At 34.6% G+C, this 61,609-nt stretch overlaps 3 protein-coding genes and 1 long non-coding RNA gene across 5 annotated transcripts; 3 read left to right on the top strand and 1 right to left on the bottom strand.

The window, feature by feature from the left end:
* Nucleotides 1–2,443: 2,443 nt before the first annotated feature.
* LOC138329239 (transmembrane protein 45B-like) lies at nt 2,444–11,609 on the bottom strand. 2 transcript variants are annotated; one of them, XM_069276072.1, is made up of 2 exons: nt 11,493–11,609; nt 2,444–4,635 (listed from the first exon to the last, which is right to left on the bottom strand). In XM_069276072.1, exon 2 carries the CDS (start codon nt 4,463–4,465, stop codon nt 3,614–3,616), a length of 852 nt encoding a protein of 283 aa, XP_069132173.1. In that variant the 5' UTR covers nt 4,466–4,635; nt 11,493–11,609; the 3' UTR covers nt 2,444–3,613. The 2 variants fall into 2 exon arrangements, with proteins under 2 accessions (XP_069132173.1, XP_069132174.1); XM_069276073.1 differs by lacking the exon at nt 11,493–11,609 and adding an exon at nt 11,286–11,486.
* Nucleotides 11,610–17,140: 5,531 nt separating this feature from the next.
* Nucleotides 17,141–20,009, top strand: LOC138328762 (uncharacterized). The gene is made up of 3 exons (XR_011209351.1): nt 17,141–17,394; nt 19,359–19,455; nt 19,927–20,009. It is a non-coding gene; the product is annotated as an uncharacterized lncRNA (long non-coding RNA).
* A 752-nt stretch (nt 20,010–20,761) lies between these two features.
* LOC138329240 (cytochrome P450 3A8-like) lies at nt 20,762–49,457 on the top strand. Its single transcript, XM_069276075.1, is given in 16 exon segments — nt 20,762–20,984; nt 22,130–22,226; nt 27,552–27,604; nt 28,964–29,045; nt 29,047–29,064; nt 29,607–29,723; nt 29,990–30,081; nt 30,326–30,474; nt 30,985–31,109; nt 31,534–31,660; nt 34,134–34,291; nt 34,469–34,557; nt 34,836–34,893; nt 34,895–34,974; nt 47,580–47,736; nt 48,803–49,457. Coding segments are annotated over 16 exon segments (1,551 nt in total). The 5' UTR covers nt 20,762–20,913; the 3' UTR covers nt 48,881–49,457.
* Nucleotides 49,458–50,355: 898 nt separating this feature from the next.
* LOC138329246 (cytochrome P450 3A8-like) lies at nt 50,356–59,904 on the top strand. Its single transcript, XM_069276079.1, has 14 exons — nt 50,356–50,565; nt 51,039–51,135; nt 51,292–51,344; nt 51,806–51,905; nt 52,323–52,439; nt 52,964–53,055; nt 53,997–54,145; nt 54,537–54,661; nt 55,445–55,565; nt 56,166–56,323; nt 56,627–56,715; nt 57,383–57,520; nt 58,218–58,374; nt 59,028–59,904. Exons 1-14 carry the CDS (start codon nt 50,366–50,368, stop codon nt 59,106–59,108), a joined length of 1,677 nt encoding a protein of 558 aa, XP_069132180.1. The 5' UTR covers nt 50,356–50,365; the 3' UTR covers nt 59,109–59,904.
* Nucleotides 59,905–61,609: the final 1,705 nt, after the last annotated feature.

Below are 61,609 nucleotides of genomic sequence, written 5' to 3' on the forward strand. Positions count from 1 at the left end.
TCTTCAAATTCTACACCTACCACTGGTTCCACGACACCAACTCGAGGCTCGGTCAAAATGTCTTCAGATTCTACACCTACCACTGGTTTCACGACACCAACTCAAGGCTCGGTCAAAATGTCTTCAAATTCTACACCTACCACTGGTTTCACGACACCAACTCAAGGCTCGGTCAAAATGTCTTCAAATTCTACACCTACCACTGGTTCCACGACACCAACTCAAGGCTCGGTCAAAATGTCTTCAACTTCTTCACCTTCCACTGGTTTCATGACAACAACTCAAGGCTCGGTCAAAATGTCTTCAAATTCTACACCTACCACTGGTTTCACTACACGAACTCAAGGCCCGTTTAAACAAACTCGGAATTCTAATAATACTGCCAAGGTGACGAGACATAAGAAATCTCAATCGCACTTGATAGCACGGAGAGAGGTGTTCCGAATTACATCGATGTTTTTCGTTGTTTTCCTTCTGTCTATGACCCCCCAATCCATGACTGGGCTTGCCATGATATTTATTTCGCTACCGGAATCTGTTGTGTTTGGATGTAAAGCATTAGCCGTATCTACGGTTTTAACAAATCCCTTGCTATACACGTTTCTGTTGAAAGATTTCAGAAAGGTCGTCCTCAGATGTAAAGCATGCCAGTGACGTCACAATCAAATGGACAATGATAATTAAACACCTAATACACTACGTCCATTCTCTGGTACGACAACGAAAAATCCCAATCAACTCGTGCTTCAATGGAGTAGGGAGGTTTGTATCGGTGGTAATGGCCACTGATATTACTACATTAGACTTTATCCAACGTACAAAACGCTGGCTGGTTTCTGCTTTTATATTAAATCATTGCTTAAAACAAGGAAAACCAACAAATAACCACATGACATTGACAAGACACTTCTGTTACCGCTGTCACCAATACACACATACTTGGTAATTATCAGAGTAAACATTTCATCAACAACCCTCGGGATAAGATACTATAACAACACATACGATTTTAACATGTTTTGTCTTCAAAAAAGATTTTGTAGTGATCTTTTGATAATCGCTGGTCATCAAGAATGACAGCTAAATAATTCTATTAATTCCAATCTGTAATTTCTTTTATTTTAATTGCTAGACAATAACATAACATAATGTACCAGAATTCACTGGCTGAACGTATCAAGGGGGATAACCTGACAAAAAATATTTTGTCATGTCTTGTCTTTCGTGTACTGGCTTTATTATTTTTCTGAAGTAAACCTAGATTTACGTACTCTTTAGGAACATCAGCTTCTATTACCTTCCGTATCTCGCTGGTAAACGCTCAGAAGGTACTAATTACGTCGTTCTCAAACGTCATTTAAACGCTTCTCGTGGTCCCGTGGTCGCCAGCTGAAGTATGTACTTAAAAATTTCAAATCAATCAGGCGGCAGTATTGGATTTTATAAACTAGACATTACTATTACTATAAACTAGAATAACATGTTGACGGTGTTGGCTTGTGGTGAACTGTAGTTTTCCCAAGATATATAAATTATTGTTTTAGTGGAAGAAGAGATAAACAAATAGCAGTCGTACCGTTCATCTGACTGATCAAGACCTTTCATACATGGCGTCGATGTCCCTGACCCTTAGGCTGTATGTTTCATTTCAACTAGAACCTCTACCAAGGTTTTCATCGTTGTTTTTGTCCATCTAGCCGTGATTTTTATTTGTTTAAGCCATCAATTACTTAAAGATGCTCCATCGCCGACAGCATAAACGATACTCACTATTTTAACAATTATTGGGGTTTAATCGTGTATTTATAATTATATGTCTAATTAACACAAAAATAAAGTGAAATGATTAATTTTGCTTTTTGGGGATGCGTAATCAGTACTTTATTCCATATAGGACATAGTGCTGCGGATTTTTTTCGGGATACAATTAATTTTTTTTTTATTTTCATCTTGAAGTAAAAATAGAAGTTCAAATTTTTCGGTAATGTTGAAAAAGTAAGAAACTTTTGTATCTCAAGACAAATACTAATTCTTTAAATTTTTTCGTCATTTTTTCAGCCCTTTAATAACTTTGATAACTATGATCGTTATATATTAAGATGATGTTTGATGTCTGGTAGAAGTGAATGAATAGAATATATTTCGAATGATTCTTCATAATTTGGTTTTTCTTATTTAAAATAGCAAAACGCTTTCCATTTATTTTGAAAAAAATTGCCCTCTTTCGTGGTATATAGCCTTGTCATTCCTTCATGCGTATCTAATTACTTAAGTATATTTCATGATTTTTTTTCATCAACGCTCATTACCATGTGAACGTAGTTGTTGTTGTTATTGTTGCTTTCGTTGTCGTTTTCGTTGTTGTTAAGTATGAAGTATGCGAGTATCTCACTTTAACCGACTTAATGAAATTGTGTTTTTGATATAAAAAGATAAGAGAAACTGATTTTATGACATTTTGTTTTACTCCTTTTATCCAATCACATACTTACATTTGTTTGATCAAACTGGATGAGGTAAAGAATGGTGATGATTATGATGAATGTTTGATGGCTATAACCAGCATGCTGCTGCCGATCGTTAACGTCTGATTTTGACAGTGATTATTTCAAGTGCATGTCATCACGAGACATCAATACAGCACATACATTTCACACGATCATGATCATGTTATCCATATTATTCTGCATTGTGATGAAAATAGCGAAAGTCGTGACGAGTACTGATGTTTTTTGGTAAACAATTTTGGATAAGAATTCATGTCATCACTTCATATTTTATCAGATTTTATTTGTGCAACACCATATTGGGTAAAGAGTTTGCCTTTGATTTTTTAAAAAGTGATTTAGAGGAGTTTAGATTAGGAAATGTATTTTTATATAGACTCTTAAAAGCATGTGATCTTTATTGCTACGATTAAATCCCAACTAATTACTAATTATTAGACTTCAATTTGTTCATATATTTTAAATATCTATTTGCTATTTTTTTGACTGTTTTCATGTTAAATGTCATTCGTTATGTAATCTTCAATTTGGGAGGAAATAAAGATAATAATAAATAATATTTTTGGTGTTACATGGTGTGTAGTGTCAAGGTGAGCTTATTGTAAAATTATTACATTGTATATGTATAAAGCATTTGTACACTCTTGAATGAACTTTCAGACGTCACCTATTGTTTTTCAGTAACTTCTTGGTATAGTAACCATTCTCAGGAGAACATTCCCGATGCAATATAATTATATAATGTTTTATTTACAGAAATACTTTTGATGCATATCTTAAAAATGTGTATTATTTTAAAGTACATTATATTACAGAAATAAAGTAAAGGGATTAATTAAATCAAATAAATGTTTGGACACCATTACGTCAAATGCAATAAATAAAGTAGAAGATGCTTTAAAACTATTGTTTAAGTTATAACATCATATCATTGTATATGATACCAGCAGATTCACTTTTCAGATTATTCTGATTACGAAGTACTAACAGAAAATAATCTGGTTACATATATCTTTCGATTAATCATGTTTAAAACAAAATGATAAAAAGTACAAATTAATATAAAAATATTAAAACTTCCAGAATACTGAACACTTCTAAGTTCTTTAATTCGAATCCGACTCGTCTGTCAAAGTCTCCTCTTTACCTAAGAACATAGTCCTGGAATACTGGGAATCGGATCTATCTACCATTCTATAGCCGCTAGTTTCGTAAAAAAGTCTTTTCTGTACCATGGTTACTATGACACCAGTCCCAGCCAGAACAGCAATATCAACAGCAATGTGCCACACAAATATCAAAACGGCTAGAAATATGTGTTCCTGCTCCTCAGCGTGCCATTGGGATGGCAGACGTGACGGACTGTACAGAATAAATCCTATTTGCCAAAACCACGTGCCTTGCACGAGCAATGACATTGCTTTGACCAGACTAACTAAAGAGTTGTTGATCATCCTCAACTCGACCGTAGTAAGAATTGCGTTGGATAGGATAGTATACACTAAAAGGGTATGTACTGTAACGTCCAGAGAGGACCGCTCACGTAGATGGAAATTAAACAAAAGCGCCTCTATCAGGAACGCCAAAATTATAGCAACATAGTCGGTATTGGATGGCACAAAACTCTTTTTGTAGTGAGCAACCAGATCACATAGACCAGAGATGCCAAAAAAGGCGAACATTGTCATATGCTGAGCATTCCCAACAGGTAATCCGAAATCATACTTCAGTGCCCAAACGAATTCTCCCAGAATTCCAACGAATGCAAATGCGATTTTAAAAATTGCTTCAATAGGAATAGATGAAGTTTGTCTATGCAGCGCGTAGTTGGATTTTGCAGTGTATGTTTGTCCAGTCCATCGCGCTTTGTTGATATAATACACAATATTTACCATCCACCATAACGCTATGATGGTGAAGAAAGTTCCCGGAAGTGCATGCCCCAGGAAACTACCCATGATGCTCCACCTTGTTCACACTGAGGATTGTGAGCAGGTGCTTGGCATGACAGTCAAGCTAATATGACGCCAGCATGTACAACGTCACCAAAAAAAGGATGGAGATTGGTTTCGATCTTGTTATGTATGGCAAGTCAAATGTTCTGTGTTTGCCGTCAATTTTCTCTCATCTGAAATCATACAAAAGTAATGGTATTTTATTAAAACATACAATACCATATTCATCTTATTGTCCATTGACAAAATTTATTTCTTTTTGTCGTGTTTCAGATCTAACATCAAGTACAATTAACGACTCTGGGTATATTCCATGGATGACATTTAATTTATAATAATTCCCATTTACCTCTAATTAAAAATCGATATTTATTTTTCAAACAGCGTTAGAAATGTCGCCTATTTTGTACTAAATACTCAGGTGCAAGATAGTATAAGTGTTTTCTGCTAAGCATATCATTTTGATGAGATACTTTCAGTGATCATGCATTCGTGTTGAAACATTAGTAAAGAAGTAAAAATAAATTTGTACGAAAGCTTAAATATGTATGGTCTGTGACTTGTTGTGTTTTTTGGCACAGAAAAAGTATTTAGAGTGTTCTACATATTTTTCTCCGCCTCTCTAAGTTTTAAACTTTCGATATTTACCGACTTTTGAAAAGTTCGTAATCGCAAAGTTGTTAAACAATTAAATTAAAGTATTGATTTTTTACGAGTACACCTTTAGAATAGCTCGGAAATATCCGAACTGTTCCTATCTATTCAGATCTTTACTGGTATCGCCGATGTCGGTCAAGTGATTCAACTCGGTTTTCCGATATTACCCGAAAGTTTGGAACATGGCGTTGACTCTGGCGGTTCTTTCAAAACGTGGAATATTTCATGTGACATTTTCCGCTATGTCAATAGTATTTTGGTGCTTTCATTGATCTGAAGCATGATATACAAGGATCCATATTCACAAATTGTATGTTTTATGAGAGTTTGTGATGGTCACACATTGTATGTTTTATGAGAGTTTGTGATGGTCACACATTGTATGTTTTATGAGAGTTTGTGATGGTGGAAATTACAAGAAATACCACTTTAACGTCACAATAAAAAATAACCTTCCTCTGGATGTGATGTTTATTGGGGACAGTCATATTTGTGATATATCTACTTGCAATAAAGCAACGTACATTGTATAGCACACTTCATCCGGTCACACCAGTCGTCCCACTCGCTTTACGCTGAGCACTAAGCTGGAGCAACGATAGCATTTTATAGACTACGGTGTGTCTCGCCGGGGGATAGAACTTCTTAGTATTAAATACTAAATATTACGGTATATTTATGTCCCCCAAACGAAGTGGGGGACATATTGTTTTTGCTCCGTTTCTTATTATTATTATTATCATTTTTATTCTTATTTCTTCTGGTTTCTTCCGCCGCACGGGTTTCCGCAGCTTTTCTAAGAAACTACTGGGCCGATTATCACGAAACTTCACATACATATTCATTAGGGTGTGGGATTGTGCATAAAGGTTTTTTTTCCCCAACCGGAAATCCAAGATGGCCGCCAGGGCCCATTTCCTGTTTTCAGGTTTCGGTCTTTGATCTCGATGAAAATTGGTCTCTGGGGGTTTTAAGGGATGGCGAACATCATGAAAACATTTTCGTGAAGGTTTTTGGTATTCCAAGATGGCTGCTGGCCCACTACCTGTTTTCAGGTTTCGGTCTCCGATCTCAAAGAAAATTGGTATGTAGGGGTTTTAAGGGATGGCGAACAATATGCAAACATTTTCGTAAAGATTTTAGTATTCCAAGATGGCCGCTGGCCCACTTCCTTTTTTTCAGGTTTCGGTCTTCTATCTCAATGAAATTTGGTATAAAGGGGTTTTAAGGGATGGCGAACAACATGCAAAGGTTTTCGTAAAGATTTTGGTATTCCAAGATGGCCGCTGGCCAACTTCCTGTTTTCAGGTTTCGATCTCCGATCTCAATGAAAATTGGTCAATGGGGGTTTTAAGGGATGGCGAACATCATGAAAACATTTTCGTGAAGATTTTTTGTATTCCAAGATGGCTGCTGGCCCACTTCCTGTCTTCAGGTTTCGGTCTCCGATCTCAAAGAAAATTGGTATGTAGGGGTTTTAAGGGATGGCGAACAACATGCAAACATTTTCGTAAAGATTTTAGTATTCCAGGATGGCTGCTGGCCCACTTCCTGTTTTCAGGTTTCGGTCTTCTATCTCAATGAAAATTGGTATGTATGGGTTTTAAGGGATGGCAAACAACATGCAAAGGTTTTCGTAAAGATTTTGCTATTCCAAGATGGCCGCTGGCTCATTTTCTGATCTTCAGGTTTCGATCTCCGATCTCAATGAAAATTGGTCTACAGGGGGTTTTAAGGGATGGCGAACAACATTAAAACATTTTTGTAAAGATTTTTGGTATTCCAAGATGGCCGCTGGGCTAATTCTTTCAATAAAAAATTATATCTCTGTTTTTCAATAAAAATTAGTATATAGGGGTATTAAGGGATGCTGATCAATATGATAAAAAATTTAAAAGATTGTCGCTGGGCAAACTTCCTGTTTTCATTTTTTCGTCAGCAATTCATTGAAAATTGGTAAATGGGGGTTTTAACTTAAAATTTTAAGGGATGCCATACAGTCATGATAACTGCCAAATCAATTTCTCTGAAAATAGCCTTGTATTACCGTATTTTTGCGCATATAGTGCACACTTTATTCAGATTTGTTGCAATTGGGGGTGCGTTTGGGGGACTATGTAATGGTGTAAATTACAATGAGTACTTGTTTTAAAAATGAGTAACGTTAAAGGTATTAGTAAAATCGCATTGAAGGTAGGTGTAAGAATTCACATTGCATCGCAAGATGCGACTATTTGGGGTCGTCTTATTTCTCATCTTCCGAACTTCATTTATTTTGTGATGTTCTTCCTTTATTTTTCCTAACGTCTCCATTAACATCTCCTCACGTTTGGCCTTTAGTTGAGCGCTCGTTTCTATGATGTAGGCTCTGGGTTTTGTCCCCTGACCAAGGCACACAATAGTCTAAAACTGTTGTGGTTTCTGCTCCTGCTTACCGCTCAGCATTAAGGGAGTGGGACGACTGGTTCGCTCGTTTTCAGTATAATGTGACCGGTTAGTGTGTGTTTGTCTTATTTGGTGAAATACATTGACCACACAGACAGTATAAATTTTAATTAGATGATTTTCAAGATGTTTGTCAAAATGGGGCTTATATCGTCTTAATGACGGCACTTTGTATAGATGTGTTTTGAAAGGAAAATTGTCGCTTTTCCAGCGGTAGTAACCGTTTTTATGACGATGTACTAGAAATGTGTTTTTATAACCGCTAAAGGTAGGCGGGTTAGACATTTTGAGTCTGTGAGTTTCCACCCTTCTCGTATATATATAGTACCTAGTAGAGTATGATTTTTATCGTTTTTTTTTATCTAGACCTCTAAAACGTCTAAAATGGTCTTAGGGCACCCTGGTGGGTCCATGATTATGTAATCTGTAACTAATTCTCTGATCCCTGTGCATTAGGAAGGATTTGACGTCACTGTGTTGTGATATTAGAGGCGAGTAACGATACATGTACATAGCTTGAAAATGAATGCATACATTTTTAACATAGAATACTAAACAAATACCTAATATACAAATAAATACGATGCACTAAAATTAGGTAGATTATGACTTGATTAATTAAGACCTTGGTGTGATAACTCTGGGGACATTATTATAGATATATCCCTCCACAGAGATCTATCATTGTACACTATCAGTGAGATAACTCTTCAGTGGGGACATTATTATAGATATATCCACAGGGACGTGGCACGAAAAATTTTAACCAACAGTATACACCGCCATGTTCATTTTTCTCTCGGAACGCTTCTCGACTTTACATATCGTGACTACATTATGCAAATTATGTAATGTTGTGCTTTTGGGTAAACTCGAGAAGCGTTCCGAAGAACAAATGAACATGGCGGTGACGGTTAAAGTATGTGAGCTACACGATGTTTAAATGAAGTTTCTACAAAGTACGGGTCATGACACCTCCAAAGGAGATTGTGGATGACCAGTTATGGGTACTGTTTACCACCACAAGCGTAGATTTTGTGATTATGGCTTGGTTTTTGAGGTGCCCATTAGAGCCGAGACGACATTTCGACCGGACAGGGAAATGTCTACCTGGCATATTTTTCGTAAATTTCCCGATTCATCAAGCCATAACTTCGTCAATACTTGGCCAATTTTGTTCATCAAGCACTCAATGGAAAGATAAATTATTTATCTTTAAGGTAAGATATCCGTCAATGTTGTATAGAACCAATTTATTAAAATAATCACGGTTTTAAACAAATAGGTCCGTTTTCCTCGACCGCCGAGTTCATACCCTTGATACTATAATATGTATACTGTTAGTTTAAAAAAATCGTGCCAGGTCCCTGTGGATATATCCCTCCACAGAGATCTATCATTGTATACTATCAAGCTAAAGTTAAGGAATCGATCATTATCATGTCATGACGTACAGTATAATGTAGACACTCTATTTATACTTGTAATATATGGCCCATATACATCTATGTTAGTTAGTTTTTAACTAAGACGCTATAATGTTTTAACGAGATAAAAAATATTTATTTGTGAGTAAATTTTGCCATCACCTTCAGTAAACAAGAGGCCCAAAGGGCCTTAACGGTCATCTGACTACCTTGACAATAGTAAAATTAATTATATATGGTGTCACTTTGTCAGGATCATGTCAGGATCATTTTCAATTTCTTTCAACAAATTTTATTTCAAACAAGAGGCCCAAGGGTCTTTAAATATAGGAACTTAATTATACATAGTGTCATGGTTGTCATCTTCGATTTGGGATCAACCAGAGATGTAACAATACTTTGTCTGGACCATGTCAGGATCATTTCATGCAAGTTTCAGCCAAATCCCTTCGGTAGAACTTGAGAATAAGTTCAAAATGTGTTTTCAAGATGGCGGCTGTGACGGCCATCTTGGATTTCGGATTTGACCGAAAAATAACAACACTTTGTCTGGACCATGTCAGGATCATTTCATGCAAGTTTCAGCGAAATTGCACCGGTAGAACTTGAGAAGAAGTTCAAAATGTGTTTTCAAGATGGAGACTGTGGCGGCCATCTTGGATTTCAGATCGACCCGAAAAATAACAACACTTTGTCGGGACCATGTCAGGATCATTTCATGCAAGTTTCAGCCAAATCGCACTGGTAGAACTTGAGAAGAAGTTCAAAATGTGTTTTCAAGATGGCGGCTGTGGCGGCCATCTTGGATTTCGGATCGACCCGAAAAATAACAAGACTTTGTCGGGACCATGTCAGGATCATTTCATGCAAGTTTCAGCGAAATCGCACTGGTAGAACTTGAGAAAGTTCAAAATGTGTTTTCAAGATGGCGCCTGTGGCGGCCATCTTGGATTTCGGATCGACCCGAAAAATAACAACACTTTGTCGGGACCATGTCAGGATCATTTCATGCAAGTTTCAGCCAAATCGCACCGGTAGAACTTGAGAAGAAGTTTAAAATGTGTTTTCAAGATGGCGGCTGTGGCGGCCATCTTGGATTTCGGATCGACCCGAAAAATAACAACACTTTGTCGGGACCATGTCAGGATCATTTCATGCAAGTTTCAGCCAATCGCACTGGTAGAACTTGAGAAGAAGTTCAAAATGTGTTTTCAAGATGGCGCCTGTGGCGGCCATCTTGGATTTCGGATCGACCCGAAAAATAACAACACTTTGTCGGGACCATGTCAGGATCATTTCATGCAAGTTTCAGCCAAATCGCACCGGTAGAACTTGAGAAGAAGTTTAAAATGTGTTTTCAAGATGGCGGCTGTGGCGGCCATCTTGGATTTCGGATCGACCCGAAAAATAACAACACTTTGTCGGGACCATGTCAGGATCATTTCATGCAAGTTTCAGCCAAATCGCACCGGTAGAACTTGAGAAGAAGTTCAAAATGTGTTTTCAAGATGGCGCCTGTGGCGGCCATCTTGGATTTCGGATCGACCCGAAAAATAACAACACTTTGTCGGGACCATGTCAGGATCATTTCATGCAAGTTTCAGCCAAATCGCACCGGTAGAACTTGAGAAGAAGTTTAAAATGTGTTTTCAAGATGGCGGCTGTGGCGGCCATCTTGGATTTCGGATCGACCGAAAAATAACAACACTTTGTCGGGACCATGTCAGGATCATTTCAATGCAAACGACTTGAGAAGAATCAAAAAAATATTTATTTGTGAGTAAGATGGCGGCTGTGGCGGCCCATCTTGGATTTCGGATCGACCCGAAAAATAACAACACTTTGTCGGGACCATCTCAGGCATTTCAGGTAAGTTTTTGCCATCACCATGATGACTATAGGTCATCCTGACCCTTCGGGTCAGATGACCAAGAAAAATATGAGTCTACTTTTACCTAATTGATATCTGTACACCACCGACATGCGGACACAGATTAAACAAGTGTGTGTCAGAGATTACATATGGCGTACACATGGGGTCAAATTCCACTGTCTCGACAATGTGTATGTACCTCATGTAGTCTACAACAATAAGTTTCTAGAACAAAAATTGTAGCCAACACAGACTAGAAAAAGCACTCGTCTTGCTTTGGTGGGAGCATGAAGAGTCCAATACAAAACCAAATCCATGCTGTTTACGTCTGATGTTTGAGGAAACTTATATTTAATTATTTGTAAGTCTACGTCTGGTGTACGGGGTTAGAAGAAACTCAGGCTAAACATTTTATACTTACCATTTCAGTAGAATATCCACATTTGTCTGACACACGTGTATGTATCGTACCATAACTTTGTATCTCGACTCACGCTGTAATACGACCCCCATATGCCAGTGAACCGTTCACATTTCAGTAGCTTATGTATGAGGTTATATTTAAACACTGAGCATAACTATAGTCTTTTCCATACGTTCTATCTACGTTTTACCCTATCAAACTTACCTTCACAACTATGTTAGTCGCTCTATCCCCGGTACAGTAGGTTGTTTTTGCAGATAAATATACACATATGTATACACAAGGTCTCGTTACATATGTTACATGTGTGTATGTATATATATATATGTGTGTACATCCGTTTAGCGCATTACGTGCACGGCTAAGTCTATTAATCATAACATTGGCCCAAGGGCATCCGAGGACATCAGCTACTTATAAATACAGGAAATAAAGCAAACGTTAGAAATACTTATTATTAGAGCATTATGATCGTATGGCAAGGTCAAGCTGTCATTTAATCCTGGGGCAATTCATATGGGATAATTAATCGGATTTCACTGATAAGATAATTATTGATTTTAAATTAAATACGTTTTATAAGTGTCATCAGTATTTGTACGTCCTTGGTGATAATAGATCCATTTATACACCGTAATTGATAAACACGACTAATTAAAGATGCTCCAACGCCGACAGAGCATAAATGATATTCATCATTTGAACAATAATTGGTGTTTAATCGTGTATATATATGCCTAATTAACACAAAATATAATATGAAATAGTTATTTCGCCTTTGGTGCATACGCAATCAGTTCTTCATTCCATATAGGATATAGTGTCACGGAATTTTTTCGGGATGCAATTAATTATTTTTCATATTTTAAACTTTAAGTAAAATTAGAAGCTCTAACTTTTCAATGGTGGTAATGGTGTAAAGTAAGTAACTTTTGTAACTGAAGAAAAATACTAAATCGTCTGCTCTTGTTTTTGAAAGTGAAAAAATACCGTTCGTCAGCGGTGGAGCATCTTTAAGGAACCAGACCCAACATAAGGATCACGATAATGCATATCATGTAGCCATGCTATTTTTATCAGTATTTTGAAGACTGTCGATGTAAAAACCCACTCCAAATTTGTCATATGTTATCTACATGTACTTAGATTCACTTTCCCAAACCTTAGGCCATAAAGCATACACTGAAAAAAAATCAATACTGAAATCAGAAGTTAAAAAAAGAAACATTTTTTTATACAATGACTATACCGGTTTGAAGATAAATGATGATATATAATTAGTATTTCTTAGTATAATAATTATGGTAGAATTACGAACAGGCCGATAATGAAGTTCACTTTGTACTTAAATTCATATTTTCTCATGATTGCAATCTCTAGTATTCTCTACACGAAATCTAAATGTAATTTTAAATGCAATTTCGGCCACTGTGCATCTCAAGTAACTTTATTTAAAAAATAAACAAGTCATTATTATTATGTTGTGTTGAAAACTTGATCATAAGGTTGTACATTTGTTTACTGATAATGGAAGTTTAAATTAACTTAAGGTATATATTACTCCATATACACTTCTGGAGTGACAGTAGACTGGTTTATTGGATGCAGATGTGCAGTGTCCTAAACTGGCCGTGTTTGTAAATGATTTCTGTGTTAATGCATACCTGTTGAGAGTGATTAACTTCTCCATAGATTGCTGAGGTGTAGAATAAAGTGAATTCGCCGTAGGATATCTATCTAAACAAACATCCATTTATTTCTTTACATGATCGTGATCCGACATTGATGAACCATGCCCTTAATTAGAAAACGTTTTTTGACCTTTGCTAAGATAATGTTACGTAAATAATTTCCCAATTTTTTTTTTACTTTGTGGAATTATCATTGTGTATTATTACGATGTTTATGGATATACCACCCAGAAGTATCCAGTTGAATCAGACCCTGAATGTCAACAGCTGGAATTATGATACATAAACACGCCAAGCTCTACACGTCCTCGATACTCCAGGGGTTACTATCGTTATATCCTTCCCTGGTATATGTCGTAGGAAAACTGAAGGTTCTGTGTGCGACAACATGTGAGACATCAAAACAATCGAACATGGTTGTGAAGTTGAGCGTTGCTCTCTGTAAACCTTCATAGAAAGTTTCTGCAGACCTGTAATTGCCCTTTTTTTCTCCTGGACTGTTTTCATGTTTACTATGACATTTATGTAGTCCAGGGATTGGTAAAACGACAGTTAAAGTAAACCATGCGGTATCAAAGATGTATTGTATCTAGTATGTACAAACATCCGAGAATACAATACACAAACAACACATCCGCATCATTGTAGTGTAAATATATCTCACATACAATCTCGATGTAGGCTTGTGTTTCTTAGATTTACTTTAAGCAAGATTCAACCCTTATATTTCAATTAATTCGTATTTAATTAATTATTTGTTTTACATTAAGTACTTAAAAAGTTTTGCGAGTCTCTAGACTAGCGCGAGTCTATAACGAGAGACAAAAAAATGTAGCCGTCATTACAGTGGCGTAGGAAGATGAAACGTAAATGGAGGGGGGGGGGGGGGGCAAAGGTCCTCAATATTACGATTTGGAATGGCTGAGATGAGTTTTACAATGTATTTTGATGATTTTAAAGCGTTCATAACATGGTATTGTTTTCCGATTTAAAGTTACCCGCATTGAGAAATGATAATTGTGAGTGTCGCCATACCATTATGCAACCCAGTTCGATCTGAACACTGTTGTGTAACTCAAAATAATAATAAATTAATTGCCTTGCTAAGACATTTAAACAAATTAATCTTTTAAGAAGCATTTTTTGAAATAGTATAATCCCTTGATGGACATTTTGCATTAATAAAGGTTTGAACATAACGTGCTTGAACGGTCACGCTCGGGTCACTTTTTAACGTTGAAAAATGACCTGAGGTCAGTTTTCAACGCAACGGGGGTCCATTTTCAACGTTACACTGGCATTGTTCTAGTTGTTTATGAACAACGGATTAAAGGTCAATCAATATTCATTGACTTTAATACAGCTTTACTTATCGTCGTTTCGCCTTCATCACTGGCTTGTTACAGAGTTTTTGTTTTGACACACGTCACACAGGGATATGGCACATTTTATCCTTCTTCGGTACCGCAATGTTGCTCGACTCGAATGATAAACATGGGTCAGTAAAACGATAAAAGGGCAGAAATTGATCCGATAGACCCATAAATTCACAAATAAACCTTAAAATATGTATACATGTATATAATATGCCTAATGATTAGGATATATTGGATCTAGATCCAACGAAATAGATCATGCTCGACCTCGGCTCGAATGATGATTATTAAAATATCACTTATATGAAGAATGGTATTGATAGTCCATTCTGTGCCTGGGACATCTAATAGAAGAAAATACTCGTTATTTGTTGTACTACACAAACTATACTGCCGCACGCCAAAGGATATCATATCCCATTAAATCAGTGCCATGCCGCACCCCAAAGGATATCATGTCCCATTAAATGTGTACTACACAAATCATATCACATTAAATAAAGTACTACACAAATCATAATGCCACACGCGAAAGGATATCATATCATATTAAATAGTACTACACAAATCATACAGCCGCACGCGAAAGGATATCATATCATATTAATTTAGTACTACACAAATCATATAGCCGCACCCCAAAGAATATCATATCACGTTAGTGTAGAACTGTTATTGTTTGACGATGAATCTTTCTCTTAGACGAAAATGTTGAGATACTTCAAGCAAAAGTTTCCAAAATAATAACTAACCAAAATGGCGTCTCTCGGTAACCATCCAGATTCATCTCATCCATATCTAATATATATGTATTATTAACTTGTTCTGTTCCTTTCTTTCCATTGTTACGTTGACCAGACAGTATTTTGGTTTTGTGTTATACTGACTTTTCTACAGTTATAACACATGTATTGTCAGCTAATTTTATCACGTGATCATGTCTTATTTTTCCACATCGTCATATTCTTGTTAGTGTTATGTCTTGACTTGAGTTACTTATGGCGAAAACCATTTGTTTCATATCTATTGTAGCCATTTATTTCTACCCATTCCCTTCATAAAGTTCCACAATTACAAAACGAAATTGAATTTGATAAGTTAAATGAGATGCACAGATGTGAAATATACACCATTGTTGATGTATATGCCACTCAACTGTCTTTCAGTCTAAATCACTATGTCTGAAAACGACATCTGAAATCGTGTTGGCCAATGACAGGACAAATGTTGATTTAGCAAGGTAATATGAAACTAAACATTGTACATTTTTGATTAAAAAAGGTAATAAAATAACCCACTACATGATGCCATTTAAGTTTTAAAGAAAATAAATTCCTTCGCTAAGCTGGTACGTTGGGCGATGTCCCAATGACGTAGACTTCCAACGCTACATTTGGGGCTAGGATTAACACCATTGGTTGTGATTGTTCATATAAAACACGACATACTCGGTTGTATTAAAGCCAGTCCGAGGAGGACCTGACCAGAACAAACCCACGTAATGGCTTCCCTATCCTGCTATCCGTGAGTAGATATTATCAGTGTCTTTTTACATTCAAGTTTGTATAAATTCATCGCATATCACTTAATTAGTTTTTGCCACTTTTGTCCAATTTCGAGCACCACGATTTTTTCCTTTGTTTGTCCGTTCAATATCCATTAAAGGTTTGTTCATGCGTATTTTTGCGCTCAAGTTTTATTCTCGGTATACATACTTATTAAAACTTTCTAAAATGATTTCCAATATAGATAATTTATTATCCATTTTGCAACTAAGATGTGTTTTAAAGGAAATTGTTTCGCTCGTACTATATGTACTTCATACATATACAGCAAAACCTGTCTAAAACAACCGCTGAATGGTAGACAGTCAAAACGGCAATATAGACCTTTAGATATATTTATTATTTAAAAATAATTGGATGTGGCTTTCAAATGCGAAGGAAAATTCTTACATGTAAGTTCATAACAAAATTGATGAGTAGCAGAATGTGCTTTTATCACAGTAAAAATACAAAAGTTGAAATATGTCTACGGAGAATGAAAATTGAACGCAATTACACGGAGATCCCTTTTTAGACAATTTGACTTTTTCACTTTGAACTCAAAACTATGTCTTCCTGTTCGATGGATTTCTGTCCTTCTCAATGGAAATAACAGCATCTCACAGGATTACAACTGCTTGTATAGCTCACATGTGTCTGTCGGCTTTATGTCTTGTATACTGTAGAGACTATAGACTATAGACACTATAGAGACCACAGAACTAAAATAATACCCAGAGACGACAATGTTAACTTAACATCTGCTACTGTCCATGTTAATGAAAGCTTATATATACGGTCATTCATCACTTATTTTGAGGAAGGATATCTCACACAACTATCTTGCTAAACTTGTAGGTGGGAGGTTCCATCATATGTTGAATTCCACACTATAAAAATTACCACAATTGCAATTTTGATTATCTCCCCTACTAGACTAAAAAGAATTTCAAAATTTCTTTGCACATTTAACATCTACATGTATTGCCCTACCCAGACATTAAACATTTGAAACTGATGCACCTTGAATACTCAACCAGCAGGTTCAGAAACATTCAACTCTCTATGAATTGTGTCCAAAATGCATTTCGTGAAATCCAGTTTAGTTTGCATTGCGTTTCCTATATTATCAAAATATCCTTTGATCAATTAACTCCGTGGCTGTGTTCATATTCTTTCCGATTTCTCTTAATTTTCTCATTTGAAAATCATTGTAAGTATCGCGTACATAATTTCTTTACTAACAATAAAATGCAAAGTTAACAAACATCTAGTTTCTGATTACAGGAATAATAAATACATCATTGCAATGAGTCTGTTAACACAACTGCTACTACCTGTGTATTTTCTTCGGAATTTTACTTTGGTTTGTGGTCGACACAAAATTGATTTTTATTCTATTACACTAACAGGTCCTCACATGGAAAGTTCTTTACTGACGAATTATCCCTTAGAGGACGATTGAGACGTGCACTTTACAGGAAGCCGTCAACACGTGAGTACCGTATACTAGTTTTGTATTTTACCTTTTTATATGTTTGATATATAATGTGTTAAAAGTACTTTTTCACAGAATAGATAATAAGGAACTCCTATATAGCTACTTGTTGCATTTGCGAACCTTGGTTATCGGTAAAGCTTACACATCTGACCTACTTAATAATTGTATACATGTAGCTAAACGAACAGAGATTTTCTTGTTATCAATTAAATTTCTTCACAAATAACATGGAATTCGCCGATATGTTTTTTTTAACTTTTTATAAGGATTTTAGAACAAAAGTTTTATGTACATGAAAAAATTTGTTTCGTGGTTATGTGAAAATATTTGCTTCATCGTTTTGACTGATTGGACCGTTTGAGAATTAAGACGGATCTGATGTTTATATTATTTGAAACGATCTTTGTCAAAGCCTTCATAAGCTTGTATCCAAAATGCTGGTCAGTGATAATTTATACTTAAAATAATAATTTTACAAACGTACCGATTGTTCCAAGTAAATGAAAACGGCTAGCCTCGTTCCGCCATTTTAACTCTGATCAAATTCTCCAAATACGAGGGTTCTGAAAACGACTTTCACCTTAATTAGAAAATCAGTTTTTAGCATACTCGAGTAAGAACCTGCGCATTCGACTGCCCTAGTAATAACTCTGTCGACCCGAGAGTTATGACGTCACTTCCAATTTAATCTAGGCAGTCATAGGTCGTTAACCACTGAGTCAATTTTTTTTAGATTTTTTCTTTAATATGTTGAATAGTATAACTTTATGGAGAAAGTTTGCAATTGTACACTTTCCTCAACAATGTCAACTTTTTGTTGATCATGGACTCATAATGCAAAATCGTTTGCGGTGAAAATTACGATAAACTCATCATGTCAAGTAGTGTAGAGGCTTGATATGGTTCATGAACTATAATTAGGTAGTTGACTATAAGGTTTGAAGGAATGAACGACCTTGACCTCCATCCAAGGTCATATAGTTCACATGATTGTAGAGCTATGAAAATGAGCCAGTGAAATTTCAGCTCATTGAGACAGCCGTAGCTTGTTATCCACAAAGCCAATTTCTTTTACTTTTGGATATGTTATGAAAAAATAAAAAATAAAATTTTTTATAACTTTTTCTGTTTAACGTTAACTTCCGGTCGAAAATAAAGGTAAACGTTCAATTAAATCATTAAAAAAATCTTCATCTCGCATTCTAGAAGGCCTAGAGAAGAGACCTAATATTAAGCAAGTAGCATGCTGACATTAATGTCTACCAAGTTTGTTTGATTGACCTTGACCTATATTCAAGATCACAAGGGGCAAAACAATACTCAAATGACTTTTTCTGAAGTTCTGGAAGGCCTAGAGATCTATTATTAGGCCTAAAGGATGCTGATATAAATGGCTAGCAAGTTTGTTGATATGAAAGATATTAATCTGCATTCAAGGTAACATGGGCCAAATATCCTAAAAATTTTAAATGACTTCTTCTGAAGTTCTGGAAGGCGTTATGCCTAAAATTGGACTTATAACACGTGGCGACAAAGTGCTACCAAGCTTGTTAATACAATTGACCTTGGCCGGAATGCATTTTAGGTGAAAAGCCCTTCAAAGTATCCAGTGACAATTTCTAGTTTAATTGATGAAGGTATTTGTAATGAAGTTCTTAATTCTATTTTGCCATTTTATATCATTTTACCGATAACGGAGTCTGACTGTTTGCTAAAATGGTTGATGATGTTTTACTCTATTGCCTAGCTCTGTCGTTAAGATGTGTTTACATTCTTTAACTTTTATTTTTATCATCCTTAGATCAAGACATACCTCTACTTTTCAGCGCAATATCTAACTTGTGTATTTTTCATATTCTTTCGATAAACTATTCAAAACAAACTGGTAACCAAATAAACCTTTACTATTTTTAGGTTAACCTTTGTCTGATTAATTCCTTTATTTTGCTGTCCCTAAGGTCTAGGATTCCGTCTGCTTGACCTGTCCGTGACCTTTACTCTTTGTCTGGTTTACGTCATCAGGGTTGAGTTGGACGACGTTCACAGCTACCAATGGTAGATACATGTAGTTTTATACCCTACTAAAATAATTTCCTACCACAAAAATACAACTATAATGTCATTTGTAATATGATTAATACAATAAAACCATTCATTGTAATTTAATATTTGTGATCGACATTCATATGAAACGTATGTTCATATAAGTTTTGCTGTGAATTAAAACTATTTTAGTATTATTATGGTATTACATAGTACCTTTGAGTATAGTTTTTGTTTTTGGAAGCAGAACCAAAAGCATTCTTCATTAAAGCTTTCTAGTATTCATAAATCATTATATTGTAAACGTGTGATAATATTGATTACACATTGTTATAGACCAAGAAGTTATGATATTGAGCAAAAGCGAATATGTGTAACTCATATAGTTTTTAAAGTGTTATAATTAGAAGAGAAGTTCTTGCTATATCTAGCCCCAGTACTAGATTCGTTTTAAACATGTATTATGTATTTTGCATTGACCAGCGGTGGTTTGCACTGCTCGGTATCGACTGTACAGTTACCAAAGGAAACAGACGCCATGGTATTCTCTTCCAACGCTATAAATTGGTAAGTAACTTCGTTAAGGTTTTAGTATTATATATTAATATAGTGATATATTCCTAAGAGCATGTCCGGAATCAACTGAGAGATAGATACGAAAGTACACAAAAACAAAACTCTCCAATAGCTCAATTCAGCAGGCGTCAGTAGTTGAGATTAACCTATAGATATTATTTCCTAAGAATCTGTTGTTTTTTCACCAAAATATATTTCTTGTCAGTTGTTGAGTCCCTGATAGCAGTCATTGCTGTTACTACATGTAGTAAACCTGTCACAGCCACGACAAGTATGTAGACATGGGGAGCTTGTCCTGCCAGACTACTATAAACCAACTCAGCGTTTTCACTCATAGTGATCTTTTTCTTGCAATCGAGATATCTTATGTCCCACTTTTCTTGTATTTCTACCATTCTCGTGGCGACCTTTTTTCGAAATTTTTGGTTGTCCGCAAAATACAAAATATTTGATCTCACGCTAATTTTGGTTACAGGTGTTAATACTAGGTTTATATACTAATTTATTGTTAGAACACACTTTCTTTTTAACATTTTATTAAATGTTTTGCGTCTCTCTCTCTGTAGTCTTCAAAGGAAATCTTTGCTGGTCTGTGATTGGTCAGAAATTTTCTTCTGAACTGCCTTCAGTTTTACTATGAGATAGTCCAGGGGTGCATATAACGTCAGTTATGGTAACCCCTGGAGTATCGAGGATGCATACAACAGTATGGCTGTCGCGAGCATGCATACAACAGTAGGTGGCCGCTATCAGCCGACCTTCACATTGTGATATATTTATCCCGATGAAGTCATCATTGGGACTTACTCCACTCACCGCCCTGATAATGGGATAAATATATCGCCATATATGTCACAGAGTTAGTATTCGGTGAACACAGGAAACACAGCATCAATGGAGATCCTGGGATTGACTGTCCCGCTGTGGCTGCTGCTGATCGTCATCATTCTGGTCCTCTATACATAGTAAGTGCAATAATATAAACAGACACAATATGGAGGCCCTGGATCGAGTATACAGCACGGAGCTCATATGTTTTACTGTAGCTGTCTCTCTTCAGCCGCAAGCATGTTTGTAAATGCATTGTAATTATAGACCTATGAGCATTCATCAGACACTGTTTATATAGTAATTATTTGATTTTAATCATGTGCAGACATGATATATATGTCACAGCACGGCCTTACTCGCTAGCTATGTAAACATTACATCATTATGCAAGGAGGTCAGAGTTCATAAGTCATTATCTTGTTCTAAATAATAAATAAAGAGCGTTATCCCTGAGTTAAGAGAGTATAACTTGATGTTACGAGTAAGACCTTTCTTGGTTCTTAAATAAAATCAAGCAATGAAAAGTCCTTACTGTGCATCATCATTGAATAATTTTGTCCTCGAATCATTACGTACATTCAGTTTTCTAATATTTTTTCCTCTAATTATTACATTCAGTTTTCTAATATTTTTCCAGGAATTATTACATTCATTTTTCTAATATTGTTTCCTCGAATTATTACATATAGGTTTCTAAACAAGCATTTGTGTCGATGTTGATTTTATAACGATTTAAGAAAATCACAAACAAATGTAGGTAAACAATGTACTTTATACATGTTGTTTATGTAAGCCTTTGTATGTTTTAGTGTATGTAATTACCATGCAATTAATGGAATCAAACTTAATTTGACAAAATATATCAATAACAATAGTGCTTTAAATCTTTGTTTTTCATATTTCGCGGTTTCATTGCAGGTTTTTGCTGCATATCAAAATGTGAGCTAAATTAATGTATCATTTTAAAGATAATTCTTTACATAAGCTCTGATATAATACTTTTATATTTGTTAACGTTTGAGACTTTAGAAATGTTTTACTGGTGTTTAAAATCACGGATTTTGCAGGAACATAATGAAAATAAAAAACAACAACAGTTGTTATTCCGTATGGATTCCAAAGTAAGGAAGCGGTGTTATTGTAATAGATATTGATTGTTAAGTTATTGACAATTTATTGTACTAGATATCACTTAAATTGCACATACCTATATATATCTTTAGTACTATACTATCTATTGGCACATTTCGCTGTATCCAATATATGCTTTCTTTTAAAGTATGATGAGTCGGCATCATGGCACATTCAAGAAGCTCAACATTCCCGGTCCCGCTCCTTGGCCGATCATTGGTAGTCTCCCAGAGATAAGTAAGAAGGTAGGATCTTAGTAAATTATTTGTTATGTAATATATACTGGTGTCTGGGTCTTATAAATAATTTGTTATGTGATATATACTGGTGTCTGGGTGTTATAAATAATTTGTTATGTAATATATACTGGTGTCTGGGTGTTATAAATAATTTGTTATGTAATATATACTGGTGTCTGTGTCTTATAAATAATTTATGTAATATATACTGGTGTCTGGGTCTTATAAATAATTTGTTATGTAATATATACTGGTGTCTGGGTGTTATAAATAATTTGTTATGTAATATATACTGGTGTCTGGGTCTTATAAATAATTTGTTATGTAATATATACTGGTGTCTGGGTGTTATAAATAATTTGTTATGTAATATATACTGGTGTCTGGGTCTTATAAATAATTTGTTATGTAATATATACTGGTGTCTGGGTGTTATAAATAATTTGTTATGTAATATATACTGGTGTCTGGGTGTTATAAATGATTTGTTATGTAATATATACTGGTGTCTGGGTGTTATAAATAATTTGTTATGTAATATATACTGGTGTCTGGTCTTATAAATAATTTGTCATGTAATATATACTGGTGTCTAGGTGTTATAAATAATTTGTTATGTAATATATACTGGTGTCTGGGTGTTATAAATAATTTGTTATGTAATATATACTGGTGTCTGGGTGTTATAAATAATTTGTTATGTAATATATACTGGTGTCTGGGTGTTATAAATAATTTGTTATGTAATATATACTGGTGTCTGGGTCTTATAAATAATTTGTTATGTAATATATACTGGTGTCTGGGTGTTATAAATAATTTGTTATGTAATATATACTGGTGTCTGGGTCTTATAAATAATTTGTTATGTAATATATACTGGTGTCTGGGTCTTATAAATAATTTGTTATGTAATATATACTGGTGTCTGGGTCTTATAAATAATTTGTTATGTAATATATACTGGTGTCTGGGTGTTATAAATAATTTGTTATGTAATATATACTGGTGTCTGGGTGTTATAAATAATTTGTTATGTAATATATACTGGTGTCTGGGTGTTATAAATAATTTGTTATGTAATATATACTGGTGTCTGGGTGTTATAAATAATTTGTTATGTAATATATACTGGTGTCTGGGTGTTATAAATAATTTGTTATGTAATATATACTGGTGTCTGGGTGTTATAAATAATTTGTTATGTAATATATACTGGTGTCTGGGTGTTATAAATAATTTGTTATGTAATATATACTGGTGTCTGGGTGTTATAAATAATTTGTTTTATTACATAATTTGTTTACACCAATCTATATATGAAGAAATATAATATTTTCAACTATTACACCGACCGTTCAATAAAACCTTGTTATATTGCACGGTTCGAAGTTATATTGCACGCTCCCATGGAAACGTTATATTGCACGGTTCGAGATGTTATATTGCACGGCTTTAGGAACACCTCGCTGTTATTGTCTAGTTTTGTAGAAAACCTCCGAGGAATCGCGCGTAACAATGAGTTACTTTTTTATGACGTCACAAAGGTTCACGTTCAATTTCGCGCTAGCTTTATAGATATCGAAACAAGCACGTCATGTAGACGTTTATCGAGTAGAGGACGGACACGGCGAATGTATTAGATCAAAAGGCTGCATGCAGGTCTAATATTGTTCAAAAAGACAATAAGACATCCAAACCGGAGTTACAACGTGACGTACGTGGTTTATATGTCAATCTTCAATAGGATTTGAAGCTTTTCCGTACGGTACGGTGCTGATGATTTTGTTAAGTGATTGTCGTATTCATTTTATAATAATATTCAACTGAAAAACTGGTGATTATGTAATAAAACAAATATTTCATGGGTTACTGTGCTCTAGTTCATAATATTTACCCCTCGGTGATGGTAATCAACAAATATTATATTGCACTCGGCCTTCGGCCTCGTGCAATATAACATTTGTTGATTACCATCACCCCAGGTTAAATATTATGAACTAGAGCACAGTAACCCATGAAATATTTGTATAATGTAATATATACTGGTGTCTGGGTGTTATAAATAATTTGTTATGTAATATATACTGGTGTCTGGGTGTTATTAATGATTTGTTATGTAATATATACTGGTGTCTGGGTGTTATAAATAATTTGTTATGTAATATATACTGGTGTCTGGGTGTTATAAATAATTTGTTATGTAATATATACTGGTGTCTGGGTGTTATTAATGATTTGTTATGTAATATATACTGGTGTCTGGGTGTTATAAATAATTTGTTATGTAATATATACTGGTGTCTGGGTGTTATAAATAATTTGTTATGTAATATATACTGGTGTCTGGGTGTTATTAATGATCTGTTATGTAATATATACTGGTGTCTGGGTGTTATAAATAATTTGTTATATAATATATACTGGTGTCTGGGTGTTATAAATAATTTGTTATGTAATATATACTGGTGTCTGGGTGTTATTAATGATTTGTTATGTAATAATATACTGGTGTCTGGGTGTTATAAATAATTTGTTATGTAATATATACTGGTGTCTGGGTGTTATAAATAATTTGTTATGTAATATATACTGGTGTCTGGGTGTTATTAATGATTTGTTATGTAATATATACTGGTGTCTGGGTGTTATAAATAATTTGTATGTAATATATACTGGTGTCTGGGTGTTACAAATAATTTGTTATGTAATATATACTGGTGTCTGGGTGTTATAAATAATTTGTTATGTAATATATACTGGTGTCTGGGTGTTATAAATGATTTGTTATGTAATATATACTGGTGTCTGGGTCTTATAAATAATTTGTTATGTAATATATACTGGTGTCTGGGTGTTATAAATAATTTGTTATGTAATATATACTGGTGTCTGGGTGTTATAAATAATTTGTTATGTAATATATACTGGTGTCTGGGTGTTATAAATAATTTGTTATGTAATATATACTGGTGTCTGGGTGTTATAAATAATTTGTTATGTAATATATACTGGTGTCTGGGTGTTATAAATAATTTGTTATGTAATATATACTGGTGTCTGGGTGTTATTAATGATTTGTTATGTAATATATACTGGTGTCTGGGTGTTATAATAATTTGTTATGTAATATATACTGGTGTCTGGGTGTTATTAATGATTTGTTATGTAATATATATACTGGTGTCTGGGTGTTATAAATAATTTGTTATATAATATATACTGGTGTCTGGGTGTTATTAATGATTTGTTATGTAATATATACTGGTGTCTGGGTGTTATAAATAATTTGTTATGTAATATATACTGGTGTCTGGGTGTTATAAATAATTTGTTATGTAATATATACTGGTGTCTGGGTGTTATAAATGATTTGTTATGTAATATATACTGGTGTCTGGGTGTTATAAATAATTTGTTATGTAATATATACTGGTGTCTGGGTGTTATTAATGATTTGTTATGTAATATATACTGGTGTCTGGGTCTTATAAATAATTTGTTATGTAATATATACTGGTGTCTGGGTGTTATAAATAATTTGTTATGTAATATATACTGGTGTCTGGGTCTTATAAATAATTTGTTATGTAATATATACTGGTGTCTGGGTGTTATAAATAATTTGTTATGTAATATATACTGGTGTCTGGGTGTTATAAATAATTTGTTATGTAATATATACTGGTGTCTGGGTGTTATTGATGATTTGTTATGTAATATATACTGGTGTCTGGGTGTTATAAATAATTTGTTATGTAATATATACTGGTGTCTGGGTGTTATAAATAATTTGTTTTATTACATAATTTGTTTACACCAATCTATATATGAAGAAATATAATATTTTCAACTATTACACCGACCGTTCAATAAAACCTTGTTATATTGCACGGTTCGAAGTTATATTGCACGCTTCCATGGAAACGTTATATTGCACGGTTCGAGATGTTATATTGCACGGCTTTAGGAACACCTCGCTGTTGTTGTCTAGTTTTGTAGAAAACTTCCGAGGAATTGCGAGTAACAGTGAGTTACGTTATTATGACGTCACAAAGGTTCACGCTCAATTTCGCGCTGGATTTATAAATCTCGAATCAAGCACGTCATGTAGACGTTTACTGTACCGAGTAAAGGACGGACACGATGAAAGTATTAGATCAAAAGGCTGCAAGCAGGTCTAAAAATGTGAAAACAGACAATAAGACATCCAAACCGGAGTTACAACGTGACGTACGTGGGCTATACGTCAATCTTCAATAGGATATTAAGGTGTTTTTTTCCGTACGGTACGGTGTTGGTGATTTTGTTAAGTGATTGTCGTATTCGTTTTATAAAAAAAAATATTCAACTGAAAAACTGGTGATTATGTAATAAAACTAATATTCCATGGTAAATGTGCTCTAGTTCATAATATTTACCTCTCGGTGATGGTAATCAACAAATGTTATATTGCACTTGGCCTTTGGCCTCGTGCAATATAACATTTGTTGATTACCATCACCCCAGGTTAAATATTATGAACTAGAGCACAGTAACCCATGAAATATTTGTATAATGTAATATATACTGGTGTCTGGGTGTTATAAATAATTTGTTATGTAATATATACTGGTGTTTGGGTGTTATTGATAATTTGTTATGTAATATATACTGGTGTCTGGGTGTTATTGATGATTTGTTATGTAATATATACTGGTGTCTGGGTGTTATAAATAATTTGTTATGTAATATATACTGGTGTCTGGGTGTTATAAATAATTTGTTATGTAATATATACTGGTGTCTGGGTGTTATAAATGATTTGTTATGTAATATATACTGGTGTCTGGGTCTTATAAATAAGTTATGTAATATATACTGGTGTCTGGGTCTTATAAATAATTTATGTAATATATACTGGTGTCTGGTCTTATAAATAATTTGTTATGTAATATATATACTCGTGCCTTAGTACCTTTCTACATATAGTATTTTATAGGTTGTTCCCATCAGTTACATCGTGACGTCATTTTTTTCTAACAGAGAAAGCGACGTACTTTTTTCATACAAAGTAATGACTTTACAATCGATACATACATGTTCTAGTGAGGGAGATAACTCCGTATTATAAAAAGACGAAATGTTGAAAGAAAATGTTAAGTTAACTCATCATCTAATGTCAGAGAGGAGTAATATTGTGTTGAACATTGTTTGGGTTGTTATGTTACGTTCAAATTATTGATCATTTTGGCATTACCATTACGTAATCACATTCGGTAGAGAAACTGAATTATCGCATTAGACTAGAACGCTCTGTTTGTTCTCTAGAATATTATTTATGTTATACAGGGTATTCACAATTTCCAGTATGATTGTATGAAGAAGTATGGAAAGGTTTTTGGGTATGTAGTTATGAATATCAATGTATTTCAGTATTTCAATAAGCCACATATTTATACTGAATTACTGAACACTGAAACACCCAATTAAAACATCAGTATGCGTCCTTGAAGTAGCAGGATAAAGTATACTGCGAACTCGCTATCACAAGAAGCCACACAGCCATGACTGAGCCTCTCACAACAAATAAAGGCGATTAGGCCTACTACCCGCGAATATAATTTATATTAAGGTTGTATTCTTCTGAGGTTTCAGTCCCGTTAAAGTCTCGTTTCGACATAGATCAAAGAAGATATGAGATTTTCAAATAAAATCTATTAATATCTGTAGGAAGTTACCAGTTGCAAATTTTGTCAAAAAATTACATTTCTAGCTTTAGCAGATTTTTTTATATGGGGATTTTAAGAAATGGCCCATTTGGCGGCCATTTTGAAATTGTGTCTTTTTTCGCTTTGAGTAGAGCCACAGTTTTACCATTTTTTACTGAAATAGTTTTTACTTAAATCATCACTGCGCCAGTATTTTTAGCTGTATCGAGATAATTTTTGCTGTAAATCTTTACTGGGTTCGTGGTAATTAAAATATTGAGCATTAATGTGTGATATGATACACTTTTGTCTCTTTATTTTTACATTGAATGGTGATTTGAGCACAATTATTTTTTACTCGAAAATACTGAAAAATAACAAATATTGAAATGGGGCAAAAAAGTAAGCACACGGACCCCCCATTTTTCTGCCTGATTTAGAAAGAACAACCCTTTCCCTGTTGATATGCAAAATATTAACAAAAGTTTAATACCAGAACTTTTTCTATAAAGGGCTAAATTTGGCAAAAATTGCTGAAAATGGTGCATTTTGAAGCTCAAAATTAAGGGGTAGGGGTAGCATATGTTGTTATTCTGAGAAAAAAATGTAGTCTTATTGATGAAAACTGGTATATTTTTAAAGAAGACTACTAGAAAATAAATTCTACAAACATTTATACATATCAAACACCTCATTCGGAAATTATGGCTTTAATCTATTGTGTATATGGTCAAAACAGCAAAATTCCCATAAAATCCAATATTTTGTCAATTAGGTATCTTTGAGTGACAATAGCTCAAAAAAGAGCACACGGACATATGTTTTTTCTTCTATTTTCTTTTATGGCATGAACTCCTATTTCCAAAAATCTATATGAGAAAAAAAGTTTAATACAAGAAAAATTTGACTTCTCAGAGGAGTACATCCTTAAGGGTTATAACCTCGTTTGGTTTTAATTTTGGGCGCAGCTTTACAAACAAAAATCGTATGGTCTGTTTTGAATTTTCTGCATGTTTCCTTCCAATAGAAAATATAATTTTATTTACCTTCTAGATTTTACGGAGGAGTGTCTCCTAGTACCATCGTTGTCGGAGACAAGGAAATGCTTCGGCAAATTATGATCAAGGAATTCGCCAAATTTTTCCGACCGAATGGTGAGCAATACACACGATACTTTCATCAAATCAGATCACCTAGATCAAGTTAGCTGACGACTTTTCATTGTATTGGCCACACTCTGCGATACCGCATAACATGGTCAGAGGTTCCTTGAAGCGATATCTCTCTTTTCTACACTAAAACATCTATCTCTGTCATGATTCCATAAGTAATACAAATAACCAGCTAGTAGAAATGATATTATATGTATAATATTTTGATATCAATATTTCTACAATCCTACAACAATGTCTACAACAATGTCTTCATATCTGTACATGTCTTTATCACCTATGGTATGAAACAGGCCTAAGAGATTTCATAATAAGATCAATGATCGACATTGTTTAACGTTTCCCGATTAGTTCAAAGATTGACAAAGATCCCTGGTCGATACAAACACTCAAGATGTCGAATAAAACAATAAAGTTCATGTGATCTGAAAAGGACGTTTTAAGAAACATAATTTTGAAAATGAGAAATATTTGTAACCTGAGTTACTTCTTCAGCAGTGTAGCCATAATTAATTGATTTCCAGACAATCAACGGGTTGAATGGTGACCTGGATTCGTCACTGCTTTGTCTATCTGGTGACCATTGGAGACATGTCCGTAACAAGATAACGCCCGCATTCTCCTCCGGGAAACTACGGAAGGTAAACTACGTAGACCTACAAAATTGCAGACCCCAATCGAAATTTGGCTTAATTTTCTGATTGTATGTACCTTTTGAGCTTTTATTTGTACTTTGTAAAATTAAAATCTATGTATTGAACGTACTATAATTCTCAACATGGGTGTGAGTTTTGGTGATGAGTAAGATATAAAAGCTCATTTCGATTCATGTACACGTACCTTGTTTGTTATCCAATGACATGCCCATTACTAACTTATATAGGAAGTTTTCCATTATATTCACCAGATGTGTTTGCTGGTAGATACATGCAGTGACACACTCGTGCAATCATTGAAGAGAAAGGTCAAGGACGGACACGGGGTCATGGACATGATGGAGTGCGTATTTAATGGGACATATGCAGAGTGAATTTCAAGTATTTTACACCTTATATTAAAATCATTAATTATCCATATTGTTGCAAAAGGTGTTCATTCAAAAAATATAGAGTAGCTTGTATTTTTGCTTACCTATTCAAAGCAAAGACGGAATATATGTCAAATGCATTGCAGTGTATAATCCGACTAGGTCGATTAGAGATATGTGGTAATGTTATACATTGTGGTGTTTCTATTGTTTCAGTGCATTCGGTGGCTACACCATGGACGTAATATGTTCTACTGCCTTTGGTATACAAGTGGATTCACAACAAAATCCTAATGACGAATTTGTGTTGCACGCAAAAAAGTTTCTTGATGTGAATTTCTCATCTCCAATCTTATTGGTTTTAAGTAAGTGAAATGTTGTGGTAATACATATAAGAATGAATGTTAGGTTAGTTTAAAAAGAGGGTTTATTTCCTTTGATATTTATCTACTTCAATGAACTGCCAAATAGTTTACCCCTTTACATTATTTCACTTCTTTAATTCACACTCTCTTGGATTTATGTTGAATTGCTTCTATCTAAACCTGTTATAAATAGTTTTCAATGAAGCGTTTAAATTTGATACTGTTTCGTTAAGATTACTGTAAACTATTTCCCCCTGTTTTTATTAGAATATACTGTTAACACTAATTCACACTAATTATGTTAATTAGTTTTTACTCAAGTGTTCAATCCCTACTCCAATGTTTGGCCACTGTTGCGGTAGTTTTTGTTTGTTCCTTCTTCAATTAAGCTTATGATTTTAACACAATTCTCCTTTTTATTTTTTACAGTGCTAATGTTTTATACAATCTCTGTTTTGTCACATGTTCACGCTGCGCTCCGCTATATCCCTTCCTTTACCACTTTTGCAGTGTTTTTACCCAAACTCATCCCACTAATTATTAAACTCGGATGGACCTTCGCTGATAAAAATACATTAAAATTCTTCCGACAAGTCACGATCAAACTTCTCAATGAACGAGTATCAGGAGACAAGGTACTGTACCATGTTTCACATTATGTTATTGTTATTAATTTTAACTTCCAAAACAAATACCTTCTTTTGTTCTCGTATGAATAAGAGTATTCTAATGTGTTTAACTGCGTCAGTTATGCCTCATTTGATAAGTTTGATACGTCTCCTTTCCTTTCCTTCTTCTAACGGTATGCACTCCATTGTTATTCCCCAGACCACAAGGTAAAATACAACATACATAAAATGAATCAAAATGTCTATCGCCGACAGAATTGCCTATTGTACTACCTCACACCTGCCAAGCAGGGAATGATTCTACTAGGCAGTTTTTGTGATGATATGATACACGGTATCTAATTTCATTAAATCCTTGAATGTCTTTGACGGGTTGTATGAAGTCAAGAATAACGAAGAAACACGTGAAACAATTTGCTGTTATTTTCAGAATCATGCAGATTTCCTTCAGTTAATGAAAAATGTACAACAGGATGTAGACGATTCGGATGATGACGGCGATAAAGACGAAGAAATTGATGGGGGAAACAACCAAACAAAATCATGGCGTAATGAAGGTAATCATAAACCAACTCTGTTCTCATCATCAGCGTTTCTTCTGTCTTGATAAAGAATTTTTCTGAATGACGAAATACGGTGTATATATTGCGGCCTATTAATATTAGTTTTATTTATAATTGGAAACATATCTTAAATAAATTTAATATTGGCATCTTCGTAGAAACCTTGAAACTTAACGTTCTGATATTGCCCATTTGGCAAACTCGATTAAGAGAGCTTTACTAGAAAACGTTTTCGTAAGATAGAAGGACAGGGATAAGATAGGAGGGCAGGGAACAGATAGGAGGGCAGGAAAAATTGGAGGACAGGAAAAAGATAGGAGAACAGGGAAAAGATAGGAGGACTGATAGGAGGACAGTGAACAGATTGGAGTACAGGGAAAGGGAAAAGATAGGAGGACAGGGATACGATAGGAGGACAGGGAAAAGATAGGAGGACAGGGAAAAGATAGGAGGACAGGGAAAAGATAGGAGGACAGGGAAAAGATAGAAGGACAGGGGAAAGATAAGAGGACAGGGAAAAGATAGGAGGACAGGGTTACGATAGAAGGACAGGGAAAAGATAGGAGGACAGGGGAAAGATTGGAGGACAGGGGAAAGATAGGAGGACAGGAAAAAGATAAGAGGACAGGGAAAAGATAGAAGGACAGGGAAAAGATAGAAGGACAGGGAAGAGATAGTAGGACAGGGGAAAAGATAAGAGGACAGGGAAAAGATTGGAGGACAGGGAAAAGATAGGAGGACAGGGGAAAGATAGGAGGACAGGGAAAAGATAGAAGGACAGGGAAAAGATAAGAGGACAGGGAAAATATAGGAGGACAGGGATACGATAGGAGGACAGGGAAAAGATAGAAGGACAGGGAAAAGATAGAAGGACAGGGAAAAGATAAGAGGACAGGGAAAAGATAGGAGGACAGGGATACGATAGGAGGACAGGGAAAAGATTGGAGGACAGGGATACGATAGGAGGACAGGGAAAAGATAGGAGGACAGGGAAACGATAGAAGGACAGGGAAAAGATAGGAGGACAGGGATACGATAGGAGGACAGGGAAAAGATAGAAGGACAGGGGAAAGATAAGAGGACAGGGAAAAGATAGAAGGACAGGGAAAAGATAAGAGGACAGGGAAAAGATAGGAGGACAGGGATACGATAGGAGGACAGGGAAAAGATTGGAGGACAGGGATACGATAGGAGGACAGGGAAAAGATAGGAGGACAGGGAAACGATAGAAGGACAGGGAAAAGATAGGAGGACAGGGATACGATAGGAGGACAGGGAAAAGATAGGAGGACAGGGAAAAGATAGGAGGACAGGGGAAAGATAGAAGGACAGGGAAAAGATAGGAGGACAGGGAAAAGATTGGAGGACAGGGAAAAGATAGAAGGACAGGGAAAAAATAGGAGGACAGGGAAAAGATAGACAGGGAAGAGATAGGAGGACAGGGAAAAGATAAGAGGACAGGGATACGATAGGAGGACAGGGAGACGATAGGAGGGAGGACAGGGATACGATAGGAGGACAGGGAAAAGATAGAAGACAAGGAAAAGATAGAAGGACAGGGAAAAGATAGGAGGACAGGGAAAAGATAGAAGGACAGGGACAAGATAGGAGGACAGGGAAAAGATAGAAGGACAGGGAAAAGATAGGAGGACAGGGAAAAGATTGGAGGACAGATAAAAGATAGGAGGACAGGGACAAGATAGGAGGACAGGGAAAAGATAGGAGGACAGGGAAAAGATAGGAGGACAGGGAAAAGATAAAAGGACAGGGAAAAGATAGAAGGACAGATAAAAGATAGGAGGACAGGGAAAAGATAGAAGGACAGATAAAAGATAGGAGGACAGGGAAAAGATAGAAGGACAGATAAAAGATAGAAGGACAGGGAAAAGATAGAAGGACAGATAAAAGATAGGAGGACAGGGAAAAGATAGGAGGACAGGGAAAAGATAGAAGGACAGATAAAAGATTGAAGGACAGGGACAAGATAGGAGGACAGGGAAAAGATAGGAGGACAGGGAAAAGATAGGAGGACAGGGAAAAGATAAAAGGACAGGGAAAAGATAGAAGGACAGATAAAAGATAGGAGGACAGGGAAAAGATAGAAGGACAGATAAAAGATAGGAGGACAGGGAAAAGATAGAAGGACAGATAAAAGATAGAAGGACAGGGAAAAGATAGAAGGACAGATAAAAGATAGGAGGACAGGGAAAAGATAGGAGGACAGGGAAAAGATAGAAGGACAGATAAAAGATTGAAGGACAGGGAAAAGATAGGAGGACAGGGAAAAGATAAGAGGACAGATAAAAGATAGGAGGACAGGGAAAAGATAGGAGGACAGGGAAAAGATAGGAGGACAGGGGAAAGACAGAAGGACAGATAAAAGATAGGAGGACAGGGAAAAGATAGGAGGACAGGGGAAATCTCATAGATCTGATATTGAACTCTATTAATGTTTAATTTACGCCAGGAATCACATTTGACGAAGTCCTTGGAAACGCTGAAATCTTTTTCTTTGCTGGATACGAGACGACTACAGCCTCGTTAGCAATGGCAGCATATCATCTAGCTGTGCATCCGGAATGCCAGGAAAAACTACGACAAGAACTCGCGACCAAGATTGGTTCGGTATGTTATATCATTAGAGCAAATCTTTGCCTTGGATCTGGCACCTTTGGATAATGTATTACAAATGATCTATCATTTAAAAACATTACTAATAACAAACTTCAAAATATGCAAATTGTTGAAAGTAGTCAAAATCATTATGTATTGAAAATTTAATGTTTTTCTGTGTTTTAACAGAACCCGTTGACATATGACAATGTTCAAAAAGTGGAATATTTGGAAATGGTTATCAACGAAACACTTCGGATCCATCCAGTGGCGATTCAGTAAAATATCACTTTATCAAAAATAAGCATTCTCTTACAAAGAAAATGTAATCTTTTCAACCACATCTCGAAATAACTATCCTGCTGAAAAACTTAGAAATCGCAAATTTGGGGTAAAAGATAATAATTTCGACAATCTGAGTAAGACATGATCTTCAATACATTTACGCTTTAAAGCGCTATTGGAGGTTTGGTTTTAATCAGATTTCAATTTGAATAACCGGTAGCAAAGTACTTTTATGACCTATTATCAGTAGCATCGAACGATAATTTTACAGGACAGACAGGATGTGTATGAAAGACACCGTTATCGGTGGTATTAGGATTCCGGCAGGCATTGAGTATTGGTATACCAATATACTGTATACACCACGATCCGGACAACTGGGAAGATCCGGACAAGTTTATACCAGAAAGGTATTTATTGTTTCAATTTTCAACATAAGCTTATCACATTGAGTGTCATTAAGACATTTTGGAACTATCCATTTTGTAATTGATTTTTTCTTTTTTCTTTTATAATAATACAAACATGTTCCACAATGTGCTCACGAACGCGAACGAAAGAAAATGTCAATTTTTACGGTAAAACTTGGTTTTACCAGTATTGGGATCGCAATTCCGGAACTAGCTTTTTACCCCCCCGGCTGGTGTCGTGAAGAATAATCGCTGAATCGCTGTGGTCGGATCGCTGTAAGCTAGTTCTAGCTTGTGAAGATCCATCGTGGTCATTTAATTACTGGTTACAGTTTCAACTGTCACTTCACTTCCGGTTGCGCATAGCATTAAAAACTGTACAGCCTATTTACACAAGTACTGGTAGCATTTATATATTTTGACTTGCATGGTTCCATGCCAAACGTAATTTAATTGTCATTCTCCTCAATCTTAAGAACATATTCACATATGACATAATGTCACTTAACACATTAAAAGGGGAGGCAGTAATCCCCAGTTTATTCGTGCTGAATTAATTGTTGCAGAGCTGTGGCGGGACAAATTACCCCAGACAGCAGATACAACCAGTTCGTCATATTCAGCGTGGTGTCACGTATGGTGGTATAAGTTGGTCTGGTAGTATTTTGAGTTTCAGTTGACAGATATAGGCTAGTCCAGATACTGGTTTTAATCCGGCAAAATTGCAAAAGAATTTATTTTTAGTACAATCGAAAGAAAAATGTATTTTGAATTATATGTAAAAAGTCCCAAAAGAATCTATAATGGGAAAGTTGTCAGATTGATTGTCAAAGTTTGCCTATTTTCGCTTATTTTACGTGTTGTGTATGGTCCTCCATACATGTGAAATGGTGAACTTCCGGTTACGACGACACGACATGCCACTGTCTCTTGAAACGATTGTAATGCAACTAAACACTATAAATCACATCTTGATTATCATAGTAAGTCAGTATTAACTGTTTATATGTGCAATTACGACAGCTATGACTTTAAAAGGTGATTATTACTCTATAGTGGAAACAATTTAAAAAAAATTCATTGAATAAAAAGTTGTTGGGTCACAGCCATAGAAATATTGTATGGAAGCCTGTGGTTGCCGTTCCTTGCCGTTTTTAGGTTTTGCGTACTTTATTTGCAAGATCAAATAACACTTTTAAAGGACATTTATCGTTGTTTAAATATGTTCTGTTTTATTTTTATAAGATGTAATTTATAAATTTTATGTTTTAATTATTTTAATGTGTATAACATGTCTCGAATTTAAAAAGAAAACAACATTTTGGCTTAATCTTTCTGACAGCACATACTTTTCCGTCATGTACACATACATGTAAGGTAAGGGATATTCAGGGCACATATATAGGTTGTTGTAGTTCAGTAATAACATGCATCATAAATTTGTGCTGTATTGTATACGAGATTTTATTAATATCTCTTTGTTTTGTCACAAGACTCGCAAAATATTACTGCTTAGTAGAAATGACGTCACTATATAATTACTTGACGTCATGAAAGATTTGCGTGACGTCATGAATAGGAGATACATTAACGTGACCAAAGAGTTGCCTCATGGCTGTTGTATCTTCACAACTCATTCTGACGTTATCTTCTTCAATAATCAGGTAGTTTTATAAGTTATATACACCAGGAAGTGAGTTTAAATTTTCTTCAATTGATCCATTAAAACACTAATATATGTAGGTATGCATATTTCTCGCACCTCGGACAGGGAAATCTCACATGATACCCAGTGCTAGATTTTTCTATCTCGTCCGATCTGTCTGGTACCTTTACGCGATTTTTGGCGGAATTTTACACCATTCATGTAACAGTCCGCGCATGTGACGTCATACTCTCGAATCGATGACGTCACACGCTTCAGACAATCAATATTATTAGAATTATGTACATTCAGCATTTACCATGCATTTTTTGGTTGTTGTTTTTAATGATTAAAATAGTATGTACCGATTGATCAGCCTTTTTCTTTGATATAACCGAACTATAGTTTTACGCGGAATGACTAAATTCGAAACGCAGATGAAATGGTCAATCGGCTTTGAACCAGGAGGCCCAAGACGGGATAATTTTACTCTGAATGCGTTTATGGATGGTTTTATTATATCTTAGAGGTGCGAGAAAAAAAAATCTATTACCTTTAAGTGATCAAGATCGGGTTATCTCAGTCTTGGGCTAAGATTTTGTAACATCCCAACCTCGGCTAACGCCTCGGTTGGGATTATGTTACAAAATCTTAGCCCTCGACTGAGATAACCCGATCTCGATCACTTACAGGTAACAGATTTTATTAGTCTATGTTATTGTCTAATACAAATGTATGGAATTTCTTTGTATTGAATTCTTTTACTTAACGATTGGTTCGACATATTTTTATTCAATTTTCATTCTTAGCAAGTATTATATGTTTCTGTTTGGTATTTTCCTGACTGTATAACTTATAAGGTTTGTGTTAAGTTAACACCGAATTTATCAAGTAATTCAAAATATCGGTTACTAAAAGATTTATCGTTTTCTCATAATTATTTCAAACCTAAAATGTAAACAAAATAGCAAATGAACCCTTAAATGCTAATACTTTACAAATTATTGGCATTAACACAAAGCTCAAAACTTCTAAAAACCGGGAAAATGAAAAAATAAAACACATACACGCACACGAACAGAAAAATAAAAGTGCTTGCTTAACATTGAACGTAAATATTCTGGATTCCATCTTCACAGGAGTTTACGAGATTTTAGCGAATCGGAATTGCGCTTTCATAACCATTTATTATATATATATGTATGTAGAGTTTGTGTTTTTTAAATATTAATTTCGAAAATTAATATACATGACGCATTCCAGTATTCAGGACAATGGAGCCGAGTGTGGGACAATTACTTATTGTTAATTTTATCCTGAGCCATAGGATGGGAAATGATTGAAGAGTCGGCTTTTATGATCAAGATCGTGCATATCACAACCAGGGATATAAAGAAAACAGGATATGTGCAAAATGTATGTTTATTTAACAGAATATATATATATATATTAAATACCTTCCTATTTTCCACTATTCTCATTGGATAATACATGGTCACGTGACGGTCAATATTCCTTTGTGAACTTCATTGCACAAACGCTGCATTCTTCAGGGTGCCGTTCTTTGACAAACGCTTTTATTTTGATTACTATGCACATTCGAAATTACGACATTTGTTGAAGAAACGACATATCTAAAATAAAAATTAAGGACCCCCTCGGTCATTATTTGAAATTCTACTCAACAAAGGTTCAAAAATGAAAAATAAGTTTTATTGCTGAATTCTGATTTTTTTTAGAAATACTTTCAGTGTACATGTACGTCTGGTACTTTGTGGACTACTTGATAGTCAAGAATAAGTACGAAACAGAAAAGTGATCATTAAGCCATCGGTAACCAAAAAACCCACCAATCAGAGTGTTCATAGACCATTTTAGAGGTCTTAGGTCTAAGGATGTAGATCAAAACTCGGGCCCTGCAGGTAGGGCGTTAGAATTGTACCTGCTGCCCCTATTGCATGATCGTAAAAGACGACTAGATTTAGGATCTTATCTTTTCTATTCTTCCTAACTGACTTTATCCTTCCTAATGCTTCCCTTGGCACCGCCTCACTTTTGGCCTTGAGTTGAGCGTTCGCCCCTGTGAGGAAGGCTCTGGGTTCTGTCCCCTGGCCGAGACACACCAAAGTCTATAAAAGTGGTAGTTTCTGCTCAGCAAAAAAAGTGGGACGACTGGTTCGCCCGTTGTCAGTATAATGTGACCGGGTGGGGTGTGTTGCTTGGTGTCTTCGGCGGCATGCTCCAGTGATATAGCACTATAAAAAGGGCAAAAGTTTCACTATACAAGAAGACACAACTTGAATATACCGCAGTCTCCCGAAACACGCACCTCGCACAACATACACGCAACACACCGCATACATGGGAGGCCGTCCTTACATGACCATAGCTGTTAATAGGACGTTAATTAATCAAACAAACAAACAAACAAATATTCTACATGGATATAGCATACGTAGTACAAGAAGGGGGAAAGTTCACCGAGACAAAAAATCTCCCCCACCATGTTGATTTAAAGGCTTTCGGTTCTCAGCGGATATTCAGTCTTCAGAAAAACGGTTGCAGTACTACCGTTGGAAAGATCGATCATTTGTCGTCCAAAATCAAAGTGTCGTCCCTAAGAGGATAGCAGCCTCGTTCCAAACAAAAATGACACAAAAATGTCCTCAATTGGATTTTGTATAAGGTAATCGCTTTAATCTCACTGGCTGACTGAAAATGAAAGATATTATGCTCATTGTGGGACACATGCATTGCCGTTTACCTCTGGTGTAACACACACATCAGAGACATTCGTGAAAATGCATACTTAATGTATAAATTGTAAATTATTCTCAAACCTCTGTGTTTCGTGTGTCATAGGTCGCTCACTTTGAAATTAGTGATAGAGCGTGCAAGTGTCTACATCCTCCAAAGCGATACATAGAAGATCATTATTTATGATTTTTGAATACACGTATAATATTTATTAAATTATTGAAAAGGCATTTTAATTTTTTTTTTATTGTTTTAGTGCTAATTCAAAACCGAACATCATTGTATCAGTATTGACTTTGGCTATAAATGGTTATAAAGTTATATGTGTCATGACTGGATGAAGATATTGACATACTATTTTTTTCTTCAGTAATCTTTTGAAAACTGTCTGAAAATTATTCAAAGGCCAGGTCAAACACGTATGTTGCTTTCAAGACCGTGGTCGGAGTGTGTATGAGTTCCGGAAATAGCGATCGCCGAAGCTAGCGATTAAAAAAAACCCAGATTTGTAGGTTTGTCTTAGATACAATATTGTATATTGGTATCCTATTCTGAAACTCACATAATCCACCTCTAAACACCAAAACTTTCATTCGAGTTTACTATTTATACAATTCTAATAGTATATCTGATGAATTACAAAAGGATTCAGAACTGTTTTTTTTTAATAATGGATGTATGGGGAAACAATCAAACGTAATGGGCGTGAAGTTACTCGCAGAAATGCCTGGATTGAGTACAATCGCAATCAATCTCAGGCTACTGTATGGTTTGTTGCCAAAATCGCTATCAACATACAGTGAAGGTGCTATAAAGTCGAGGACGTAAATAGCTTATAAATCCTTGATATATAAACCATACATTAACTTGTCGAAGGGTGATATTTAAATCACATCTCACACTACTTTTAAATGTCTATTTTTTTATCTTTGAATACCAGTTTTGAAACGAGAAATAGTCCAAATGCGAGAAAATACATACATTTTCTTAGAGTTAAGGTCTACGGGTAATTCTTGTATGAAAATTAGCGGGATAACCGACTCAAGGCAAGATGACTGTGCTGATTCGGTCCATTTTTATGTGTTAATTAGTATTGTTGTTAGAATATTTTCAGTTTATTTCATTGATAATTTAGTCTTAATCATTTCACATCCATTTTCATAATAATGATAATATGTAGTAAACATCGTATTGATCCAATTAGGTCACTTTCTTCAACAATATACATAATGTATCTCACTTCGGCAATCGCTTATTTCCGGAATTCATACAGTGCACTTCGACCACTTTGAGATATTTTGAGTGTCTATGAAAAAACAACACTTCTTAGGTTGCCCTTCCAGTAGAACTGACGAAGATGTTTTTTATTTAATTTGTTATGCAATATGGTGTCTATTGTAGTCACCATGGATTTCGTACTGACCCATGAAATAACAACACTTGGTTAGAAGCATGTCGAGATTATTTCAAGCAATTTTCAGCAAAATCACACTTCCAGAACTTGAAAAATATCAAAATTGTGTTTTCAAAATGGCAGCCGTGGCGGCCATCTTAGATTTAGTATCGACCCATGAAAAAAATGTTTAGTTTGGACCATGTAAGGATCATATCAGACAACTTTCAGCTCAATATCACCAGTAGAACTTTAGAAAAGAGGTTTAAAATGTGAAAAGTAGTGCTGACGACGGAGGACGATGGAAAACGCACGATCGAGATTTGATTTCCGGAAGCACGCGCATGCGCATATCGCGACATCTGCTGTAAATCTTTAATTAATCTAATATGAAGGGAGTTCCAAGGCTGAATGATTCGATTACTGAAGAAATTTGCTGTCAGCTGTTTAAACAACCCACATTTGAACTGGTATATGTAGTTGTAATTTGCACCCAGATACAATATAAACTAGTTTAGAATCATTCTGTAAACTTATTCAGCAGCATCAATATCAATTTAAGTGGATTGCGAAGAAAATAAGAAAATTTAGTGAACTGCATTTCATTATCAAGTTAATAATATTCATTTCGCAATCAACATATACAAGTGGTGTCGTGGTAAGTCCTGAGCTTTCTATGCTGACGGCCGGGGTTCAACCCTTAACGTCGGTAGGTTATTTTTATTTTTTTTTATTTCATATTTTTATTTGTTGTTAATTCACCATGCTTGAAAATATTCTTTTATTTTGTCTTTATATTTATTTTTGTTTTATTTTATTTTTATTTTCCAAAAGTTTATTCCAAACATAGACATGTACTGTATAGCATATACACTAAATTACGAACATCCCACTATTACGGCCACTTATTTTCAGTTCCGATTTTTTTTTCTTCAGAAATACAATCACACCGCTATTCCGTTTTACGACCAATTAACACTTTGATTATGACCACAGGCACATGTGACTTCACACCTCGCTGTGCCTCACCTTCCCGCACGCAGCAACCCGTGACCAACTACCCGCAGGTACATCAGTCAGTCTTTTGTTTCCGTCGACCTAATTATCAGATCATCTACCTGTACTAGGAGAGTGTTAATCGCCATCATTTGCATACTTGTGACTGGCAGTTGACGTGATCGAAACCACAAGTAATGCAACGTTCTTTCGATAGCCCTGGTGGCGAGATTGAACGATTTAGGCAGTTCTTTCTCATACGTGTAACGCCAATGGAATTAAAATTCTTTAATGTATGAGATATATTGATCTTATTTCAGATATTTATGAAGTACCGTACGTCAATCATCTTATTTCAATAGATGTGTCATCTATTTTGTTGCGGTAAACAATCGGTGTTTTGCATTAGTTAAAAGTACGCTTGACTATTGCACAGTAGTCTTTCAAACACTTTACCGATTGTGATCGTAAGTTATTATTTGACCAATCATTGCACATGGCGGGATAATTAAAATCGATTTACGTAAATATTAATAATAATTTACACAGATCAATACCAATTTTAAAACACATAGATTCTCATTTACCTCGGGTGATACTCTGTGATAATTAAACCAGAGACATAGATAATTTAATTACTATCTAAATCTCTGATTAAACTAACGATATGTATTTGAATTATAATTAAAACATAATAGAAAGTAATGTCTAGAAAAAGTATTTTCATTTAGATTGTCAACAATTACTTCAGTGAAATTCAGTTTAAGATTTAAATAAGCACACACCATTAACTTTATTTAATGAAAAAAAATATGTCTATGCTCTAGAAATAAATGGTATAGTCATTATATGTCCATAATTTATCAAACTTTAAAAAAATATTTGTAAATTATTGGTTTTGATTAGATACGCATGCATTAAAATATGATATGATTAAGATTCTAATGGCCGACAAAACTAATTGATCAAATATAGTAATTTGCAAATTTATCTTAACCAAAATATATCAAACTGTTTTTTTCCCCACACGTACATGTACATACTCAGCATGCTATGTTATGTTTCTTATGGTTTTTTTTTATATAAATGTAATGTATATGTCATGTCAAGTTTATGTTGATGTCCCATGTATTTGTAAATGTGTTAAATGCAAAAAATTGAACAAAAAAAATAAAAAATATATATATATATATATATATAATATACATTTATATATACATGTATATTGCATTTTTCATAAAATTTCAATTTTGAAACAAAAATACAGTACATATATTATGTACCGGTCAGCTAGGATACAGAGTTTCTGTTCTTGATCGTCATGATCATAGAAGAAACCTGGTCCACCTCAGAATTAAGACCACCTCGCTATTAAGACCACTTTTACCCAGACCACTGGGTGGTTTTAAAAGATAGGTTTTAATGTAAATACTGTTATACATATTCTCAACACATGTTATATAATGTTTCTGACGTCCCTTGCTCATACACATTTTCATTTACAGCGGTTCGGAGCGGTAGGGAGCTGGGTTTTCGAGAAAAATATTTCAAAGATTAAAGGATAGATAACCACCCCATATATATATACATCTCTTCGTATCTGTAGCAGTGTGCAGCCAAGCGTGAAGGTGTGATACATTGATCATGACCACATCAAAACAATAAGCAGTGATCTAGAGTTGGCTGTTCTATTGTTTAGAGGATTCAAGTGTTTCAAGTTTTTATTTCATCCAAATGCATAACAAGCATATAGGGAACAGTACAATTATTATCATTATAATATGACATACAATGTATACAAGTATAAGATGGCGGAGGACAATATTTCAGTATTTCAATATACTAATAAGCTACATATGTATAAAAGACGTGATCACAACAGAACCTACGTTGATGCTGACGGCAAATACAAAGCAATTTTATCATTTAATTAATTGTGAGCAGAGTTTTTCTTTTCTCTGTTGCACGAAACAAAAAGTTACCCAACATATTCAAAATTTTAACATATTTACTAGAGAATAATTCTATAAACTTATGCACGCTTGGTCTATGATAAAAATATCTGTTAATGTATTTTTCTCTTAATTCAGAATATGCCGGACAGAGAAGAACAAAATGTACTTCATCTTCGACGTCATTTTTATCACATAATGAACAAGTCCTTTGATTTCTAGGAATATTATTATAACGTCCGGATTCGATATTAAGACTATGACATTGCATACGGAATTGGCTTAAAAACTTCTTGAATTTATGATTTACAGGCTTTATTAAATAGAACTGTGTACAAAAATAATCAACAATATGTTTATACAAATAACATTTAGGAGATACATCAAACGCACTATATAATTCTTGAACAAAAACATCATTAATACGTTGGTGGTATATTTGCAAAAAATGATTTTCATTTAAAACTCATTGATTTTTCCAAACATATCCAAATCCCAAACTACAAAGTTCGTGCTTAATATGATAGACCCAATTCGTTTTACAATTAGGTTTTCTGCTATTCAATTCGACTAGTGCATCATAACAAGATTTCATAATGCAATTGTTTGTTTTCAATAGTTTTAACCAATATTTCATAACAGCTGTCTTACGTTGAACATACAATGAATATCTACCCGTTTCTAAAAACACCATAGATGTATTGACTGTTTTTCTAACATTAAGTATGTCTTTAAGGAAAATGAGGTGAATTTTTTCAACTTGGGGCGAAACATCTTGCCCCCACACTTCACAACCATAATTTAATATGCATGTAACATATGTATCAAATAAGGATAATTTTGTTTCTGTGTTAAGGCTAAAGTTTTTCATTTTTCTTTTTAATTGAAAGTATGCTTTCCTGCCTTGAGACGCTAATGTATCTTGTGCTACAGCAAATCTTCCATTAAAATTAAAAACCAAACCCAAAACTTATCAACAATTTCTATAGATTTATCATTGAAAGTCCAGTTTTCACCAGGTAATATTCTCCTCCTTTTCCTAAATATAACAATTTTTGTTTTATCTGTGTTTACTTTTAAATTCCATTTAACCGTATAAGTCTGTAGACAGTTGAGCATATGCTAGAGGTCAGTAGCGTCTTCGGAAAATAAGACTGTATCATGATCATCTGCATACATTAGCATAAAAAGGTTAAGTAACTGTAAGGGGTAACTTTGACAATCCGAGTTTATAAATTCACTTTCCATATCATTTACAAATAAAGAATATAGCATGGGAGACAAAGATTCCCCTTGTAATAAACCGACATGCAAATCGAACATGGCGGATAGTTTACCATTTAGTTTCACGCATGAACGTACATTATCATAAATTGATGAAATTACATTAAGTAATCGCCCTCTAATACCACTTTTCCAAAGTTTATGCCATAAATATCGATGATTAATACTATCAAAAGCCTTACTGTAATCAATAAAAGCACAATATAGTCGTTTGTTTTGCTCTATAGAATTAATAATTAAACTTTGCAACGCAAAGATAGCATCACTAGTACCAAACCCAGGCTTAAAACCAAATTGTGCATCGGTGACAATATCTTCACGAGCACTCCACTTTAACAAGCGCTTATTTAACAAGGACGTAAATAATTTAGCTAAATGACTAATTAACGTTATACCTCTATAATTGTTAACATTACTAATATCCCCCTTTTTATGCAGAGGAATTATGACACCTTGGGCCCATGACTCTGGAAAATAACCAATTTGTAACATGGTATTAAATCATTTTAACAAAACTGGTAGTATTCGTTAAGAACCATATCGATGCCAGCAGCTTTGCCCTCAGGCAGAGCCTTAATTGCTTCAGCTATTTCCTCAATACTAAAATCTACATCTAACTCTGGATATACACACTCACAAGGTTAAGTGTCATTTTATAACGAAATCTTATCGTTTGGTTGTTTATGCAAATAAAATGAAAAAATTCGGAGGTGTTTAAAATATAAATGAAATTGTGATACATGTACGTACTATTCTGTACTAGGCAAATGTACTTATATAATTTGTAACACAATGTTTTTTTTTCAGAGTAGATTATCATGTCAAAGTAAAATTGCTGAGTGAATCTGCTATAATATATATTGAAACCACTGAAGCTTATAATTTTCGTTACTGTAAAGGAAATTTTAGAAATATCAACCCATTTCAAATGATTCGACTGAACTAATTAAGTCTTCCCATCTTCTCCTCCCGGTAGGAGTATGTTATTTTTTCATTACATTGTACAGATCAATATGAAATATTTAATGTAAGTAGGAAACAAATTTGACATATTTCAGAGTCAGCCGAATTCAGGTATTCTCTGATAGCAGATAATAAAACCGTGATATTCCACAAAATTAGTACTAATCTGATAGATTTGTATCAATTCATCAAAACAGTAAAAAGTAAGCGTGTCACTATCCTTCATAAAATCATATACTACACTTATGTTTTTCTTGAACCAAGCTTTATAAGAACTGTTTTTCTACCAATATTCATATTTCAAAGTAAATTATCATGTTCAAGCCTTATGAAAACAGTTTTGGAACCAATAGTCAAATTTCAAAGTAAATTATGTCAAAGTAAAATTTCTGAGTGAATTTGCGATCCGAATTTTGGACCTATCCTTGCTCCAAATTTTGCTGAACAACTTTCCATAATGTTTAATAAGAAGATATTTACAAATTGTAGTTAGAAAAGGACACTGATGACAATATCTGTCATTTAGGTAACTCGTGCCGTTACCGTTTGTTAGAATATATGTTGTAATGTACTACAAACTTGATAGACATAGAGAAAAAATATTAACATGTTTTGACAAAAAACATCCTTCGTGCCATTTACATGTCGTTTAGTTAATTAACTCAGGTTATTTAGTTCTTTAGTTAATATATATACATTCATGTACTTGAAACTTGATAAAGCATATACCGGTAAACAGCTGATAGCTGACAGAGATTTTTTTTTCTCTCTTTCCCTCTCTTTCCCCTCTTTCTCCCTGATATGTTGCCAAAGTAGTATTAGTGAAGTTATGAAGCATGAAAGTCATCCTTTATGACAATATACGTTAGTTATATATGTTACACGGTCTGACAACCATTAATTTTTGTAGTTATAGATAGTATGGTGTTCTTAAACTTGCTAGATACATTTTTGTTAAAAAGGAAATCCTTGATGTCATTCATATTAGTCATTAAAGGTCAAATACGTGTACGGTATTGCGTAAACATTATATGAGATTTTATATAATATAACCAGTAAGTTTTTTCTTGATATCTGAAGAATGCCTGTTTAGTTTTTAACAAAAAAAAAATCAATTTAATTTGACATTACAAGTCACCATAATGCTGAAACTTTTCTTTATATAAACTTGACAACATAAATACTTCCTCTTTGATTGAAGGTTCTGCACTGAAATGCATTATGTGTATTTAGAATAACTTGACCTGTACAAAATGTGAGAAAATAAATCAATGTGATAAATTATTATGACCAAATAAAAAAAAACCAATCATTTGTATTAGTTTTTCAGCCTTAGTTTAAGTCCTGTTTTCTTTGGATCGTTTTCCAATTTGCAGTTATACTGATAATATAACCATTGACTTATCAATCTTTTTAAACACTCGAATCAACTCCTATCATCCAGAAGTTTTACCGCAGCAGTACTTTCAGTACTTTGATTTTTATAATCAATTAAGAATACAAACATGACGTACAAAAATTTTCATTTTCGATTTTTCTATGAATTTTATTTTTTTACCGATATTGCTTTGACTTATTTAAAATCTTAAGTATTTTTGACTTTTAATCGCTACAGATTTGCTGGCAAAGATAACCATGATCCTCTGAACTTCCTTCCCTTCGGATACGGTCCCAGGAACTGCGTTGGAATGAGGCTAGCCCTGATGGAGATGAAAATGGCACTTGCTAAAGTCGTCCGTAATTTCAAGATGTCTGTTTGCAAAGAGACGCAGGTGACCGCTTTACTTTCAAATCTAAAATATATAATATGCCCGGTGCCGTTTCATTAAGCTGTGTAACTTAAATATCTTTTTATTAAAATTTACCAAAATGTGACAAAAAATGTACGTATTTCGAAAGTATGTTGGTAATTCTAGAGTTCAAAATTTACAATAAAATACGAATTTTTCTTTGTAAAGATACCCCACCCTCTAACATCATGGTCTAAACATGTAATAGCCATATATAATATGTGTATACTATCTAATACTGTTACAAATCAATAATCAATGCATAAAATTTGAAATTTTGTATAAACCATTCTTTATCACTTTTGCACTCTATCGGTACTGCACTTTCGGGATCAAGTGTATGCATATTTTACTCAGTTATAACCACTTAGCCGGTGCCTTAACAAATATTGATTTCTCTATAAACAATGCTATCACACATCAAAATAACTATAAACCGAATAATTTTAGTTTTATTTCAAAAGAAAATGAACACAAACGAACATTTGCATTTATATGTATACCATCTAAAACTGACTTATTTTGTGAAAGGGTTTGTCCTTCTGGTCAATACATTATGTTTTAAGTCAATGTTTGGAATAGTTTATTATTACAATTCTACCCGCAACCACCGGAGTGTTCTGTTCTGCCTAGTATAAATCGTAAAGTATGCATATGCTATCTCTTGAAATGATAAAAATGTTAGTAAAAAAAACGTATTCGACAAAATAGATCTCTCTCTGTTGAAGCAAAATGGAAGTAATGTTTCACGATGACATATCGTAGCGTAAATGAAAAGACTTTCATACACTTCACCATATCGTTACTTATAAATAAGAATAAGTTATATCAAAAATATTATTCAAAAAACATTTTCAAAATTTGTTTTTTGCTAATATACATGTATTTGTAATAAATGTTTAGCTTTATATGAGTGAATCTTTTCAAAATGTGTTTGTCTTCAAATCGCTTTTACAATTTTACTTATTCGAAAAGTTCAGCTTTTACACATTGTTCATAACATGCCCAGTATGATTGCATTATATCTTCCATCTATCATATTTTGTAGGTTCCTCCTGACTTCCATAGGATGGGATTACTAAAGCCGAAATCTTCTAATCTTAAGCTGGAGAAAATTTCACCTTAATTATTTTTACGATTGTATAATTTGTTTCATCATACTATACAAACATAAAATTTTCATCAGAGATTCAAAGTTGCAAAAACATAGTTCTTACAGTTTCTTTACAATGAACAAAACTGTGTGTGTCCTGGTTAAATTACGATGAACAACTAATAGCAAGGACTTGGAAAGTTTCTAGCTCCAATACCTTGGTCAGGACATTGGAGAGTTTAATGCTTACAAAACGCGGTTGTTAGTTCCAGCACATAGCATTCTCCTGGTTCTGAGTTAAGACACGACAAGCATATATCAAAGAATTGTCATATGCATTAAAACGTGGGTTACATTGTGACTGCTAACACAGCATAAGAAAGGTATAATAGGACTATGATTTAACCTTATGTGCTTATGCCATTTTATTACCATTTATATTGTGGTAAATATTTGATATATTAGATTTTATTAAACATGCAGTTGAAAAATGACGGATACTTTATATTATATTCCTTTAAATATGTATATTCATATATAAAAATAATTATCCCTTCAGAAGTTTCCGGTATTTCCCATTTTTACATGTATTAAACCACTAGTAAATGAATACTTGTTGTTTGTTCTTTGTTAGTCCTGAATTAAACCGTTAGCTTAGAATTAGGTTTGGTAAACCAGGGATTTAATGAACTCGTCTACGCAAATTTCATTGGGTTCGTCAATTGCCCTTTTCCCCTGAAAAGCTGTATATCCTCAGTACATGGGTATATTGATGAACACCTGTTGATACGAGAGAAAATGATATATTTAAATTTTGGTAATTTTTTGCTAAGGTTTTGCTTTTGGAAACCATAGAGCGCATCCTTGAATAAAATGTATATTTCTCCTAATAATGTATTGGAAGTGCATACATATTCTCATTAAATAATTAGTTTGTTTAAGGATGTTCAAAGATGAGCTCTACAGGTTCTTAGATAAAAAATTATCAAAAATGGCCAAAATTGTCAAAATTGTCCCATTTGTATAATTGATGCATACTTTCGGATGATAACCATGGCAACTAGAGCTGCAAATTATTAGAAAACAGTCATTAAAGATGAATGAGGTTGGAATATAAGGATTGACTTGAATATAGAACTATAAATAACACAAAAACTAGAGTGTCTTCTTATCGTAAATAGATAGAAAGTGACCATTTGATATAGATACCGGTATTCACCTTCCGATTCAAATTCCGATACAATTACAGTTGTAAACAGACACAAAAATCTCGTTTCCGTAATTACCAAAGAAAATGATTACTTTTAAAACACTGAGCGTGTTGACCGGTACCTGGCCAACATTCACTTAGTAGTACAGGTTTAAGAGATAACTCCCATTTACCCTGATAAAAGCTGCATGATGAAATCTTTCAACACACAACTCTTCCTTTGACATTTAGCGATGACCAGATATTTGTTCTATGTATGATGATGAAACCACGATACTGATTGGATCTTGGTCTACAGTGAAAAAGGTATGGACGTTAGAGGTATGATGAAATCAGTCGACAGACCGGGCAGTATTAAAATTAGCATATATACACAGCATTTCACTATCGGGTGGTATTCACTCTGGTCAGGCTGGACTGAGGGCTTCACTTACAGAATGGAGGTGCTCGGATTGACTGTTCCGTTATGGCTAGTACTAACTCTACTAATCATGGCTCTATATACATAGTAAGTAAACATAAGACAAATAACCTTTATCTGTGTGTGTATTGGTCATACATTGTAACATATAAACTGTGAAGTTTTTCATGACGATAAAGTGGCCATGTACTAAAACTTCAGGGGAAAGCATCACAAAATAATAGTGTAAATTGTGCTGAAAAACAGAAATTGGCCACACACACACACACACAAACAGCCCTAAATACACATGCATGTACCAACTTATCCGGTCTATATTTTGACATATATCAGCATGGTCTGGCAAAGAAAGATAACTCTTGACGAACGATCGATCCATATTTGAGTTTAATCGTTGTAAGCTGTAACGTTATAAACAATAAATATGTATAAAAAGGCTTTACAACTCTTAATACGCCAGAACATCGATAGCCTTGGATAAGGTGTGATACTTATACACGCTACACAAATAGACATATGTATGTCGATACGCTTCTATTGAGTACTCCCTATTGTTACAGTATGATGAGTCGGCATCACGGCACGTTCAAGAAGCTCAGTATCCCAAGACCTTCACTGGTACCCATTCTTGGCAGTCTCAGAGAAATAAAGAAAAAGGTTGGCGATACCATCAATTTACCTGTTGCTGTATATTATAACTGTTATCTTTAATGTTTTATATAGAACGAATAAATATGGAATATGGAAGAATTGTAATTGCTCTTTTTATTCTACTGACGACTCTCTTCACACGAATTATTGTTTCTTTTCTAGGGATTTCAACAATTCCAAAAGGAATGCATGGCGAAATATGGAAAAGTTTGGGGGTATGTGTTCAAAAGTTTTGTTGTTTGAAATTTTTAAAAAATGTTTAAGGAAAATTTTCTCTACAAATGTTAGCGTACAAAATGTACATCTATTCTGTTACCAAAAATATTGTGTATGATAAAAACAAGATATGGCATTGTAGATAGTATCATTTATCCAGAATACAAACTTATATATGTAATAGGATCTTTTGACATTTTGAGCTATTCAACATTTACCACATTTTGCTATTTGATTTTTTTTTTAAATTTTCAACAGAAACGTGTCTTGCCTCATTGAAAACTTTTGTTTTGGCACAAAATCAAAGTATCTACATCATGGACATAGACTCAGCCCGAAAGTTCCGTAAAATATCATCACATCATATAATACAAACGAAATATGCTGTTTTGTTCCATTCTCCATGGCGTTTCATTACATTTTCCGATTTGTGATTTCAATAAATGTGGTTTTCTTTCAGATTTTACGGAGGGCTTACTCCCCAGACACTCGTGGTCGGAGACAAGGACATGTTAAGACAGATTCTTGTGAAAGACTTCTCTAACTTTCCAGATCGAGTAGTAAGAAAGTCTAAGAAATAATCATGTGTCAAAGGAAACACTTTCAACAATATTGTAGGAATGTTCAATTTTCAAGCAAAATTTTTCGATATGCATGTTATTTTTCGTTTCAGAAATACAGCATAGCAATTTGAAGATATTATTTCAATCTACACTATTTAATTTAAACCTTTTTATCGTAATCATAAAATTGATTGTATGAAACCAATAATGGTAATTTTGTTTGACATATTAGTTAGCTCATTTGCGAGTATAGCTATCCATTGTGACGTCATTTTTTGTGGGCGTAATTCACGTCTTTTTCTCCAAAATGTATGACGTTACGCTCCAAACACGTTACGTCACAAATAATACCAACTTGCAAATACAGATGACTCTGTAATAACTTCTTATGACATGTTTTCTTTTCTTTACAAGGTATTTAAAGGTTTCAATGGTGACTTGGAGACATCTCTTAACCATTTAACTGGAGATGACTGGAAACATGTTCGCAACAAGATCACGCCTGTGTTCTCTAGTGGAAAGTTACGCAAGGTAGGTCAATAGGGAGACAATGTTTCTCTTGTAACTATATCCCAGGCAGGTGAGTGATTGTTATTTCACAAATCAAACATTTAGGTAAATGTTCTGTATACCAAACAGCGTTACGTCGAGTCAACATAGTAGCGTCCTCTTGTATCTTAAAAGTCACTCAATAATATTGCAAATTATAATATATAATGATATAAACTTGGTGTTTATCATATCATTAATTCAGATTCTTCACGCTAAATTTTAATATAAGTATACATTCGTTATACATTTTGTCTATCGTGTTTTATTCAAATCAATATCATCATCCTTCTTAGAGAACAAGTTCCATATTCGTTATAACTTAAATATTGCAGATATTCAATAGACGTTCAAGTATAAAAAGAAGCAGGCTTTGCTTTATATAATACTGAGTACAATACTACCCCTAATAACTATTAATTTCAGCATTTTCATATTTAGCAAGGTAACTGAATTCATGACCGATATCCTCCTGACATAAATGCCACTAACATGGTGTGTTACAGATGTTTCAGATGGTGGATCACGCCAGCGACACCTTGGTGGAGTCCCTGAGGAAGAGGCTGAAGGAAGGAGAAGGGATGACGGATATGATGGAGTAGGTCAAACAACTATCAATTATACGGAAAATATTTGCAAAATTAACACTTTAACTTACGTTAAAATATACTGATCTTATCTGGAATTTAAAACCACATATTTTATTGGATATAGAGGTATACCAGGAGCTTTATGGGAAATACCACAATGAACCCAGCACCAATCAACTAATCGATGTGTGGAATAAGCGTTTTAAAAATGCAAACATTCATCATAAACATGACCTATTTATTGATGGTAAAATGGAGTGTTAGCAACACTCTAAAGATCCTTATTTCCCTGTCATATCCAAGTAAAAATAGTTATGTGGCATGCTATGAAAATGTATATGTGGAAGCAACCCACTACGTGAACAATTGGCCAAAAGTTTGAGCTACAGCAAAACATGTTTTGTTATGTACATGTGTGTATTGTTCATTTGGCCTTTGTGGTGAACATCTAATTGTTTGCTATAAACAAATTTATATCAGAGAAAAATTTCGCGGGAAAACTTGAAAGTGAAATAAAGTATTTACCGAATATTGTACACAATGTATATATATATGAATGTTTAAATAAATTGTTATAGGTGATCGTACATAATGGTTTGTCCTATCATTTTTTTCAATTCGGTATGTACTTAAATTATTATTGCCTTCTTTTGAGGGCTCTAGGGTTTCATAGTATTGTTTTGTGATGGCATAGTACCCTCGGCTCGGGTACTATGACATCCCTCGACAATACTATAAGACCAGAGTGCCCTCAAAAGACGGCAAAAATATATAAATGTACAATGGACTGTGGGTAAGATCGCTTGATGGTGAATATATTGTTTACGCAAAAATGAAGTGGTTTACAATGGTTAACAGGGCGTATCATGCATAGCTACAGGTATTCGTTCTGTAACCTAGATCGATGCCATTATTTACATATCTGATACTTTATATTGTTATATTGTAGAGTGTATGGTGGATTTACTATGGACGTGATCTGTTCCACAGCCTTCGGTATCCAAGTGGACTCACAAAAGAACCCTAACGACGAATTCGTTGTCAACGCTAGAAAGTTTATGAATTTGAATTTTTCCTCCCCGATTATATTGATTTTAAGTAAGTGCGTGTTTGCTTAAACTGCTCATCCATTTATAGTCAATTATTTTTTTACAATACCTTAAAATTACGTCATGGCGCATGGACATTGCACAAACAACTGGAACTGGTTTTTAATTCGAATATGTAGCCCGGCTTTTTATTAGTAAACTTGTGTAGTTTTTTAATTAGAAATTTCATGTTATAAGCGCAAAATTGTTATATGGATTTTGATTGAAATCAAAGGCATGGTATGGTACATGTAATGTTATGTAAAAAAAATTAATTTTAAAGGTCATGACCTATCGGGAAATCAAGTGATGTGATGCCAATGGCATTGGCATTGTAATTATTCCTTTCATTGAACTAGAGTTGTTAGGTGAGAGTTGTCTTTCTTGTGTTTCCGGATTAGTATTCCTACCCAGACTCGGCTTCCTGATGCCTCTCCTTGGCTTGTCCTTCGCTGATAAAGGTGTACAGGCGTTTTTCCGAAAAGTAACAATAAAACTTCTCAATGAACGTGTTGCTGGAAATAAGGTAAAGAATAGATACGTGATCGATGGGATTGTTACAAAGAATTTAAATAAGAATTCACTCAGGCTTATTCTTTTACATAACCAAGAAGCAAAATATGGCATAAATGTATTGTTCTACATTTCTTATGAAACATATAACATAAAATATTGACAAATTCCACGTCATTGTAAAGTATTTTAATTGATACCGTTGAAATTACAAATCGTTGATCAATACGATAAAGCAGGTACATGTATACGTTGTACCCTTACCCGAGCCAAAGTCACGCACGCTAAACAAATGAACTACATAACCACTGAGGAGGTGATAAAATGATTTTTAGGCAAGACAATTCACCTAATAAGGTAAACACACTACTGTCAGAGCGATTTGAGCAGTTCTAGACAAAAGTTGCATTATTTTACGTGCAAGGGACAGGGTTCGGCATACAAGACTTTTGACCACAATGTGTAATGGCGGACACCGAGCGAGTTTGAATATTTCACACACATTTCAACACCATGGGCTTTTCTGGCATATCACAGTAAAACCGACTGATCTAATTTCCATTAGAACGGGTTTGTTTCCAATATATGGACAAATTTTAATGTTCTCTTAGACCGAATTGTCCCTTTAAATAAGAACAGCACATACTTTATTCATCAAATACACTTCAATTCATAACATTTCGCAAAAAAGCTCAACAACAGATAACCATAACGGTCCCTTTTTAATCAAAACTACAAAAAAAAACCTAGAAAATCAGTTAAAGTAAAGTCTTTCAAACGTGTTTATAATTTTCAGGAAAAAGCAGATTTCCTTCAGTTGATGAAAAATATACAAGAAAACAAAGATGACGATGCCAAAGAAGATGGCAGCGAACCGTTTAGAGGAAATAAGCTACCGTCATCATGGTCAAGAAAAGGTAAACAATAAAGAAATATGCTGATAAAATAGTTAAATCAGGACGCACTCTGATTAAAAGCATTTGTCTTTGACTTTGTTTACTAAGTTTTACGCCAGAGGCAATGAAGGCAACCAACAAGTCATGAACATAATGGTTTTGGTAAGATTTAAATCCAGAAAATTGTTTGGTTTGGTTTTCAACATAAATGCAGTGGAACGACTGTCTCGCACATTGTCAGTATAATGTGACCCGGTGGGTTTTATTGTTTGGTGACTTCGGTGGTATGCTTCAGTGAGAGATCTCTATAAAAAGGGCAAGAACTCCACTATTACACAATTACATAGCGACTTATCACGAATATACTGCCGCATCTCATACCATACAATTATTAACACGAAACGCATTGCATACAATGGAAGCCGTCCTTTGGTAACCTTAGCTGTTCAGTAGGACGTTGAACCCAACCAACCAACACTTTTAATTTCAGGTATACTGGTACACATTATCTAATTATCAGAATTATAGCTCAGATAACATACATATGATACACTGAGCTTTATTATTGACGTTCACTCTGAATAAGACTTTTATGTAAGTAATTTCTCTATTACACAACAGATATCACGTTTGATGAAATTCTTGGAAACGCTGAGATCTTTTTCTTCGGAGGCTACGAGACTACTACTATAGCCTTATCAATGGCGTCCTATTATCTCGCTATACATCCGGAGTACCAGGACAAACTAAGACAGGAAATCTCGGACAAGATCGGCTCGGTATGGACACTGTTTCACATACTTCTTCCTGTATTATACTGAACCAACAGTTTATTTTGTAGTGATTATTTTTTGTCATCCATTGTCTTGTGTTTGGGATTGGAAGGCCATTGTAGACATGTTCGGTTTGCCGAGTCTCTCTCACATCCCTATTGTCTCATTGGGAACGTTTGTTTATGGCAATGCTTCCTCACAGTGCGAACCTTGACTAAAATGCAAACAAAATTACCCTGTAACTGCTTTCAACTGTATTTTAGTTGGTTTTATGATCGACAATTAGTGTCTATGTTTCTATATTCACAGAGTCCCCTGACATACGAAAATGTTCGTCAAATCGAATACCTGGAAATGGTCATCAATGAAACCCTTCGAATCAACCCTCCCTTTACATTGTAAGTGTTTACATTGGGGACACAGAGATTGCTGATAGATTCGTTTTATACAAGTAGCTATATCGGCATGCAACATCTACCTTTCCAAGAAAAATAATGAAAACGATGTTAAGTAAATTCGGTTGTTTACTAAAGTATGAGAAGTTCTGAAGTAGTTCATAAATAACTTGATTGTTTTGATTTTGTTTTTGATTTTGTTGTTGTTGATTTTTTATGTATTTATAAAATTTTGTTTCCATATGTATTGGCTGTTTCTGATTAAGGAACCCTTGTTTTGTTTTATTAATTTTCAAATGATGGTCGGCAATAAAATCTTGTGAACTATTACACTGGCAATACATAAAGCTGTAACACATACACATCCTCGATATTGCAGGAGTTACTACCATTGTCGTTATAGCCCCAGCCATGGACTATGCCATAGCAAAATTGAAAGCATTTCAAGAGAAAAAAGATTTAATAGGGAGCGACGCCTAACTTCAAAGTAATACTACCGTTATTCGATTCTTCTTATATGCATCAAAGGTTTATCATCTGTTGTCGCACACACATATAGCCTTCAGTTTTGATATGACATAGTCCAGTGCTGGATATAACGACAGTGATAGCAACCCATGCAGTATTGAGGGTGATACACCAATTAATACCAATGGTTCTGCTATCACAGCACAGATAGGGTGTGCCAGAGAGATACTGTGATCAATGGTGTCCAGATCCCGGCCGGTATGAACATATCCATCCCGATTTATTGTATACACCACGATCCGGATAATTGGCAGGATCCGGACAAGTTCCTGCCAGAAAGGTACGTGCATATTTTGACGTTATTAAAGTGACAAATAACACACAAGTCAAACTGAAATGACATATTTAAGTCAAACTAAACAATTAGAAACCAATGTAAAGTCTAGAGCGGTGTGACTATGTTTTACAGCCAATGACACATATTTGGCGGTGTACGCGCTTTTGTATGTAGTCTACGAATCGTCCTTCGAAGGTATTAGCCACTGATTATACTAGTGATTTGCTTGTATATCACTTCTTCGTTGTAGTTGATAAAAGGTGTATAGGCATCGGGCGCAACTTTAGATATTGCTTTTGCCTCATAGATTGTTGTGTTGCCTGTAAATTTTGGCAAAATATGCAAACAATTGTACATTTGAATTAAACGAGTCCACTGCGCCGGTAGATATTTCTGTCACCAAATAACCATACCATCATGTTTACTAGATATGTTCACTTTTGCATACACGATAAGGTCAACGGAGATAAGACACCTCAATACTCCTGATCAAATAGGCTAAGTAATGGATTTCCGTGGAAAACATATTTTACAATATTTTAATGGCCTTTGTGGAATAATACTACATTTATATAAATGTTTAATCTGTTGATCTTTAATGACTATCTTCAAACATACAGGTTTTCTCACTGCCACTCCAACCAAAAGTTTTAAAATTTTAACTAAATTATAAAAATGATTACACCTTTTTTACATACAGGTTTGCTGACAAAGACAACCTTGACCCCCTGACCTTTCTTCCGTTTGGGTACGGACCGCGGACGTGTATTGGGATGAGGCTGGCCTTTATGGAGATGAAAATGTCGCTTGCTAAAGTCATCCGAAATTTCCGCCTTTCTGTTTGCAGTGAAACTAAGGTAATCATTGTGTTTTACTTTTACTGGGGCCGCGGTGGCCGAGTGGTTAAGATGTACCGACATATTACCACATGCCCTCGCGAGTTCGAATCCCATGTGGGGCAGTTGCCAGGTACTGGCCGCTGGTCGGTGGTTTTCTCCGGGTACTCCGGCTTTCCTCCACCAACAAACCTGGCACGTCTTTAAATGACCCTGGCTGTTAATAGGACGTTAAACTAATCAAACCAAACCAATTTTATTTTTACGACCTACGTTGTCTTGTTGCTCCAACAAAGCATATACCGTAGTCAGTTATCTAAACGGGCCATATTTTTGTGGTTTTAAAACGATAAAATTATGTTTTAAAAGTTTCACATTTACGCAATCTAGCTTTCATGTTATATATGATTCAACAATGTCTCGATATATAGCAGGTCACGTTTTGGCGGCCATACATAACCGGCTTTGCGGAAATGCTTGCAGTTATTTTTTACATATATGGAAATTCTCAACAAATAATACTTTTCTGTCTTTAGGTATTTGAGTACGCACAATGTAGATAAACTCGCCTTCGGGATAAACTTTTATATTTCAATCTTTAATTATATGCTAGCTCTCTAAACTTGAGGGTGTATAATACTTAGTTGAATAATCGCAAACTTTTTATATTTGAGGTACCACCTGAATTCATGAAGATAGGAATTCTGAAGCCAAAGTCCGTTAATCTCAAAGTGGAGAAAATTGGGTCAAAGTGAACTGGAGAAAAGTGGATTATAGTCAGCTGGAGAAAATTGGGTCATAATGAGCTGGAGACAAATGGGTCTTAGTGAGCTGGAGAAAATTGGGTCATAATGAGCTGGAGAAAATTGGGTCATAATGAGCTGGAGAAAATTGGGTCATAATGCATTGGAGAAAATTTGGTCATAGTGTGCTCGAGAAAATGGGGTCATAGTGAGCTGGAGAAAATGGGATCATAATGAACTGGAGAAAACTGGGTCATAAAGAGCTGGAGGAAATGGGTTCATAACGACCTGGAAAAAATTGGGTCATAATGAGCTGGAGAAAATGGGTTCATAACGACCTGGAAAAAATTGGGTCATAATGAACTGGAAAAACACAGGTCATAGTGAGCTAGAGAAAATCGGGTCATAATGACCTGGAGAAAATTGGGTTGTACTGAGCTGTAGAAAATCGGGTTATTGTGAGGTGGACTGAAAGTTAAGAATGAGATCTACGCTTTACATAAACATACGATCCGTCATGTTCAGACATAGTTGTCTCGGTGGCTTTGAAAATAACGGCAATCGAATGTCAACTTGCATATATAACACAATCTAATTTGTATTATTGAAGGACTAAAATAAGTTTGATAACTTGTGTCGAGTCCAATTGTATATTTCAGATAAAATACAATACAGTTTTGTATGTTCAATCCCCAAGTAACATTATTTGTACGATATAAATGTTAAGTGTAAAGCTATCTAAATGACAACATCAACCAACCAACATAAAGACTGGGCAAATTTAATAAACATTTACACATAAAATTATTACAAGTAAAGCTATCTAAATGACAACATCAACCAACCAACATAAAGACTGGGCAAATTTAATAAACATTTACACATAAAATTATTACAAGTCAATATCCATTGACAGTAAAAATAAAATAAATTAATTGTACATATAGAGAAAAATTGAAAAGTTGAAATGTCTAAAAAACTTTAACCCCCTACATTATATGGAGAGAACTATCTATAGTAATACCACTATGGAGATAGGAAGCAATGCGAATAATATTACCCTAGTGGGCAAGCAAAAGGGGATGGGAGGGTGGGTTAAAAAGATATTTAATGGCCCACCAAGCGTACTCCCATACTGCATGGAGCTATGCATTGTAACAGCGTGCACATGGCTGTAAAACTGTTCTACTACTTAGAGAGCATCGCAAGGGGGTAACTCTAACCGCCATGTCCGGAAAAGGCCCCAGAGGCCTGTATATTTTTACAGTCTTACAAAATTTAATTTTACCAAAATTATCACTTTGCACGATATAAATGTTAAGTGTAAAGCTATCTAAATGACAACAGCAACCAACCAACATAAAGACTGGGCAAATTCAATAAACATTTACACATTTAATTATTACAAGTCAATATACATTGACAGTAAAAATAAAATAAATTGATTGTACATATAGAGAAAAATTGAAAAGTTGAAATGCCTAAAAAAAGTAGATATGATAGGACCAGTATTTGGCCTTAATTTTTCAGGCCGAAAAAATATTAACTCTGATCCAAATCAATTTCACATCAATAAATACTCTCATACTTGCCATTCATCAAAACATAACTTTTCATAACCATGTACACGATGTGCTGCACCTATGACGTCATCAAATTGATGATTTTCCTCTTCTCGTCAAATTTTGCTAGAAATTTATCATCTTTAGGTTAGAAAAGGCTCGAAATGGATTTGGCCGCCACCTTGGAGCAACTTTATATTTTGCATGAGTATGCGTAAATATAGGTTACACAACGTGTGAAAATCTCTTTCTGCTCCACGAAGGCGGCCACATTCATTTTTAGAGAAAACCACTTAAAAAGTATATTTTTCAAGGATTTTTGTGAAAAATGGCGGGAAACTGCATGTTGATGACGTCATAGTGAACATAACTGGCACATGCGGGATATTTTCGGGATGTAATGTGTTAGCAAATGTATTCAACTGTTATATGGCAAAATATATTGTTCTTTACTGGATAACTAATTTTGGGGACATATTCGAGTCTTAACGTACCTTCTCCTTTAACCCCAAGCCCAGTGAAAATTGGTTGATTAGTGAAGTAATTGGTTAAAGAAAAAAATAGTTATGGTATATGTACAAATGGAAAAATAGGGAGACAGCCAGGCGTGGTTAGCTTGTGCACAAAACATCAATTCAACGCAACTGATTTTGTAAATTCTTGCATAGTACGCAATTTTACATCATTGTCATGTTCTATATATCTATAGACAGCTTCACTGGACCAAAGACCAATATGCTTGATAACGTCCACAGGAACACCTAGTTTGTTGAGCCACGTGGCTCCACCTCTACGGAAAGAATGTCCTTTGATATTCGAGGATGGAATGCCGGCCTTTGTCAAGCAGCCATGAAGCAAACTGAGAAAAGTTCTATAACACAGGGCCGACCCATCGTTCTGAAGAAACAAAGGGCCCAAACGGTCTGCAGACTTGGAGAACTGTAATAATAC

This window comes from Argopecten irradians, chromosome 8 (assembly GCF_041381155.1).
Source record: "Argopecten irradians isolate NY chromosome 8, Ai_NY, whole genome shotgun sequence".
In the NCBI taxonomy this organism is placed as follows: Eukaryota; Metazoa; Mollusca; class Bivalvia; order Pectinida; family Pectinidae; genus Argopecten; species Argopecten irradians.

Bases quoted from the DNA above. Each gene is read 5' to 3' on its own strand.
- LOC138329239 (XM_069276072.1), bottom strand. From the start codon at position 4,465: ATGGGTAGTTTCCTGGGGCATGCACTTCCGGGAACTTTCTTCACCATC.
- LOC138329246 (XM_069276079.1), top strand. From the start codon at position 50,366: ATGGACGTTAGAGGTATGATGAAATCAGTCGACAGACCGGGCAGTATT. The intron at 53,056-53,996 runs GTAGGTCAAACA...GTTATATTGTAG, and splicing joins GGGATGACGGATATGATGGA to AGTGTATGGTGGATTTACTA. The intron at 58,375-59,027 runs GTAATCATTGTG...TTTATATTTGAG, and splicing joins CTGTTTGCAGTGAAACTAAG to GTACCACCTGAATTCATGAA.